This window comes from Pongo abelii, chromosome 2 (assembly GCF_028885655.2).
Source record: "Pongo abelii isolate AG06213 chromosome 2, NHGRI_mPonAbe1-v2.0_pri, whole genome shotgun sequence".
In the NCBI taxonomy this organism is placed as follows: Eukaryota; Metazoa; Chordata; class Mammalia; order Primates; family Hominidae; genus Pongo; species Pongo abelii.
This window is the reverse complement of record NC_085928.1, coordinates 161,655,224-161,726,326: the sequence shown is the minus strand read 5'-3', so window position 1 is coordinate 161,726,326 and position 71,103 is coordinate 161,655,224. Positions and strand designations below refer to the sequence as shown.

General features: G+C 35.6%; 3 long non-coding RNA genes across 3 annotated transcripts; 2 read left to right on the top strand and 1 right to left on the bottom strand.

The window, feature by feature from the left end:
* The first annotated feature begins 10,506 nt into the window (after nucleotides 1–10,506).
* On the top strand, nucleotides 10,507–26,384 carry LOC129058682 (uncharacterized). The gene is made up of 3 exons (XR_008523967.2): nucleotides 10,507–10,637; nucleotides 24,492–24,690; nucleotides 25,935–26,384. It is a non-coding gene; the product is annotated as an uncharacterized LOC129058682 (long non-coding RNA).
* Nucleotides 26,385–38,860: 12,476 nt separating this feature from the next.
* LOC129058681 (uncharacterized) lies at nucleotides 38,861–40,365 on the top strand. The gene is made up of 3 exons (XR_008523966.2): nucleotides 38,861–39,198; nucleotides 39,448–39,676; nucleotides 40,250–40,365. It is a non-coding gene; the product is annotated as an uncharacterized LOC129058681 (long non-coding RNA).
* A 12,621-nt stretch (nucleotides 40,366–52,986) lies between these two features.
* Nucleotides 52,987–61,606, bottom strand: LOC134761040 (uncharacterized). The gene is made up of 2 exons (XR_010139265.1): nucleotides 61,470–61,606; nucleotides 52,987–54,785 (listed from the first exon to the last, which is right to left on the bottom strand). It is a non-coding gene; the product is annotated as an uncharacterized LOC134761040 (long non-coding RNA).
* Nucleotides 61,607–71,103: the final 9,497 nt, after the last annotated feature.

Below are 71,103 nucleotides of genomic sequence, written 5' to 3'. Positions count from 1 at the left end.
TTACACTTTGTCACTGTATATGAACAGTTCTGCTGTGTTCCCATACCTCAGTGGTTTTACATGAAAATAAGTATGGAAACCTATTTCACCACTGGGATCAGATTACATTCCATGGGGGTTATCTTCATTCTCTTGTCCTCCCAGTTATGTCAGATGACAATGTTCAATCTCTTCTTTTCAGCCCAAACAAGAGACAAACATGCCCTCATGTACTTACTCTGTGCAGTCACATTCCAACCCATTCAGCTCTCCAACCAGGCCATAGACATGGTCAGAGATGATTGACTCTCACTTCGGCTGAAGGAGCAGTGCCTGCAACATTTCTTTATACATTTTTCAGCCTCAGAAGTTTATAAGTCCTTGAGGGCATGAACCAAGCATCTTATTTCTCTGCATTGAATCAGAACTAAAAAGTAAATTTAAACCAACACATAGGCCAGTACCTTAATTCTAAAGACAGCAAACTGTAGCATCTCTTAAGGACTGTGGTTTTACTTGACCTGCAAGTTGGCAAGTTAACCCACCATAGTTTTATGAAAACAGGCAGAAGTCACAAGACTCTTGGATCAGAAACAAAGCACTTCATTACTCACAACACAGCAAGAAACATGAGTTTTATGTTTGCATCAAATTCCCTTCTCCTACTGGAGTGACCTATTGCTTCACAGCTGAGAAGCCCAAAACTTAGGGGGACCCTAATGTTTTATAATGGGTTGCACAAGCAACCTTCCCAAGTTTTGCACAGAGTAAATCATTATCTTTATTATACTGGAGAGTAAACAAACCTTCCCTCTGTTCTGGAAGGAGACTTTAACCTCCAAGGTTGTTCACTAAACAAATGTCCTTGAAAAGATAATCTTTTAAGGCTCGACAAAGACCATAGGTGCTTCTGCTGTAGGACATGCAGAAACTCAGGAAACCTATCAGAATTGTGTTCCAGAAGTATCAAGAATTAAGGTGACCTTCTGTTTCCAGGGTTAGTAAATAGAAGATGACAATGCAGGTCATTTGGAACATGATCCAGTAATTTCTTTGAGTGAAACAAGAACAGAAAAGAAATGGGATAATATTAATAGTTCAGTTTCATTGATTAATACTACTAAGGTCATGTAAAGCCTTTCTAAAATATATTTTTTAAGTTTTAATATCACTGTGGTTAGTCATATCCTGTAATAAGCATTATATATTATATTTATTATAATTATATATAAAATTATATATTAAAATTATATATGTACAAATATATGTATGAATTATATATAAATTATATATATAAGTACTATAAATATAGTTATATATGATACGTAGAGACAGAGAAAGAGAGAGAGAGCACAAGACAGGGTCTCACTCTGTAGCCCAGGCTGTAGTACAGTGACACAATCATAGAGCATTACAGCCTCAACCTCCCACTCAAGTAATCCTCCCACCTCAGTTTTCTGGGTAGCTGGGACTGTAGGCACATGCCACCATGCCAGGCTAAAATTTTTTGTGTGTATTTATTGTAGAGATGGAATTTTACCATGTTGCCCAGGCCGGTCTTGAACTCCTAGGCTCAAGTAATCTGCCTTCCTTGGCTTCCCAAAGTGCTGGGATTACAGGTGTGAACCACTGTGCCCAGGCCAACATTATATTAATTGTATAAATTCCAAGCCTTTTTTCAATTTTTAAAAAAAATTTTGTCTCATATGTGTATATATTAGAAAGAAATTGCCAGAACAACAACAACAAAAAACCTCATTAATTAAGGAGGCCATATTTTGCAAAATAATGTCTGGAAAAAAATTCACCAAAGTTAAATAGCTAATATTACTGTGAACACTTTTAAAAGAGAAATTCTCTAGTCCACTATGTGGCGTGGCCTCCGTATTTTACTATAAGATGATGAAAAAATATTGACATGGTCACCAAGAGCTCCTCACCATTGATTCATTATATTTCCCAATATGAGGAACCATTTTATGATGGTTAAGCCTACAGTTCTGTCTTCTCTCTTAAACTATATTCTTCCAGATACCTTCCAGAGCCACTCTCTGTGGCTCACACCCAGACAATAAATAAAAAAATAAATATAAGCTAATGGGCACCAGCAGGTGTATTGGAAAGAAACCTGGATTGAAAATAAAGAATTTTGGGATCAATTCCCAGTACCTAATGCATGACAAGAAAAGATAAATAAAAAAAGGGACAAAAACAAGCACTTAGTCATTTTTTACATAAATTTTACTTAATTTTAACCAAAGGGTTAATGAAGGTTAAATATTAGGAGTTTATAAGCACACCAATTACATCACAGGATGCAATTGACAAAATCCAGACTGTAAGATGCTCTACAGAATGTGAACATTTTGCTTTTTATCAATAAATAATTAGCAAGATGGGTAGGGAGAGAGAGAGAGAGAGAGAAAAGAGGAGAGAGAGAGAAAAGAGAGTTTAAAAGAGACTTATTAGACATATATTGTAATTTTTGGTCCTTATTTGGGTCTGAGAAAAGCAAACTAAAAGTTAAAAGTTTTAGTGAGCTAATTAGGAAGTTTGATAGAATTAACAAATTATTGCCATTTTGAAGGTATAATTATGGAACTGTGGTTACATTTAAAGGAGTCCTTTTTTTTTGGAGATACAAACAAACATTTACAGATAGAGTATTAGCTGCGATTTGCTTCAAAATAATACAACCTACCACTAACTGCCCAGTTAACTAAAAATATCTCAGGTCTGCTTCTGGTTTTGGTATTCGTTTACTCCGGAGGCAGTGAAGAAAGAAACACAAGTTCTTTTGTAATCATGGGAAACTATTCATGGCTTCCCTCCTGGATTCATTTGGTACCTTCTCCTGAATTCAGTGATAATTATCTTAGAAATATTTTCAGTATAGGTAGAACAAAATTCAGTATTAGCAGAAAGATGTCAAACTCTACACCAAGGATCTGTGAAAAAGGCCTTTCTGTATTGCCCAGAAATTATCAGCAATGTACGGATATTAAAATAAACCAAATATGACAATATTGCTATTAAAATATTTGTAAAATTTACTGAGTGGTGGATAGTTCCTCCTTCTAGATTTTAGTTGAATTAATGTGATTTCAATGGTGTAATCAAAACATCACTGCCTTTTCTGACTGTGATATCAGGCTCATGCTAACATAACTAACCTATGTTCCCCAAATAGAGCAACTTCTCTGTAAAGGAATGTTAACAGATTTCTATCTCTGTAGAATCTCACACAGAGTAACTCATGAGAGTTAGTGGAGCAAAACAGGATGGTGATGCAAAGTGTCATTTTTTTTTTTTTTTTGAGATGGGGTCTCACTCTATCACCCAGGCTGGAGTGCAATGGTGTGATCTCACTCACTGCAACCTTCACCTCCCAAGCTCAAGCCATCCCCCTTCTTCAGCCTCCCGAGTAGCTGGAACTACAAGCGTGCACCACCGTGGCCAGCTAATTTTTTGTATTTTTTGGTAGACACGACGTTTCAGCATGTTGCAGGCTGGTCTCAAACTCCTTAGCTCAGGCAATCCACCTGCCTCAGCCTTCCAAAATGCTGGGATTACAGGCATAAGCCACCATGCATGGCCCAAAGTTTGATTTTTGGTCATACTAGTTTGGCATTGATTTTTGACTTGTTATTACTAACTTTTGGTAGTCTTAACTTGATTTAATTGTTGACCATCAAAGAGCATAATGAGTTAGAGGACCATAAGATAATTAGCACCAGGGAAAAAATAGTCAACACTAAAGAAATGTTTAAAATGTATTGAATTTTTAAACCAAAAAAGGAGGTGATCACTCTTTGAAAGCAAATTTAAACTTGCTCTTTTTAATAGTAGTTATAAAGAAGGTCATTTAGGAGAGCCACATTAGGCTTGAATTGAGAGTCATGTAACTTTTTTAATTTTATTTTTATTTTTCACTTTGAGTTAGAGAAGAGTTATTCTAGAGGAAGTAAGAACTCCTCCATGACAAAGGCAAAGAAATCCATAGACTGTGTTTGTGTTTCTCAGTGTTCTGTGTATCAGGTATTTTATTCAGACCACTGTTGAAATGTCACAGGATAATGTTTGTTATTACTGGCTTCTACTTACCCTTGTGAAATCAGGAGTGATTGTTCACCTCAGAGGATTTCCTCTTGTAAATGACCCAAGAGAAAACAATTCATGTTGATTGCTGTAGTTGGTGATGTGAACATAGAAAACCTCGTACCCTGAGGGAACAATACAAAGATTACAAATATATTGATATTTTGCACGAATTCTAATTGTCTCCAGTGTTAGATTTCAGTTAATTTGAGGGCTGATAATAATAACAGCAATAGATAAAAGCCTTGATGTTGAGTGTTCTCAAAAACCAGTTGTTGAAAATCATATAGCACATACATTGGGTGACATACAACTTACTGTCCAAACTGAGACACTTTTGAGAATGAAATGGAGTGCTGTTCATAATTATGCTGTGAATTAGGTAAACTCTGACCAAACTCTAACATATAATCATGTTTATATATGCAATTATCCTAAATACATCTACTAAATAGTGGAATAAATATATGGCACCAAATATTACTTATTTTAGTGTATTTTTCAGAAAATAAAATGAAAATGAAATGCATAAAAAGAGGCCACGTGTGGTGGCTCACTTCTGTAATCGCACCATTTGAGGAGGGTGAGGAAGGAGAATCACTTGAAGCCAGGAGTTCAAGACCAGTCTGGACAACAAAGAGAGACCTCGTCTCTACAAAAGATTGAAAAATTAACCAAGTACAGTGGCATTTTCTTGTAGTCCCAGCTACTCAGGAGGCTCAGGTGTGATAATCACTTGAGCCCAGGAGTTTGAAGCTGCAGTGAACTATGATTGCCCCTCTGCACTCCAGCATGGGTAACAGTGAGAGAACCCATCTCTAAAAAAAATAAAAATCACTGAAAGTCAAGATCCTATTTTATTTGTCTAAAGACTGTTTTTCATACTTAGTGTTATATTTTAAGGAAAAGCAAAATTAAATTTTCTTGATATATCTTACCTAATAAAATCTCTTTAATAGAAGTGATCAACAGAGGTAGTAATAGATTGGTCAGATAGGCTAAAAAATGAGGTTACTTGCTAAAAATAATGTTACTTGTTTAATTGATTTCTCTCTTCTTTAATTGCTTTTGCATCTATTGCTAGTGCTGTACAATTTAACACTAAAGTTATCAAATCCCGCTTATTCATTTTACAGATGGGCAAGTCATTTAACTTTTTCAGAATAGTAAACTACAGCCTGGAAGGCATGTCTCTGACAGTTTTTTTCCACTGTAGGAAGCTGCCTCTTTAATAGCATTCTGTCATTGAATGTCAGTCTTTTGCTCACTGTTCTCTATCTCTGCCCTCTAGGGTGGAGCTTTCTGTACCTAGTCTATGCCCCACTGATAGGCAGAGCTCAGCAACTTTTCAAGAGCTTGTAAAGAATGAGAAGCATATATATTTTATCAAAGATTACATGGGGTAGGCAAATGAGAATTTTAATATTGAACACCTCAAGTAAACCAATAGAGACTCTTCTATTTGACATGTCTTCTAGTAAACATTTTTGGAACGCATCATTGTCAGGTTTTCTTATCATTCTGGATATTTGGTAACCCTTACTTCTCAGCTCCTTTGGATTGGGTGGAATTATGGTACTAGTTTTGGTCAAAGGACTGTGACAGAAGTGAAATGCATTACTTCCAGGTGGAAGCATTTTATTGCATATATGAGACCCTTTATTCTCTCTTCTACAGCTATGGCAATCATGAGAAGACCTTGGGCTTTGACAGTAGAGACATAGGACAGAAGTGGCCTGGACTGCTGAGTTAGACAGCTGCTCAAACTCCAAAGGTGATTTGTGGAAAACGAAGCCCTCATTATGTTAAGACAGCTAAAGCACCGAGCTGTGAGGGTTGTACACTGCCCAGCCTAACTTTGCTTATCCTGTCTAGGACATGTCTCCATTACAGATCGTCCTCTCTGCCCCAGTGCTACTCTAATCGTTATCTCCAGACTTGCACACATAAAACCATCATTATGCTTATCTAAACAAAAGGGGCCTCCTTAGAACGGATCTCTCTTTCTGTTTGTGTGTACACATATGTATCTGTAAGCAATAGAGCATTCGGTAATTATTCTACTGATAATTCTGTGAATGTCTTTTATTGAATCAGAGAACAAGTCTCTTGAAGATGACAGGTTCTGTAGATAAGTTTCAAGCAATATGAATCCCCTGAAATGATGACCTTTTTTAGTTGTTGTCTATGCATAGGTGCATCTCATCTCTAGTTTTTATCATATTTTCAAAGAAGTCCTTTAAAAAAAAATCTAGGAACCTCTAGTGAAGGAATAACGTAATTTAGGAAAGGGGAGAACTTAACAGTGGTCCAGATTTCAGCTCTGATACTTGCTGGTTGTGCTATATATTCTTACCACTGTCCTAGATTTAGCAAGATTAGAAGAATTGATTACTCACTCTAGCTGATTTATAATAATCTGAGGTATATTAACCAGAATAAAATTAACTAATTTAAATAGCACTACGTCAAGACAGTAGATAGGATAATTTTAGAGCAGAACATTTTCCTATTTGCCTGTTCTCTCCATTTAAGCAAATTACAGAAGTCAGATTATCAACACATTTGTTGCTAAGAAACCAGTCTTCACAAGAGATATTGCTGTTACATAGACTCCATAGTTCAGTTGGTCTGGAAAATACCTTTTCCCTTAGATCATGTTTGAATAGACAAGACCAGTAACTGCCTCCCATCTCCCTTCCTCTTTCTATTCCTCTTCTCCATCTCTTCCCCTTCTCTTTCTTCTCTACCTCTGAGGCTGACCAATACTTATTCTGGAAGATTCAGGGTATAGACTACAGCCAAGCCTTCAAAGGCCCGGATGCCATTCCATAATTTTTGTATCTCTGCTCAGATCTGATGAGCTGATGTCTAATATATATACCACTCAGAGGGTTATAGTATTTCCAAGATATGGGGTACAGCCTCATTATTGTGCCCCCCACTAACTATCTTATTTCTAGGCACAAATAATACTTAAAGGATAATTTTTTCATTATAAGTATCTCAAACTTTGATACCATATAATCTTTTATCAGATATATAATATATATGTAATATATATCACAGAGATATGAGATATCATATATCTGATAAAAGATCAGATAAAAGATATCACATATCATATATCTGTGATATATATATCATATATCTCTGCCTTAGGATGAATGTAAAAATATGTTTTAAAAGTATTTCTCTCATTCTTTATAATATAAAATTTGACAATGTAAAAATATTTACTCAATTTTAATAAAAATTGGAAAAGCGAATTTCAGAAAATATTTGTATTTTGATTACATTTAATAGTCTTTTTAAAACTTGGTGCCTAGAGAACCAGCCATTTTTAGAGGATAAAACTTCTGACTGTAGTATTAAGACTGTAGCAAGAAGGTGAATGGTATACACAGTACAGTCATCTAGACCAGCGCTTCTCAAATGAATATGCCTTTGAATCACCTGGGGATATTGCTCACATGCAGATTCTCATTTAGTAGCTCTGGGTTGGGGCTGAGATTCTGCGTTTCAAATAAGCTCCAGGTAATGCTGGTGCTAATGGCTGATACTTTGAGTAGCAAGGGTCTGTACACAAGGGTAACACCACTAAATTAGAATATATATAGTTTGGCCTCTGTATTCTTCTGTGATACTTTCATAACTAACATTTCTCCCTACCCACAGCAAATCAGTATTCTTACTTTGGGACACATCCCATACAACTGCATTATAATATCTAGTTGGCCTATGTTTGCTCTAAGAATGTGAGATGAGTAACTATTTCTTTCATAATAAATAGTTACAATATTTTCCAATAGAGAGTTGAACCAAAGTAACATAGCAGTGGCCAGTGGCATGCATCTTGCCAAGGTCTTAGGGTTTAGTGAATTGTGCCAATTATACTTCCCAGAGCAATGTTGCACCTCGGCAAGGGGACATTTGCTCACGCATTTATAAAGTTACATGATGTGGAATAAATTGAGAGAAATAGGAAAGAGAAGCTGTTATGCCTGAGAAGGCTGCCAAATATCTTGGCACCAAAGAATTCTGCTTGATTTCCTTCATGGAGCTTATTCAACTTGGCTTTCTCTCAGTTTAATTTGGAATTCATTTTCTATGGCATTGACCTTTGACAATTTCTGACCTTAGACACACACGAGTAGTTGAATCTATTGCTACTTTGAAGCAATTGTCACCTAATTTTGGTAAATGCGCTGAAAACTCATATCTTTTTATATGAAATTGAGATTATACATATACAATGGACATCTCTAATATGAGCCAATATCAAGATACCTTCAATTACTGTCATAATTTGAGAGATTCTGGCTTTCATAGAACCTTGAGCAAGAACATTATTTCCAAACATCATATTTCTTAGATATAAAATGGGGATAATAATAACAATAATCTCTAAAGTTAATGATGAAAGTGGCTGGTTGGCTTTATAACTTCTTTCTTTCCTTTTTTTTTTTCTTTGAGATGGAGTCTTGCTCTGTTGCCCAGGCTGGAGTGCAGTGGCATGATCTCAGCTCACTGCAGCCACTGCCTCTCGGGTTCAAGAGATTCTCCTGCCTCAGCCTCCCAAGTAGCTGGGATTACAGGCGCCCGCCACCACGCCCTGCTAATTTTTGTAATTTTAGTAGAGATAGGGTTTCACCATGTTGGCCAAGCTGGTCTCAAACTCCTGACCTCAGGTGATCTGCCCACTTTGGCCTCCCAAAGTGGTGGGATAACAGGCATGAGCCACTGCGCCCAGCCTAGAACTTCTTTCACAGTCTCTTTCCAAATCCTTGTGAAAAAGGAAATTAGAGCAATTGAAGTGTTAGTTTAATTTATTGAATGTTATTATAGGAATTCTAATCTGTTGAATAAAGTATTTTGTACTTGAAATAGTGTTAATCTTCATTTATCAGTATTTATATCTATTAATTCAGTATATATTATTGAAAAGTACACATTTTTTTCTTAATTTATATTTACATTTCTAGATTTTTAATTCTTCATCATTTGGGCATTTACTATGATAATGGGAAAAAGTGTAGAGTTGTTATTAGTTTTTTTTCCTGAATGCTTGGGTTCATGCTGACTCTATTATGGGCTTTCTCTGAAGATAGCACAAGGCTGAGAACAAAAGGCTTTGAATACCAGAATAATTTAACAATCCACTCAAATATAGCAACTATACCAAAAAGGAGAAATACCAGGAGAGGAAAAGCAAAAGTTTGGGCAGAGCTCAAGAGGGCATTACTAGCCCTTTCTTTCTCCTTTACTCATGGAATATAGTAATGTGGACAGTTAATTTGTTTCTCTAGTTTCTACACAATTGTGGTGCAGAATCTGTTCCATCAAGAGATGTGGAATGAATGACTTTTTCTTATCTGAAAAAAATCTCAGCTCCAAACCACAAGTTAGTGCTGATGTTACCAGGATGAGAAGTAGGGAAAAGGTAGCAGAGCTCCTGTAGCCAGTGTGCATAGCCATGGATTGAAATGGCATGAATTCGTGAGATCCTGTGGACGGAGGGTGCCCAAGGCAGCTGGGGCTTGAGGCATCTTGCTGATACCTCAAGAGAGCTGTCCACAGGAACAGTGAGAATAACCTAGCAGCAAGCCTGTGGGGTGGAGGGGGAAGAAGATACTTGTAACATCAAATGTATCCGGGGAGCCCCAGTGGAGTCCCTCCAGAATCATTCATGAGTAGAGCTTGTGAAAGGAAGATAAATCTTGGAAATCTTGGGGCCCCCAAAATCACTAAACTAAAGGGAAAAATCAAGCTGGGAACTGTTTAGGGCAAACCTGCCTCCCATTCTATCCAGTCACCTCTCTGCTCATTGAGATAAATGTATATCTGATTGCCTTTTTTGGAAAGGCTAACCAGAAACTCAAAATAATGCAACCGTTTGTCTTTCACCTGCCTGTCACCTGGAAGCCCCCTCCCTGCTTGAGTTGTTCCGCCTTTCCAGATAGAACCAGTGTACATCTTACATATATTAATTGATGTCTCATGTCTCCTTAAAATATATAAAACCAAGCTGTGCCCTGACCACCTTGGACACATGTCACTGGGACCTCCTGAAGCTGTGTCACAGGTGTGTGTCCTCAACCATGGGAAAATAAACTTTTTAAATGAATTGAGACCTGTCTCAGATTTTTGGGGTTCACATTTTGGTAACCACAAAGGGACTCTGAGTAGAGATGCTCCTGACCTTTGACAAATCTATCGGTGCTTGGTACCAGCAAGAGCTAACTTTATGGCTCAAACAAATATGACGATTGCTGAGGTCTGGAAGTACCCCCTCCAGAGAATCCTTGATCTCCCAAAATTCGGTCAAGATCTAAAGTTTATTTTGCTGTACAACTCCCCCACCCCCCGACTTTTTTGTTTTTGGAGTTTTACTTGGTTCCAACAAAGAAGGCAAGATTTCTTGTTTCCATGGTGATGGAAGGCAGGTAACTCCTTTATGGAGTTTGAACTCGCTCCCAGCAAGGAAGATGAGTTTGAGGGTTTTTTTCCCTCCTTCTGGGATGGTAGAAAGCAGTCTTTAGCCTGAGACCCATCCCTAGGTAAGTAGCTGAACTGGGGTTTTATCTTGGCTGAAGTTTAACAACCAGGTGGTCTTAATTTCTCCTTACCATTATGGCACTCAGTGATCATATTGTGGGTTTCCGTTGTTGTTGTTGTTTGTTCCAGCCTTTTTCTCATCAGATTTGACCAACTCTAACTGACTTGGTCAGATCTAAGTGAGAATTCCAAATTATGGGTAACAAAACCTCTCTAATTTGGCCAAAATTCCTTGCAGTTGCAAACAAGGAAAACAAAAACAAAAAACAAAAAATCCCGTGCACTTGGTTTCTGTGTTTGCTTCCTGTCTTAAAAAAAAAAAAAATGTTCTTTTGTTTACTTTTCTTCCACTCTACCTCCTTCCCTTTGTGCCATCTGCAGTACAAAAACAAACAAACAAAGAAACAAAACCTAGAGAAGGCTTCTAATGACTTGAACTCCTTTAAAGAATTCAGAACAAAGGTGCCACTCACCCCTTTTGGGGTGTTTTGTCTTCTTTGTGAAGTCTGAAGAGTCATGGGCAGATTCTTCTTAGGTCTAAAGCTCTGTTTTCCTGTATTGCATGACCTGATCTCTTTGGCTTTGGGGGTACCAGAAATCACCTTGTACTGTGAGAAGACTTGACCTTGGCATAGGTAATGGCGGATGAGAGCTACAAAGTAGGGGTGGCTGAGAACAGTTTGCATGAAGTGGTATATGCTGGTTTTTTCCCCTTTTTTCTGTCCTAGGAAGTTATTGTTTAAGGATCCTAATTCTAGTCGGGAGATGCATTCTAAAAGGTCTTCTCTATTGCTTTTTATCCTAAAATTAATCTTGATTCAGCTTGTCTGTGCACATTTATGTGAGGAATTGAATTGTTGTGTTAATAGGTAAGTGAGAAACTGAGTTTTCTCAGTTCCGAAGAGAAAGGGAGCCGAAAGTTGCCCCTTGGTGGTTGACCCTTTGCAATGTGCAGTGACCCTGAAGGGAAATCCCCAAAAAAATTAATTTAAAAAAAGGGTTCCTCCAAAAAACACATATAAGGGCTGATCACCTGGCGTTTTGAGCCCTCTCAGAGGTCACAGACTTCTGAGAGAGAGAAACTGAGACCTGTAAGAGGGTGGAAATGACTCAGTGGTGACACACTGTGGAGTCCTGCCCACAAGCAGCACACATCAATACACCACACAAAAACTCTAGGCCACAGCTCAGTTCCTCCTTTTAAGAAAAAAAAAATAGTGGGAAACAAATAATCTAAGAATGAGGAGAAAACGAGGAGAATGACTGCCTTGCAAGCACAGTGTAGGTTTTATGGCACCTCTACTTGCCAGAGATTATGTAAAATTGAAGTAATATGGTCTTTGTGCCCATTTACATTAAGGAAAAAGAGCCCTAAGATTGCTGCAAGCTACAGAGTTCCTAAGTTCTCTTTTCCTCTATTTTATTTTTTGCCTGCTTTAAATCTGCTGTTATTTTTCCATTAAGATAAAAAAACCACTGTTTTGATCCAACAGGTTTTTTATTTGCAAGCCAGTGAATTTGTATTTATCTCATGGCTAAAGTTCTGAAGTAAAAGCTAAAGGATCTTTGTGTGTTTGCATATGTGTGTGTGTATATATTTAAAAGGCCTTTATAATTTCTATAATTTTATGTTTAGTGGGCAATTAGATTCATTTTAATTTCCTTCTATCACACTAGACTTTTTCTTTCCATAACCTGTAATGTGAATTTTGCTAGTTGATTTTCACCTGAGTTGTTTCCTTTAATAAGCAAATTTAAGACTATTTAGCTGACAACTGCCTATGGTTATCAATAATTGATACAGGTTACCTATTGAAACAGGTTATCAAGAATTTGAAAGTCTAAGATGGGAAACAAAATGTCTTTATGAATTTATAAAATGTATTTCTAAGGGTACACCTCATATGTCTATATATTTATGTGTTGTGTACTCAATGTTTCAGTACTGAAAATATATAACAGAGCTCTAATTAATTGGCTTAAGAAAAATAAAATGCTTGAATCGAATACTTTATCAGGAAAAAAGAAAGCACTCATCAAATGCTTCTTCAAGTTTATGTAACTTAAGTAAAATCTTTAATAAATAAATCAGAAATGTCTTAAGAATTGCCAGCATACATTTTTGTTTGCATTTATCTATCAAGCAATTTCATACTTATCCCTGCCAAATACTATAAGGTGTCAAAATTTGGTGTAGGGGTTATAAAACTATAAACACAGCCCCAAACAGAATGATCCTTGCTTGTGTAATTTTTAATAAATAAGACATCGATATATGTTTAATGAAAATAGCTACATCTTGAATTATTTCTTGTGGCTTTAGACAGCCTAGCCCACAGAGAGTAAGGAGGTTTGTTTTGGGAAAGGACTGTTATCATCTCTGTTTCAAAGCTAAACTAAAAACTAAGTTCCTTCCAAAGTCCAGGCATGAATTAGGACAGCTTGGAGGTTACAAGCAAGACAGAGTCAGTTAGTTCTTATCTTTTTCACTGTCTCAGTTAGAATTTTGCAATGGTGAATTTCATAACTTTAAACAATGACTACTGCAGTTTTCATAAATAATCTAGGTAAATGATTAAAATAAAATAATTAGGTAAATGTAATGGGATACTTGTAGAGAAACTTGTCGTAATTTAGAATTGAACGTTATATTAAATTATATAATAGATATTTCATTATCTGGGTATTTTCCAATAAAAATATATTGTAGGATAACATTCTTTTTAAAAACCAAGTGCCCTTTTTAAAAAGGTGAACAATTTTTGTCTAATTCAAAGCTTATTCAAAGGTTATGACTAAAACAATGTAAAAGGAGCCAGGAAATAAGAGACGTAAAGAAAGTTATAGAAATAAAGAGATATTTTTTGGTAAGAAAGCTTAAAGAGAAATAATTTTATATGAGAAAGAATCTTGTACGGTAAATTTAGTCCTAGAATAAAATGCCTGGCTGTTTAAGAAGGAGGGATGTTCAGGACAAACCAGAAAGTTCAGGCATGTCATGAATGGTAATTTGTAGAAAGATCACAGGTAATGCTGGTACTATTTAAAAACATATTCTGAGAATCACTGTTCTATAGAAGTAATACTACTACTAATAATAACTGCCATCAATTACAGAGCACTTTCCTCTCTCGGGATTGTTCTATGTGCTTTAAGCATATTGATTTACATAATCCTCCAACAGAACTTGCCTCTCCCAGTATTGTTCTGTGTGCTTTAAGCATATTGATTTACTTAATCCTCCAACAACCCTAAGAAGTAGGTAATATTATATTTCTATTATATTGTAGGTGAGGAAACTGAAGCACAAGGAGGTTAAGCAATATGCCCAAGGTTGTGTAATTAATGAGTACACGCTTAACTATTAATACTACACCCTGGTGATCTAATATAAAAACTGGCCATCAGCTTATTTGTATTTATCATGTTAAGCTATTCTTAATGTTTATAACTATTTAATCATTTATTTTTAGAGGTTGTGTAGGTAAGTGGAAGAGCAGTAATGTTGAACTGCACTGTCTAATAGTCTCGCCACTACCCACAGGGGACACTGAGCACTTGGGATATGACTAGTCTGAATTGAGATGAGGTGTAAGTGTAAAATACACACTGGATTTAGAAAATAGTATGATAAAAAATAATGTGTATATTTCATTCAAAAAATGTTATAGTGATTGCAGGTTGAAATCAATGAAAATATATTTTGGATATATTGGGCAAATAAATTATATTTGAAAACATATTTTTACCTATTTATATTTACTTTTTTCTTAATTAGGCTAATAGGAAATTTAAAATTCTATTTGTGACTCACTTTATATTTCTATTGCATAACACTTGTGTGGAGCTTCCAATACAGGTAGTTGAGCAGAGCCCTTCTCCAGAATGCACTAAATAATGCGAATCTCAGCCCCAATTTCATTATGAAAAAAGACATGTCTAAACCTCAGGGAATGTAGCTGCACATTGGTGGGGACCGTGGTAACCAGATGGCTAACAGAGTGGCTAACCATGTCTGCCTCTCCTCAGCCTGAATGTCCATCCTTGTGACAGTGCTCACAGAGAATTCTTGAAGTCTTTATTATTGAACAAATGATTATGAGTTAGTGTGTCTGATTTTAGTGTGATAAATTTTTGATTCAGACCACAGAATGAAATTGCACATTCTTTTAGGACATTAGTTTCTATCTACAAGCTGAGGGAGGGGACAAGTTTACCATTAGGAGTGCTTCAAGATTTAAAACTGGATGATTGTTTGCTAACCAATAATTGCAGGAAGATTAAAAAACTAGAACAATTGACACATTTTATAGTCCGTGGAGGCAGGGCAAGGAAAAGCCATCTAGCTCCCAAATATATGAATAAATATAACAAGCCAAATATTTTATATGGGCTAAATTCATAAGTTGTAAGTCTTTTGTAACCACATATTTAGCTTTCTTTGTTTTTCACTATTGAAAGTGTTCAGAGAGCCTGAACAGTACACCATGTCTCCCTTTTTATTGCTAAAGTTCTCAAACTACATGAAAAGATAATGAAAGGATTTGTTGTTATGCCTTTAAATAAGTCACCGAAAACCAATCAAATGGATCATAAAATCAAGGGTCTAAGTTAGCTGTACTTTTCTTGTGACTTTTGAACCACATCCAGACTTGGAAAATAGCTGAACTGAGGCTTATTTTCCTATTTGGAGTTCAAAGTTAATCCTGTTTATTTTTAAAATTTCCATTTCAGAATTAGAAATCTTTGTTTCTCCAGGGTGAGATTATGTGGACATGAGATTTTAAAAATTTGTCTAGTATAATATAAAACAATAGAGCTATAGATAATGATCCTAGATTTAATGAGTGAGACTAATTTTTATTCAAACTTTGGAGAAAAATAGTTTCATTCCATGTAATTACTGACAAAAATTGTATTGACCTAATGAAATATGTAAACACATTTTAATCTCTTTGGAGTTTAGGAGATTATTATTTTGTTCCCATAAGTTTTTCTTTGAATTTTGAAAATTATGTATCATAACAAAACCTGAAATCGTTAGAGCAATTTATTCAGTTACTGGTAAGTGTTCTCTGGCAGAAGCGTAGGAAAGAAAATAAAACTTCAGAAAAATAAATGTCCTGGCAGCCAGTCTTCCTTGGATTTCCATTAATTTCAGGCTTTAATTTTATGCTAATTAGCACATATGTTTACAATTTTTAAACCCTTATCTTAATAATGGCAGGTCATTTTAATATCAGCTCATTAAACAAAGAATGGAAAAAGCAAAGGCAAATAAGTTTTTGGATAACTTTTAAAATCTTGAACTTATTTTAAATATCAACCTGACATTTTGTACTTTGGGATTTGGCCTCAAACGTACTTTAAACCAGATGGCAAAAGGGCACAAAAGATTATAATGAATTCTTGGTAGACCATCTTAGTGGAATACCTCAAATATAATATAATATAGTTATTTAGCCAGTTTAACATATATTCCTGTTCTCTTCTTTAGCATGCTTAATAAAGTCATTTGATACTTAAAAATATATTAACATGGTGAGAATTTATATTTTAAATGTCTAGAAGAAAGAAATTGTCTCTCAAATCTTAAAACTTATTTAATAATTTTAAATTATTAAGTAGTTTGGAAATGGAAATGGGCTTAATTTTTTTTTAAAGTTCATGCAAGGGGTTTATTTTTCTAGGCTTGTTGATTCATTCATATAACATTTGTGAAGACCTTTTCTGTGCTAGTTCCAGGAATACAGTAAGTCAAGATAAAGTCTTCAAGGTTCTGTTTCTTTAACTTTTATTTTAGTTACAGGGGTACATGTGCAGGTTTGCTCTATAGGCAAAGTGTGTGTTGTGAATGGGTTTAACTTGTCACTCAAAGGAGTTTAATTTCACTGGATTATTCAACTTTATATCATCAGTCTCTCTCTCTTTTAAATAAATTAGTTTGGCATTCATTTCTTTGCTGACTTAAAAGTATTGGACCAACTTTTAAATTTTTTATTTTTATGTCTATTTTTTAAGTTTTTTTTTTTTAATTTCAAGAACTTCAGGGGTACAAGTGGTTTTGGTTACATGGATGAATTGTATAATGGTGAAGTCTGGGTTTTTAGTGTTCCTGTCACCTGAATAGTATACATTGTACCCAGCAGGTATTTTTCATCCCTCCCTCCTTCCGTCTCTCCCTCTGAGTCTCTGATGTGCATTAGCACTCTGTACACCTTTGCGTACACATAGCTTAGCTCCCACTTAAAAGTGAGAACATGTGGTATTTGGATTTCTATTCCTGAATTACTTCACCTAGGATAATGGCCTCCAGTTCTATCCAAGTTGCTGCAAAAGATGATATGTAATTTTTTTATGGCTGAGTAGTATTCCATGGTAAATACACACACACACACACACATATGCCACATTTTCTTTAGCCAATCCACTGTTCCGGGACACTTAAGTTGAATTTCAATAATATGAATTTTTCCAGTCCATGAATACAAGATGTCTTTCCATTGATTTTTGTCCTCTTCAATTTTTTTTATCAATGTTTTATAGTTTTCATTGTAGAGGTCTTTACCCATTTCCTTGGTTAAATTTATTCCTAGGTATTTTTTGATTTTTTAAAAGACAGTTTGCTGTTGACATATAGAAATGCTGCTTGCTTTTGTAGGTTGATTTTTGTATTCTGCAACTTTACTGAATTTATCAGTTTTAAGAGGTTTTTTGTATGTGGAGTATTTAAAATTTTCTCTGTGTAAGATCACGTCATCTGCAAACAGAAATAATTGGCTTTCTGTTTTCCAATTTGGATGCCCTTTTGTTTTCTTTCTTTGCCTAATTGCTCTGGCTAGGAATTTCAGTACAATGTTGACTAGAAGTGGTGAAAGTGGGCATCTTTGTCTAGTTGTAGATCTTAGAGAAAAAGGTTTTAACTTTTCTCAACTCAGTATGATATTAGCTGTGGGTTTCCATATATGGCCTTTATTATGTTGAGGTACATCCCCTTTATAACCAGTTTGTTGAGGGCTTTTATTTTGAGTTTTTATTTATTATATATTTTATTATATTAATTATTATTATTTTATCAAATGCTTTTTCTGCATCTATTGCAATGATTATGTGGTTTCTGTCTTTGATTCCATTAACGTTATACATCATGTTTATTAATTTATGTATGTTGAACCATCCTTGCATCCCTGGAATAGATCCCGCTTGCTCATGGTGAATGGTATTTTTAATGTGTTCTATAATTCAGTTTGCTAATATTTTACTGAGGATATTTGTATCTATGTTCATCAGGGATATTGGCCTCTGGGTTTTTTTGTAGTTGTTGCTGATGTGTCTTTATCTGATTTTAAACAGAGAGTAGGATAGTGATTATCAGAGGCTGGGGAGAATGGAGGGAGGAAGAGTGATTAGTTAATGAGTATAAAGTTATAGCTAGGTGGAATAATTTCTAGTATTCTATTGATGATTATAGTTAACATGGTTAAAAATAATGTATTTATTTTTCCAAATAGCTAGAAGAGAGGGTTTTGAATGCTTTTGCTACAAAACAATGATAAATATTTAAGGTGATAGCTATGCTGATTTTCCTGATTTTATTATTACACAATGTATACATATATCAAAACATCATACTTTACCCCCAAATATGTACAATCATTATGCATCAATTAAAAACAAAATAAAACTTTAAAAAGTACAAGATCAGTTCATTTCCATAGTATTTTTCTTTTTGTTTGTTTCCCTTATAAGTAGCAGCAAACTTTAGTCTTAAAAGGCATTCACTACTCAGTGAAAAGGTGTAATCTCAGAATAAATGTAAACTTTTTAAGGAAGAATAATCATGACACCAAAGTTACCACAGTAACAATTTACTTAGAAAGGAGTATTTGTGTTTGAAGATGACTACAAATGGAAATGGAAATACTGAGAGAAAAAAACAACATATTTTGAGGATGAATTGCCACTTCCTTTTTTAAGGACTTAGTCATGCCATAAACATTATTTCTTTAAAAGCTTAAGTTAAAATTCTTTATGTGTGATGGTCTGCCCTCTCCTGGGCCAGAGTCATATACAAAAAAATCTGTTTGACTTGTAAAAAGAAATTCATCTCCAAAACAATAAAGTATCTTGTAAGTTAACTTGGTATTAAAATCTTAATAGGTATTCATGAGTGTGGTAATTTCTCACAGATTGTAGCCCTTTTTCAAATATTTGAGGAGTTCTTAGGTGTAGTTGTTCTGTTCATTTCCTACTTATGTCCCTTTATCTTATTGCAAAATAAACACAGCTTGGCACTTGACATTTTCCCTGACCCACCTTTTAAACATACATTAGATGTGAGTCATAGGCAATGAACAGAACTTGCATTTTTGCCCACATATTTTTACATTAAAAATGTTTTCATAATACATGTAATACAAATGTATTAAAGAAGAATGTTAGAAAATAGAAATAAACAAACCATGAAAAATTACTTGTAATCACATCACAATGGTATAAACACCATTAATATTTGGGAGACTAATATTCCAGATATTTTATATATATCATAATATATTAACTCCAGAAAGGTACTTATTTTATTTTATTTTTTATGTTTAATTTTTATGGGTACATAGTAGTTGGATATATTTATGGGGTACATGAGACATTATGATACATACATGCAATGGGTAATAATTACATCAAGGTAAATGGGGTATCCATGCCCTCAAGCATTTATCCTTGCTTTACAAACAATCTGATCACATTTTTTAGTTATTTAAAAATATACAATTAAATTACTTTTCACTACAGTCACTTTGTTGGGTTACCAAATACTAGGACTTATTCATTCTTTCCAACTATTTTTTAATACCCATTAACCCTCCCCAGTTCCTCTGCACCCACCCTTTACCCTTCCCAGCCTCTGGTAACCATTCTTCTACTCTCTATGAGTTCAATTGTTATGATTTTTAGATCCCATAAACAAGTGAGAACATGCAAAGTTTGTCTTTCTGTGCCTTGCTTATTTCACTTAACTTAATGACCCCCAGTTCCATTTATGTTGTTGCAAATGACATGTTTTTGCAAAAGATCTCGTTCTTTTACATGGTTGAATAGAGCTCCATTGTGTGTATGTACCACATTTTCTTTATCCATTCATCTGTTGATGGACAGTTAGATTGATTCTATATTTTGGCAGGCATGTCACATGGCCAGAGCAGGAGCAAGAGAGAAAATCCAGGGTAGAGAGCATAGGTGTTACACACTTTTAAACAACCAGATCTCATGTGAACTTACAGTGAGAACTCACTTATCACCAAGGGGAAGGCTCAAGCCATTCATGAGAGATCCATCTCCAAGAGCCAAACACCTTCCACCAGGCCCCATCTCCAACACTGGGGATTACAATTTAGCATGAGATTTGCTGGGGACATATATTCAAACTATATAAGGTTGTTTATTTGAAGTTTTCTTCCTTTTTATGTAGGCACTTGTATCTATAAACTTCCCTCTTAGTATTGCTTTTGCTGTATTCCATGGGTTCTGGTATGTTGTGTTTCCATTATCATTTGTTTCAAGAAATTGTTAAATTTCCTCCTTAATTTCTTCATTTACCTACTGGTCATTTAGGAACATACTGTTTAATTTCCATGTGTCTGTACATTTTCCAAAATTCTTCTTGTTGGTGATTTCTAGTTTTATACTACTGTGATTGGAGCAGATGCTTAATATTATTTCATTTTTTGAATGTTTCAACACTTGTTTTCTGTCCTAACATATGATCTATTGACAAAAATGATCCATGTGCTGAGGAAAAGAATGTGTATTCTGCAGCTGTTGGATGAAATGTTTTGTAAGTATCTATTTGGTAGACTTGGTCTACAGTGCAGATTAAGTTCAATGCTTCTTTGTTGATTTTCTGTCTGAAATATCTGTCCAATACTGAAAATGGGGTGTTGAAGTCTCCAGCTATTATTGTATTGGGGTCTATCTCTTTCTTTAGCTCTAATAATATTTTCTTTATATATCTGGGTGCTCCAGTGTTGGATGCATATATATTTACAATCGTTACATCCTCCTGCTGAAATAATCCCTTCATCATTTATAGGGACCTTCTTTGTCTCTTATAATTTTTGTTTTGAAATCAATTTTGCCTGATATAAGTATCATAACTCCTACTCTTTTTGGTTTCCATTGACATGTAATATCTTTTCATCCCCTTATTTTCAGTCTTTTTGTGTCTTTATAGGTGAAATGTGTAAATGTGTTTCTTTTTCTTTTTTTTTTTCTTTTGAGACAGAGTCTCACTCTGTCACCCAGGCTGTAGTGCAGTAGTGCAATCTCGGCTCACTGCAGCCTCCACCTCCCAGGTTCAAGTGATTCTTCTGCCTCAGCCTCCCAAGTAGCTGGAACTACAGGTGTGCACCACCATGCCCAGCTAATTTTTTTTGTATTTTTAGTAGAGACGGGGTTTCACCATATTGGCCAGGCTGGTCTCGAACTCCTGACCTCTTGATCTGCCTGCCTCGGCCTCCCAAAGTGCTGGGATTACAGGTGTGAGCCACTGCGCCCGGCCTATTGGTGAAATGTGTTTCTTATAGGCAACAACTCACTGAATCTTGTTTTCTTGTTTTGTTTTTAAATCTATTTTGTCACTCTACGTCTTTTGATTGAAGAGTTTAGTCTATTTACATTCAATATTAGTATTGATAAGTAAGGACTTACTCCTACCATTTTGTTATTTGTTTTCTGGTTGTTTTATGGTCTTCCTCTCCTTTCCTTCCTATCTTTATTTTAGTGAAGATGATTTTCTCTGGTGGTATGATTTAGTTTCTTGCATTTTAGTTTTTTGTGTATCCATTGCATTTTTTAAAATTTGTAGTTATGATGAGGCTTGCAATATCTTAAAACCCATTATTTTAAGCTGATAACATCTCAATACTGTTTGCATGAACAAACAGACAAAAAAAAACTAATAACAACTCTACACTTTAACTTTGTCTCCTCTCTTTTTTTTTTAAATTATACTTTAAGTTCTGTGATACATGTGCAGAACATGCAGGTTTGTTACATAGTATACACGTGCCATGGTGGTTTGCTGCACCCAACAGCCCGTCATCTACATTAGGTATTTCTCCTAATGCTATCCCTCCCCTAGCCCCCGACTCCCTGACAGGCCCCAGTGTGTGATGTTCCCCTCCCTGTGTCCATGTGTTCTCATTGTTCAACTCCCACTTATGAGTGAGAACATGCAGTGTTTGGTTTTCTGTTTCTGTGTTAGTTTGCTGAGAATGATGGTTTCCAGCTTCATCCATGTCCCTGCAAAGGACATGAACTCATCCTTTCTTATGGCTGCATAGTATTCTATGGTGTATATGTGCCACATAGACTTGGAACCAACCCAAATGGCCAATAACCCAGTGTATGTCTTCTTTTAAATATTTCAATCTCTTCATTAAATATATTTGAAAGACTTATGAATTCTTTCTCTATATTATCTTGAATTTCTTTGAGTTTCCTCAAAAGAGCTATTTTGAATTATCTGTCTAAAAAGTCACATATTTCTCATCCTCCAAGATTGGCCCCTGGTGTCTTATTTAGTTTATTTGGTGAGACCATGTTTTCCTGGATGGTCTTGATGCTTATGGATGTTTGTCTGTGTCTGGGAGTTAAAGATTTAGGTTATTTATTGTAGTCTTTGCAGTCTGGGCTTGCTTGTACCCATTCTTTTTGGGAAGGATTTCCAGATATTTAAAAGGACTTGGGTTTTGTGATCTAAGCTGTATCTACCTTAGGTGGCACCCCAAGCCCCGTAATGCTGTGGTTCTTGTAGACTTGTAGAGGTACTACTTTGGTGGTCTTGGATAAAATCTGGATGAATTCTCTGGATTACCAAGCAAAGACTCTTGTTCTTTTCTTACTTTCTTCCAAACAGAGTCTCTCTATTCCTCTGTTCTGAGCCACCTAGATCTGGGAGTGGTGTGACACAAGCACCCCTGTGGCCACCACCACTGGGACTGCACTTGGTCAGACCTGAAGCCAGCACATCACTGGGTCTCACCCAAGGCCTGATGTAACAACAACCTGGCAACTGCCTGTTTTCTCAAGGCCCTGGGGCTTTACAGTCAGCAGGTGGCAAAGCCAGCCAGGCTTGCGTCTTTCCCTTCAAGGCAGCAAGTTTCCCTAGGGTGGATTCAGAGGTGCCGTCCAGGAGCCAGAAACTGAAGTCAAAAACCTTAGAAGTCTACCTGGTTCTGTTGTACTGCAGCAGAGCTGGCACTCAAACCATGAGTCACAGTCCTTCCCACACTTTCCTCCCTTTTCCCCTGGCAGGGAGGCCTCACCCCATGGTTACCACCCCCACAGACCCAACAGAATACTGCCAGGCTACTGCAGATGTTCCATTAAGGCCTAGGGGCTTTTTAGTCAGCATATGGTGAATGCTGCCTGGCCCAGAACTCAACATTCAGAGCAGTGGGATCCCCTCTGGCCTAGGATAGGTCCAGAAAAGCCAAGGCCTGGAATTGAGGATCCCAAGAGCCCACTTGGTGCTTTACACCCCTGTGGCTGAACTGGTACCTAAGGTGCAAGACAAAGTCCTCTTTACTTTATCTTCTGCTTTTCTCACGCAAAAAAGTTTCATGTGAAGCCAGCAAGTCTCAGATTCTCTCTCAGGGCCCATAGTGTCCTACCTGGGTATCGCTGCTGGTTAATCAGGGCCCAAGTGCTCTTTATTAAGCAGGTAATGGATCCTGACAGGACTGGGCTTTTTCACTTGAAGGCAGCAGGTTCCCTTTTGGCACAGGGTATGTCTAGAAATGTCATCTGGGAGCTAGGGCCTGGAAAGGGGGCCTCACAGCTCTGGCTAGTGCTCTATCCTACTGTGGCTGAGCTGGTATGCAAGATACAAGACAAAGTCTTCTTTACTCTTCCCTCTCCTGTCTTCAAGCAGAAGGAAGGAGTCTCTTTTTAAGCCATGAGCTGTGCAGCCTGCAGTTTGGGCAGAGGTATAGCAAGCACTCCCTTAGCCACCCTGGCTGGTGTCTCACTTGTTCTGAGCCCAGTTCAGCCCTAGGACTTACCTAGGAGTTGCAGTCCTTATGGCATAGAGTGTTTTCAAGTTTGTTTAGGGCCCTGGAATGCTTTAGCCTACGGCGATGAGGCTTGCCAGAACCAAGTTCCAGCCGCTGGGATGAGTGATTCCCTTTTGGCTAGAGTTAGTTTAAATACTCCCTCTGTGGGCAGGCCACAGCTGAGTTCAGCCCAGTTTTGCTTTCTGCTATGACAGGGCAATACTGAGCTCAATGCAATGTCTCACAACTACTGCATTCACCCTTTCCCAAGTGCACAGATTCTCTCTGTGCCATGCAACAACTGCTGGGGGATGAGGGAGGAGTGGTGCTGGCAATTCAACACTCTTTTCTACCTGATTCCAGTGCCTCTTTCAGTGATATGAAGTTAAAACCAGGTACTGTGAGTGCTCACCCAATTTTTGGTTCTTATGAAGGTGTTTTTCTGTCTAGACGGTTGTTAAATTGGTGTCTTTGCAGGCAGGATGATTGGCGGAAACTTCTATTTGACCATCTTGCTCTACTCCTCAAAAAGTTATTTGTTTTAATAAAGTGCGATACAGAATACATGCTTTTGAAATCTTTAATGGAATACATCAAGAAAATAGCACGTAAAATATTTCATAATGCTAACTAACTTTGTAATGCTATGTGTGTCTTTTGCTCAATTGGATAGTAAGTAAGCTCTTTTGGGAAAAACACTGAGCTAAATTAATTTTTAATTTCTTTTGAACTTCAGAATTATGTACAAAAATATATCCTCAATATTTTGGAATAATATCATATAAATTTTCCAAATAGGCTGACTTTGGAAAGTATGTCCTATAAGAGACAAAGAAAACAACCATAGAATCTATCCCCTCAATATGAGTGAGAGCCAACCAAGCAAAATGAGTCCAAGCAGAGGATATCAGGCTTTCAGCTATAACCATGATTAGAGAAGGTGATGTGCATACAAAGTTATATTGACATGATAAAATAACTATTTGAGATTAAATAGGTAAGTTCAAATAATTTTTTTTATTGTGGCTTATTTATAGTTCCCCTGTAATTTCTACTTTACTCTTTAGAGTTTTGTGGTAAAACTTCTCAGCCTATGTGCCCTCTCTCGGGCATAAACAGAGAGATCTACTTACTGGCATAAAATTTAGACCCCAAAGTGTATTACTCAAATATGCTGAAACTTTATTTCTCCGAAATAACAGTAATGAAAAGGCTGAAAATTTGACAAGGGAGCTCTGCTCCACCTAGTCGCTTAGAGATCCAAGCTGCCGATGTTCTGTCAACTTTAAAATATGCCTTCCAAGGTCATGCTTTGTTTGGGTTTTATCCATTCTGGTCAGGCCTAAAAGGGTTGAAAATAAATGAGTGTTATAGGATCTAGGACTGGAATTGGCACATATCATTTTTATTCACATTCTATGATGGAAACTTAATAACTTTGCTATACCTAACTGTAAAATAGCTGGGACACTTAGTCCAACTGTACTCTTAAAAGAGAATGTAGATTTTGGTGAGCTGCTAGCAGCCTTTTCTATGTTCCTTCCTATTTTATTAGTGATGTGTCACCCTCTCTTCACCCTCATTGACTTATCAGTGGTGAATATCTGACATGTCACAAGCTTCTAACATATCACAAGCAGGAGAGAGAGTGAGGGTGGGATGAGAATGAAGCAAAACAATGCAAAAAAGGACATGAGACAGAGATTGAATTTCTGTTGACTTTCCAGTTGCTGATCCTAATCTCTTTCAAAATTATGACCAGTTAGTCTAGCTGATTCATGAGATAATATCCTTTTGATTAAGACCAATTTTTAATTAAGCTTACTTAAGTCCATTTTGTTGCTTTAAAGCATACCTTTTAACAGAATTATGTTGGTGAAAACATTTTTACCAATTGGGAAAGAGTTAGACAGTTATTAGTCCTGTTCTCCCACATGTTAAGTGGCTGCCTTTTGGAAAATTATACCTTATACCTTATTGAGTTTCTGCCCATCTGGAAAATGTGAACAATAGTCTGTGCCTTTCATTGTCCTTGCAATTTTTAAACAGTAAAACAAATAAAGCACAGAGTACAGTGCCAGACATATGGCATATACTCAGTAAATGATATTTCTGATGATGGTAATGAGGATGATGTTGATGGATGTTGACAGATATCAAATGGCACTTGTCTGATATATTTTTCCAGTTGAACTAGTGGCTTACAGCTGTCCATGAGGTTATGTTTTCTCTGATTTCCAGGTGAGAGCAAAGCCAAGTGAAGTGTATGATGTTTCTAATTAAGAACCTGAACCATTTTGACAACTTCTGTTAACTGACTGTAGCCAAAGTTCTGCTAAATGCAAGAAAAGATTTTAGAAAAACTCATCCTAAATCAACTAGTGCCAGTTCTGCAAGGGGAAAGTATTTTTGTCATTTGTTTCATATTTTTTGGCCAACATTGCTTTAGATCTGTTTTCCAGAATATGATTATATCAATAACTTAACATTACTACAATCTCCTTCTTTCTCAAAAAGCTAAAAATCTGGAGACTAAAGATTTGAAAATATGTCTATTATTCCTAAAAAAGATAAAAATGGAAGGTATAATTTAATCTGTCTAACTCTACTTGATCAACTCACTGAATTAGCCATTACTCCCTGTAACAGATGCAACTGAAGTGTACTTAATTTAATCCCACTTAACAAAGTCACCCAATTAACCAACATTCTTCATTCCTACTATATAAGTTGATAGATGTTCACATAATTCTGCAATCTCAAAGCTAATGGATGACTTTCTAATATTAACATATGCATAAAATAAATGTTGAATGGAGAGCAACACATGATTGAAATAAAGCTGAAAATTCTGGAAGAGTTTGGCACCCAGAGTGCTTAACACACATGCACACACACATATACAAATACACACTTACTTTAAAATAGACTAAACGAGGAAATGTCAATGCTGCCTTCTAGGCTTCTGGTATCTGCATTAAGATGATGAAATTCTAATCAAGCAAGCTGTGATCAAATTCAAGTTCTTGGCAATGAGTCAAAATGTTGTTCAATGACTTTACATTCATATATATTTTAGCTTTACCAGTTTAAGTGATATGTCTTTAAAAATGATATTTCTCTTTAACTTTTTTGATTAACTTGTTAGTTGCCTATTCCAATCATGTTGAATGAGAGGGGGATTGCTGTCCTGCTACTTGGTGCTTTTTGAACTAGATTCTTGTAGCTTACAGAATATTTATTGACAATACCTAGACTCTTTATCATCTTCGTCTTCTAACTCATATGAACCAGGCCATTGAAAGAACTATCAGTTGCTCCAGGAATACTGTAGTGTGTTTAAATATCAAAGAAATGGAGCCATTGCATAAGAATGTTTCCTATTTGGGATGCACGTTAGTAGTCAGAAAAAGGAGATACATAAGAAATTAGATAAATAGCCAAATATATCCTGAACTTGTATTCTTATAAGTTATTTTTTTAATACTTTAAGTTTTAGGGTACATGTGCCCATGGAATACTATGCAGCCGTATCCTTATAAGTTTTAAAGAGGGAGCAAAAGTGACACTGAACTTGATAAAAAAAAAAAGTAATGATAAAAGTGCCAATTTGTAATACCCCAGTTTAGAAGACTGTTCCAATAGTCATACATGGCCCAGAGGCAAAATTTTTATTTTATTAAAATCATTCCCCATGACAAAAAAAAACAGGTAAGCTCAAAATACCAAAAACAGAAGAATAATGCTTGCAACTCACATCACAAGCAATAACCTAAAATACAAATCAATATGAAATGACCAGCAATTCAAAAGAAAATGAACAGAGAGTACAGAAACAATTATGAACATGAAATTTATAGAAAAAGAGCTCTGAATGATTTTTAAACATATTTAAAGACTTCACCTTTACTTAGAACATAAGAATTGCAAATAAGCCAAAACTGAAATGCCATTTTTTTATCCCTGTAAGACTGGTAAAAATCAAAAGTGTAATAATAGATATTCTTGTTGAGGGTGAAGAGAAACAGATATTTTCATACATTGCTGGTGGGAACATAATGTAGCACAATCTCTAAAGAGAGTAATTTGGCAATATGTGTCACAGTGACAAATGTGTATAACTCTTTGTTCCTGTAATTCTCCTACTTTTTACTTACATACTTCTATTTTGTGAAATTGCTTTTATAGTATCATTTATAAACATTAAAAACAAAAGAATGACTACATATGCCTATGGCTATATAGATGCTGTTACATGCATACAATTGAATGCTATGTGTCTGTATAAAAAGCAATTTTTATTTCCCTTAATATGGTACACCAGATATCCAGGAAAGCTTATCCAAGAAATCCACTACAAAGCAAGTAAGCATGACGAATTAATATCAAATGCATATTAGATGCAGGGTTAAGTTTGCAATAAAGTAAAGGAACTCTTTGGAAGTCAAACTTGAAGCTAAATCACAAATTCAGACATAAACAAGTGCTAAAACTAGTGGTTGCCTAAAGAACTTCCTATTCCTTAATGACTTGGAGCATCAGTGTTAAGAACCATGTAAAACAGAAAAAAAAGGCCAGAACCATGCATTTTGGGAAGTTAAATCAGACTTTCTCATAAAAATGGGCCACAACCTTAATAAAACTGTTAATAGGTTGAATGAGGAGTGGGAGACCCTGTAAACATAGCCAACATTGCTGTATTGACCTTAGTTATAGACCAAAGAATAAAATATCTCCTTAGAAAATGGAATTATAAGGTAGCTGTTCCTCAGGTATGTGACCCAAGTTTAAACTACCCCAGTAAGGTCTTAAATACTTCAAGCAAATAATTTATTTTAATGTAGTGCTGGGTTGATACTGTACCTTGGCACTGGAAGAAAAAAAAGGAGTGAAAGAGGATTTCTTCCCCAGTGTACCTTATGAGCAGGTTGAACATATTCCAGGAATGAAAATTGGTTTAACATCATTCCATTAACAGATGGAAGAAGAAAAACAATGTAATCTTTTTGGTCATCTCAATGTGGAAAACCATTAAATAACACTTAAAATTAATTCATGTAAAAAATTACATTAATTTTTGTGGAAAACCAGGATTAAAAGATAATTTTAAAAAGTTGATGTTAGGTAATTTCTCAAGTTTATAGTAACTTCAAATTTGATGATGAAGCATTAAAAACATCCCCTTTAAAATCAGGAAAAGGAAAGGATTCTCACTTTATCATTAATATTCAACATACATCTTAGTATCCAAGTCAGTACAATAAGATAAATAAAGGGAGGAATTATTTTGAAAGAAAAAAATCCCTGTCATTATTTGCAGATAACATAATTGTCAATGAAGAAAATCAATATACTGTACTAATAAATCATTTGGAATAATGAGATTATTTAAAGAAGTTACTTTAGAAAGTATCAATATATGAAATGTCATTTGCCTTTCTGAACATCAGCAAATGTTTAATATTTAAAAGTATTAAATTAAAAATGTAATAAAAACCCAAACCAAAAAATGTGAAACATTTTATAGATAAATTTATTAAATATTTTATTAAAAATTATTAAAGCAAACTAAACCTAAATGAATAAGTAGATATGTTCGTGTATAAATGGCTTAATATTAAGAAAGTGTCAGTTAATTTATGGAAATGAAAAAGACCAAAGACAGTCATAACACACTGTAGGAAGAATAAAGTGGGAGAATTTACATTAATAAATTCAGGGTGTCCAGGTGTTTTTTTTTTTTTAAAGCATTAAAAAGTAGACAGGCAAAGGATAGACAAATAAACCACCAGAATAGGAAAGAAAGTTTCCAAATAGATCTACACGATTATGAAAACTGGATGTATGAGAGAAGTACATGGCAAATCACATGTCAAGTCTTGGGGATCAGATGAGTTATTTACTAAAAATATAATTAGGTATCCAAATGGAAAAGAACAAAATTTGATCCCTACCTCAATCTATAAACAAAAATCAATTCCAGATAGAAGATTAATAGGAATTTTATATGGTAGTATAGGACAACTCCTGTATTACCTCAAAATAAGAAAGTATTTTAAAAAATAAAACACAATATAAAATTAAATATAAAGAAAGCAATTGACAAATTCTACTGCATTAATTAAATCAAAAGAGATAATAATGAAAATGAAAGATAATCTACTGAGTGGTAGAAGATATTTATAACAGATACACTAACAAAGGATTCATATCTAGACTATATAAACAGTTTCTAAATTTCTTAAGTAAAAGATAACTCAATAAAAAGGGCCTTTTACAAGACAGGAAATTTAAATGGCAACTAAAAATATGAAGTAGTGCTAAAAAGAAACATGAAAATGGAAACTACAGTGATGCCATTAGATACCTATTAGATTGGTGAAAAAACGAGAGAAAACAGTTTGACCAAGAAGTAGTACAGAATTGGAGAAACAAGGAATGGCACAGACTACCGCAGTACATATAATTTTGATACCACCACTTTGGAAGATAATTTGGCACTACCTAAATAAGCTGAACATTGTCATACCCTACTACTCAGCAATTCCACTCCTAACATATTCCTGAAGTAAATCTCTTTTGTCTGTTCTAGGAAATACATATAAGAATATTTGTATAGGATTGAAATAACTAAAAGTGGACACAATCGAAATGTCTCTAAAAGAATGGAATGAAAAAATTGTGTGCTATGTTTCTACTATGGAATGTTATGCAGCGTTGAATAGGAATGAACTGAAGTTACATGTGAGAATGTGTATGTATCTTCCAAGCATGTGAAAGAATGAACAAGATGCAAAAGATTCATATAGTATAGTGCCATTTTTGTAATATTTATACATAGACACAACTAAGCTGTATTGATTAGGAATACATATATAAATGATAAAATGACAAACGGTAGCAAAAAAAACTAACAATAAAAATCAGGACAATGGTTATCTCTGGGATGATAAATGAGGAGCAGTGGGGAGTGGACATGAAAGGATTCTGGAATGCTGAACATGTTTTGAGTTTTACTTGAGTTGTAGTTTCACAAGAGTCTGCTTTATAATTATTCTTTGAATTATGCATGTATGTCTTATGCTGTCTTCTGTGGGTATAGCTCATGAACGAGTAATTCCAAGAAGAGAAAAAAATCAACATCCAGCAAACCCATAAAAAGATTCCTAACTTAACATATAATAATGAAAAAGAAAATTAAATGAGATGCAATTTTACTCTCATTAGATTGGCAAAACTAAAAAGTATTGTGCGAATGTAGAGAAAGGTGGTGGTGAGTGTAAATCCACATAAACACTTTGGAAAAAGATTTGGTATATAGAAAAGTTGATGGTGCTCATACCCCTTGATTCAACAACTTCACCATTAGGTACATGTAGAGGAACTCTACTACATATGCAGGAGGTACACACTAAAAAGTTTATAGTACTATTTCTTTTTACAACAGCAAAATATTGTAAAAAAAAATTTAACTGTTCTACAATAGGAGCATGGATAATCTTACCTGGCTCCTCTCTGTAATTATGAAAAGTAATGAATTACTATTATGTGCATTAACATAGATTAATCACACACATAATATGAAAAATATGCCATAGTAAAATACATGTGGTATGATTTCTATTATTGCTTAAACACATGTAACATGAAAATAAGTAACTATCTACATACATGTGTAAGATTGAAGAAAAGCAAGAGAGTATTCAATATAAAACTTCAAGTTTTTTAAAACTCTGGATGGTAAATAAAAGGAAATATGAAGAGTAATGATGCACAATGGGCTTTAAATTTATTGGTAGTATCATATCTTAATCCAAGAAGTAGCTGCATAGGTGGTTGTTTCATAAGCTATATAGATGCATATGCTCTACACATGTATACATGCAACTTGACTTAAATACACATGACACAATCCCTAGTTTAAAATGGGAAAGGGAGAAAATACAGAAAAAGATGACTTTTATATGTTGAAATGAAATAGCCTTCAGGATAAATTAGTGGAAAAAAAAGTAAGGCAAACAAAATGTGTATAGGATGCTATGATTAGTATAACTAAAGTATAAAATGAGAATAAATACACATTTTGCTTATTTGTATTGAACATTTTGGGGAAATTATGCAGAAAACTGGTGACTGAGTTGCCAGCCACAAGTGGTTGTTTGGATGACAATTTTATGGGGGAAAGAATTTTCATTGGAAGGCCTCCTATTACAGAACTTACAGTACAAGTTCTGCAAACTTTAGATTCTTGTACTAAGTAAATGCATTACAACTATTATAATAGTTACAATTTAAAAATTTTAAATAAATTATCCTACCCAAATGTTCTGATGAAATGGAGTCCTATGATATGTCTTAATGGGTGGAAAAGCAGGACAACCTGACTTACATACCAATAACAAAGGACCAAGGGATTCTATCCTCAGTTTTTTCACCTAGAGGTCATAATATGACGAATTAAAAAAATATTCGTATTGCCACAAAGGGAAGGGAATAAAGGAAGGGATACTGTGATTATTATTATTTTTAATCACAAGTGATACACATGAAATAGTAGAACGGGACAGAATTCAGTTAACATTAAGCCAGAAAATCACACCAAATGTCAAATTTTCACAGTCATTCTCATTATATATATATAATGAATATATATATATATATTCTCATTCTCACATATATATGAATTTTATAGATAGATAGATAGATAGATAGATAGATAGATAGATAGATAGATCAAGCTTTTCAAAAAATTTGTTTGCAGGGGAGGGCCCAGATGTACTTTGATTGGTTGATGAAAGATAGCAAAAGAAAATTATTTGAATTAGTTGTGATGGTCTGTGTGCAGCAGCTTGGGCTTGTCGAGAAGTCTGATGTAATTGCAGCTTTCTGAATTCTACAAGGATTCAGGGCAGAAGGAACATTTTACCTCTATCCTACAAGATGAGAAGGGGATTTTCAAAATGAAGGAGTATGAGTTAGCTAAGATTGGTAGTATGGAAGTAAATGACATATTCGGAAAACAAAGAGTTGAAATAGCCTGAGTTGAAATAGCAAGTTGGGAGATCTCAGAGAAATAAGATGAGATCATGCTATGGAAGGCCATGAAAACAATGCTAAGTCATTCACATTATTTTTATTTTCTTCACGGGGAACCATTAAATGGTTTTGGAAATATTTGTAAAATGCTTAAATTTGAAATAATTTTATTTATTTATTATTTATTTATTTATTTTTGACAGCCTCGCTCTGTCGCCCAGGCTGGAGTGCCATGGGCTCACTGCAACCTCTGCCTCCCAGGTTCCAGCAATTCTCCTGCCTCAGCCTCCCAAGTAGCTGGGATTACAGGCGCCCACCACCACGCCCAGCTAGATTTTTGTATTTTTAGTAGAGATGGGGTTTCACCATGTTAGTCAGGATGGTCTTGATCTCCTGATCTAGTGATCCGCTAACCTTGGCCTCCCAAAGTTCAGGGATTACAGGTGTGAGCCACCATGCCTGGCCTGAAATATTTTTATAAAAAAAAAATATTTGGTCATTCAGATTGGCAAACAGATTTTTTTAAATAAAATTGTGATAAAATACACATAAATCTAAGAAAGTAAAGAGGTGAAGGAAAGAATATGGCTGGATAAATCAATTAGGAAATAGATTTCGTTAGGAAGATGCCCTAGAGGTTAGCCATCACAGGACTTGACTAGTAATGCTGCCCACTGAACATAAAATATAATGGCTTTGGACAGAAAAGTATCATGTAGGCGGATCAGAAAAGGGTTGTATAAGGTGATACAGTAAGAGGGAATAGAATAATTTTAAGGTCACCTGGCTGATGTATTGACAATGCCAGGAACTAGGAGCAAGGGGTATAGTATTCAGCTCTAGTACCATATACAACCTTCTGGCCAGGAGCTCTTTCAATGACTGAGCAGGGACTTAGAAGGCTGAAGATGGACATATATATCCAATTACTTTTCTTTCACAAGCTTCCGTGGAAACAGGAACAACTCAGGACATTTCAAATGAGCCAATAGTCTTTACTGAATACACACAATGTATTCATCCCAGTTCTAGGTTTTAAAGATTATAATTAAGTTTATACAGTGATATATAGTCAAGAACAAAGTTTTACATCTTATAAGAACATGCAGTCGTATCTTAACACAATATTATGATGTTTCCATATCTTGTGGTATTGCCATGGGAAAACATAAATTTGTTGTTGTAAGTTTACTGCAAAATCAGCTGTCAGATAAGCCTTAATTTAAAGATAATTAGCTTTTTTTTTTGTAATTGGAAACATGAGGAGAATGTGTAAAATACCCCAAAGTAAACAGACCCAGTTGGCAGAGTAAATTAGTTTTGATTTACATGAGATTTTATATGCCTAGAGATTTTGGTATGAAAAAAACTAAACTTCTAAAATCCTAAAACAATTTTAGTTCATTTTATTTATTCTGTTTACCTAACATTGATTTATTGCTTTTTATTGCTATCTCAACTATCCCAAGCCTTTAAAAAGCTGCCTTAGCATCTCTCTATGGTCGTTAGACTTTACAAAAGAAGAATTAAATTCTATTTGGTAGAAGGTGTTGGTAATTTTCAAATTATATTGCAATGGCTTCATTTTGTGGCAAATATAAGAATAAAAATCATCTAATTGGACTGGAAATTCATGATTATTTTTGGTTATGTGTTCCTGAGCCCTAGAATGACATTCTACTGTGACCACACAATCCCTAAACAGGTACTGACTTTACAAAGTCTTGAATCAACCAGTTAGGAGAATAAACTGAGTGGAGGAAGGACTGTGAAGGTGTGGAAAATTCTATCTGCCAAAGTTTTGGAACTACTAATTTTGATATTATATGAGCAAAATGAATAAAACTACGGGCTTTCATTGCTTCCCATCAAATGAAGATTTCCAAGATTTCCAGCTCCATAACAAAGTAGAGGATGCAAATAACATGTTTTATTTATCATGTGTTTTTCTGACTTTTATTAAGGACATTTTGATGTTGTTAAAATAAATATATTATCAGGAGATAAACATTGTGAGGAAATTTGCAATATGATAAAACAAAATGAAAGCATGCCATAAAAGTCCAGTACTTTTGCTAAAATTCCACGAATTTGGAATGGAAATAACTTTATGCTAGTAGCCCCAAAGTTTTCAAAGCCTAGCAGCAGTCTTAATGAGCATCCATGGTTAATCAGTGACTATGGGGCAATGTTTCTATACTTTTTGTTGTTTGGCTGTTGGCATAAGCAGGTTATGTCCCTCTCAGAAAGTGATGAATGAGACAGGCACTTTCTCAAGATAAGCATACATATCATTCATATGTGGATAAGTCCACATATTCATTCACAATTATAAATAATTTTAGGAGGTCTACATGCCTCCTGAACTACCCAATGAACATCAAATTTAAAATCTGAAGCTTAAAGCACCAAGTCTTTACTGTTCAAGCTTACCCTCTACAACTAGAGCACTTACTATCTGTCACAAACTTTTCTCCCACTGTTTCATAAAATGAAGCTTCTGCTCAAGTCAATATGATTTCCTTACTGTCTCCAAAACAAATCATGATACCAACCTACTGCTGCCATCCTCAACTGGATCCTGGATAACCTTTGTATTTTTTCTCCTCACATTCCCAATTCTAGCAAATTAATTTAAATTATACTTTCCACAAAAATTGCCTATGATATCAGTGCACAGTTAACACTGTTTTCTCCATAATTTTAATTTGTGATAGTGCATGTTGATTATTATAATACAGTAGGTAACATTTCCCTGGGTATATAGTAGACACCATCAAGAAGATAATGAGATCCAGTATTTTAGGATATTTCACACTTAAATTCTTTCAATCAGAAACTACCAAATGAAGAAAGATGACATTGGGAACAAGGTTAACTTTACTGCGACATGTTTTAAGGAGGGCCAGCAGTGGCACTATTTTATCAGAAGTAGCCATGTGTCACGAAGCAATTGATTTGTTTCACCTTGTAGCCATTTGAAATGCATAGCTAATTTATCTCCCCTCTCTGTTCACTAGAAAAGCTAAAGCCAAATTCGTGGAATTCTAGCAAAAGTACCGGACTTCACATATGCTTTCATTTTGTTTTATCGTATTGTAAATTTCTTCACAATGCTTATCTTCTGATAGTATATTCATTTTAAAAACATCAGAATGTCCTTCTTGATAAAAGCCAGAAAAACAGCCATATGTAGAAAGCTGAAACTGGATCCCTTCCTTACACCTTATACAAAAATTAAATCAAGATGGATTAAAGACTTAAATGTTAGACCTAAAACCATAAAAACCCTAGAAGAAAACCTAGGCAATACCATTCAGGACATAGGCATGGGCAAGGACTTCATGTCTAAAACACCAAAAGCAATGGCAACAAAAGCCAAAATTGACAAATGGGATCTAATTAAACTAAAGAGCTTCTGCACAGCAAAAGAAACCACCATCAGAGTGAACAGGCAACCTACAGAATGGGAGAAAATTTTTGCAATCTACTCATCTGACAAAAGGCTAATATCCAGAATCTACAATGAACTCAAACAAATTTACAAGAAAAAAACAAACAACCCCATCAAAAAGTGGGCGAAGGATATGAACAGACACTTCTCAAAAGAAGACATTTATGCAGCCAAAAGACACATGAAAAAATGCTCACCATCACTGACCATCAGAGAAATGCAAATCAAAACCACAATGAGATACCATCTCACACCAGTTAGAATGGCAATCATTAAAAAGTCAGGAAACAACAGGTGCTGGAGAGGATGTGGAGAAATAGGAACACTTTTACACTGTTGGTGGGACTGTAAATTAGTTCAACCATTGTGGAAGTCAGTGTGGTGATTCCTCCGGGATCTAGAACTAGAAATACCATTTGACCTAGCCATCCCATTACTGGGTATATACCCAAAGGATTATAAATCATGCTGCTATAAAGACACATGCACACGTATGTTTATTGTGGCACTATTCACAATAGCAAAGACTTGGAACCAACCCAAATGTCCAACAATGATAGACTGGATTAAGAAAATGTGGCACATATATACCATGGAATACTATGCAGCCATAAAAAATGATGAGTTCATGTCCTTTGCAGGGACATGGATGAAGCTGGAGGCCATCATTCTCAGCAAACTATTGCAAGGAACAAAAAACCAAAAACCGCATGTTCTCACTCATAGGTGGGAATTGAACAATGAGAACACATGGACACAGGAAGGGGAACATCACACACCGGGGCCTGTTGTGGGGTGGGGGGTGGGGGGAGGGATAGCATTAGGAGATATACCTAATGCTAAATGAGGAGTTAATGGGTGCAGCATACCAACATGGCACATGTATACATATGTAACAAACCTGCACGTTGTGCATATGTACCCTAAAAATTAAAGTATAATTAAAAAAAGAAGCCAGAAAAACACACAATAAATAAAATATATTATTTGTATCCTCTACTATGTTATGGAGCTGTTTGAGAGAATGATGAAGAAAGATTGGGTGAAGAAAGAATAAAGGAAAGAAAGAGGAAGGGAGAATAAGAAGACATACATAGATTGGAATATGAGATTCATTAATTTCAAAAGGGGTAATTTTTCTTTGTGAGTTATAGTAATTTGGATTAAAATAGTAATTGCCCATCTCGAGCACTTTCTATTGCTCTTTCCTGTTTTATTTGCCTGTAGGATTTATACCTGATATATCTTTATTTGTCTTTGTTCATTGTCTGTATCCTCCTCCTGGAACATCAGTTCCATGAAGGTAAGAATTTTATTTGTTCCTTACATACTGCCCCAACCCATAACAGTTGGATACTAACAGCCAGTCCCCAGTTAGATACTCCATAAATGATTAACTAGTGAATAGATAATAAACTAGTGAATAGATAATAAACAATCACAACATCATATGAACACAAGGAAAAATAGTCTCAACTAAACTGGAAATTTATGTCTTCTAGTTCTATGTGCTCCAATACTAGCTTTGGACATTTGGTTCAGTTATAATATCTTCCAATTTAATTTCCTTCATTTATTTCCCTCTGACAACTTTGGATTAGAATTAGGGGTGTCCAACGTTTTGGCTTCCCTGGGCCACATTGGAAAAATAAGAATTGTCTTGGGCCACATATAAAATACACTAACATAGCTGTTGAGCTTTAAAAAAAAATCACACACACACAAAACCCTCATAATGTTTTAAGAAAGTTTACAAAGTTGTGTTGAGCTGCATTCAAAGCCATGCTGGGCCACATGTACCCCACAGGCCGCAGGTTGGACAAGTTTGGATTAGATGAACTGTAAGATTTTATGCCAAGCCCTTTTCTCTATCAATAAAGATTATTGTTTATTTTAATGTTTATTACTCAATTGGAATTCATAGAAAGACTAGTTGTTTCTAAAATTTTTCATATTCTCTTTTGTAATCTTTGTGAAGGTCCTATTTCTGGGTTAAGAGTATCTTTTTCATTTTTTTTAAGCCTCATACATGCGGACCTGCAAACTTGATTAGACAGACCTTAATAGCTTTCTTCTTTGACAATTTTGAATGAGTAATTGTTCTTATTTTGAAAGATATTAGCAATGACTCTAAATTTAATGAGTCTTCTTTAGGTTTAAAGTCAATTGAAGTAGATTTCCTGATTTTATGAATGAGGACAGCTGTGTTCTGATAAACAATTTGTATTTGCAATTTCTTTTTCTTTTTCTTTTCTTTATTTTTTATTTTATTTTATTTTTGAGATGGAGTCTTGCTCTGTCACCCAGGCTGGAGTGCAGTGGCGGGATCTCGGCTCATTGCAACCTCTGCTCACTGCAATCTCTGCCTCCCGGGTTCAAGTGACTCTCCCGCCTCAGCCTCCTGAGTAGCTGGGATTACAGGCACACACCACCACACTTGGCTAATTTTTGTATTTTTAGTAGAGACGGGAGATGGGGTTTCACCATGTTGGTCAGGCTGGTCTCGAACTCCTGACCTCATGATCCGCCTGCCTCGGCCTCCCTAAGTGCTAGGATTACAAGTGTGAGCCACCGTGCCCGGCCCTATATTTGTAATTTCTTTTCATTACTGGCAGACTTTCCCCCCATTTACCTGCATTGCCTTTAAATTTCCTTAGTCCATTTCTCTGCAGCTTTGTATAGTAACAGTCTGGTCTCCTCTGTACATGCTCTTCAAAAATTTCATCTATTTAAACTCATTTTCTTTGTAGGAGGTAAATGAATTCTTTTCAAGGCAATCAAACTCATATTTATTCTGTGAAAATCCTGGAAATTCTGGCCATTTTTATCAACATTCTTCCTCATTTGCTATGTGTTAGTCTCCAGTGGGGTTTCCAGGTGAACAAGTCCCTAAGGAGCTCAATCAGGTGGGGAAAGAGTCACACATATCAACGTTTCACAGCTAAAATGATTTGGTGACAGTGAATACAATGTGGAGCACAGAGAACAGAGTGACAAATAACGGCATTTTCTGAGGTAAGGGGTCATAGTCCTCTCTTCTCCTTCCTCCCCACACCTACTTAGCATGATGCTCCTCTCCTGGCCAGTGTGTCCAAAGAGATGGAGCTCCCTCTTCCCTCAGATTCCAATAAAGGGTTACTGTGATTGCTTATTGAATAGAGGGGCAGGCCTCCAACATGTCTCACCCCCTCCAGCTCTAAATGAGAGAGACTAAATTCATGGTGAGTGTGGTCAGGAGGTGAGGAACTCCCTTTTTTCACACAGCCCCTGCTAGTACGAGGTAGGTCCCCAGGTGCAGCTGCCTGAGAATACTGGAAGCCAATTGCCTTCACCCAAGCTCACTCACAGTGCAGAGGTTCCAAGCTGGGACAGTCAAGCCAGGAAAACAAGAGGCTACCACCCTGTTCACTGTGCAGAAAGCAACTCAGAGATTTAGCCCATGGGGAGAGAAAGTCTATAAGAGAAAAGAGCTCTGAAGTTCTCCACAAAGAACGTAAGTGTGTTTGAATAAATTTTTTTAATTTTGATAATGTTTAACATCTGAAAATCAATTAACGTAATATAGCTCTTCAGTAGAATTAAGTAACTCCACATGGTCATCGTAATAGATGCAGAAAAAGCATTTGACAAAATTCAATGCCACTTCGTGATAAAAACATTCGATAAACTATAAAGAGAAGGGAATATTCTCCATTTGATAAAGGGCAACTACAATAAATTCCACAGCTAACATATTCAGTGTTAAAAGACTGGGTGCTTTCCCCCTAAAATTAGGTACAACAGGCGGTTTTCTGCTCTTACCGCTTCTACTCAATATTGTATTGGGAGATAGTGTACAGGCAGTAAAATTTCACTAAATACTGCTGACATGTCCTCCAAAAAGTTCCATCTTCAACTACCATGAAAGTATTAGAATGCTTCTTTCTTTATCCCATCTAAAACATTTTTGCCTCTACAATCTGTGAAAAATGGTTACATGTTGCTATTTTAATTTGAATTGCTTTAATTATAATTAAAGTTGGGAATTTTAAGTTTTTACTTATTTTTTAATTTTTTATTGAGACAGGTCTCACTGTTGCCCAAGCTGGATTGCAATGGCATCATCCTGGTTCCCTGCAGCCTAGAACTCCTGAGCTCAAGCAATCCATACGCCTCAGCCTCCAGAGTAGCTGAAACTACAGGCATGTACCACCACGCCTCGTTTTTGTATTTAGGTTGGGCATTTTAAAATCTGTCATCTGTTTTCAACAGTATTTCTGCAAACTGCCTGTTTATGTCTACCTATTTTTATTTGCTGTTTTTCTGTATTGATTTATGAAAAGTTATATATTAAAAACTTTATATATTGTATATAAACATATTTTGCAAGCTTTTTTAGTTTGTCTTTTGACTTTTCTCATGATATATATTTTTAATATCCCAAATATTATTTGGTTAGGTATATTGGTCTTCTGTATTTTGTATATTGCTTAGAAAGGGTATTTTTGTTTTTAAGGCTTAAAAATAAATCACTTTAAAAAAAATTTACATTTTGGTTCATCCAAAATTGTTTTATAAAGATGGGGATAGGAATCCAACTCCCCTTGCCCCCTGCCAAATAGTTGATCAGTTTATCCCTAATGATTCTTCGTCTAGCAATCTGGATGATTTCTGGAGATTCCTCAAAGTCTTAACAGTTTATAATTCTAAAAGCTAAGGATTATAATTAATCTCTGACAAATCACTGGGCATAGCAAAGACTAAGTTTTGGATTTTAAGCAGATATGAACACTGTATTAACAAATTCATCATGTGGATGGGCTGGGAATATAGACTCTTGAGACCATCAAGTTCAAATTCCATATTTGCCACTTACTAGCCGTGTGATGTTTGGCATGTTACCCTCTCTGTGCCTCAGATTCTCCGTCTGTAAATCAAGGATAATAGTAGCGTCTAAATCATAAGACCATCTTGGAAATTAAATGGGTTAATATATGAGTTCCAGTATTATCTAAAACATTTCCAGGCAGAGAGTAACTGCTACATAAAAGTTATTATTATAAAAATTACTACATTATTATTACTAAAGTAGTTATAAAACAAACAGGCTATTTTATGAATTGTTCCACTCATTGCAGCCATGTTGGTCAGTCTTGCTCATAGGTGGGTGTCTATGATTCCATGATTCCATGATTTCTTCTAAGAAATAAACCTGCCTAAAACCATTCTGTGTCTTCCTGCCTCTAACCTATAAGGAGACAAAAGAGAGTGGCGATGCTGGTAGTTCTGTCACAGATGAACTATTGATTTTTCAATAAGTAAATGTAAATATAAAACAAAGCATAAATACTGCCTTCCAGAAAACTTCACAGAGTTAATAGTTAAATGTCTGCCACTGGATTCATGTCGTTTTCATTTTTCAGGGGATTGAGGGCAGTGCAGTGAGCTCTAGTCCCAGAACCCAAAGCAGTGCATAGGCAATGCATCTTCCAGGCTCTACTTTCTGGTGGCATCACCATGGATCTACATCACCTCCTCATACAAAGCAAACAACTACACTTAAAATTATTGGACTATCACAAGAGAAGTTAAAATTTACCTACTTTCCAAATGAAACACTTACGATGCAAAAAGTAGGCTAAATTTCCTTCTGCCTCTTGTAAGGTACCTATTTTATTAGCAATTATCACAATCTTCCAATTGCTCTCTTGCCTCTGTCAACAAATACTGTTTTTATCATTTTTGTATCATTTCACCGGCCTCTTAGCACAGCAACTGGTCCCATGGAAGGAACTCAAATATTTTTTGAATAAATTTGTAAAATTATTAGTAAAGCTGAAAATACTGGCTACTGCCAAGCATTTCATCAATGCCTACTTAGTGTTTTTGTTGAAGTCTGATATTGTAGCGTTTATAAAAAAATTAAATTTGTAAGCTCTGAGCTTATTGAAAATATGAATGTTTTCTTATTTACACCTGTATTCTCAAGTTCTCCTACAATTCCAGGTACATATATAATAGGTGCACAAAAATGTTATAAAATTCATGCACAACCTGACCAATTATTGAAAATTATCTGATACAGCTAATAATAATAACAATTAAAAATAGTTGTTGACATTTCTTAAGGTCTTTTTATATTTCACTGTGAGTAGTGATATAAGTAGTTAAATAATAAATTATCTTACTTAACCTTGAAACAAATCCAGGAAATAGGTATTATTATTCACATTTTACAAATAAAACATTGATATTTAAAAGGAAAATAATTTGCCCTAAGACATACAGTTGGTTTGTAGTAAATTGTTGACTCAACACTAGATCTATTAGATAATAAAATTTTTGCCAGCAACCACTCTGTGATATCTCTTGTTAACATCACCTAAACATTGCAGAGCACTGAATGACACTAATGGATCCTTGGGTCCCTAGGACTTTCAGCTTTTTCTTTAAGTTTGAATTCTCATCAGGGATTGTCTTGACAGTTTGTCAAGATGAATTTGAATTTTTAATGAAAAAAAAAAAGACTTCACCTCCTTTTCATTTAGGGTTCAAATAAAACTTCCCCAAATAGTATAGCTAAATGGTTAAGTCCATGGCTTGGAAGTCAGGGCTGAAATTCTCGCATTTGTTGCTGAGAGCATTAGCAAGTTGCTTAACCTCTCTATACCTCAGTTGGTCCCTATGCAAAATGCAGATATCAATAGGCTCTCTCTTATAGAGCTATTATATAGATAAAAATGAATGAATATGTGTAAAATGCTTTGAACAGTGTCTGGTCCCTAAGTACTCTGCAAATGTTAGCTGTTATTACTATTGTTATTATTGAGGGCTCAAAGTAACTCACTTTATTTTTTTATTATTATCATTATTATTATTACCATTATTATTATTATTATTATTATTTTGAGACAGAGTCTCGCTCTGTCGCCCAGGCTGGAGTGCAGTGGCCAGATCTGGGCTCACTGCAAGCTCCGCCTCCCAGGTTCACGCCATTCCCCTGCCTCAGCCTCCCGAGTAGCTGGGACTATAGGCTCCAGCCACCATGCCTGGCTAAATGTTTTGTATTTTTAGTAGAGACGGGGTTTCACCTTGTTAGCCAGGATGGTCTCGATCTCCTGACCTCGTGATTCGCCTGCCTCGGCCTCCCAAAGTGCTGGGATTACAGGCGTGAGCCACTGCGCCCAGCCCAAAGTAGCTCACTTTCTTAGGCACTATAGCCTAGTGGCTAGGACTCCCTGGGTTTGAATGCAGCCATTACTAGAAAGAGTCTATATTCCCAACCCATCCACATGATGAACCTGTTAATACAGTGTTCATATCTGCTTAAAATCCAAAACTTAGTCTTTGCTATTCCCAATGATTTGTCAGAGATTAATTAAAATCCTTAGCTTTTAGAATTATAAAGTATTAGAATTTGAGGAATCTCCAGAAATCATCCAGATTGCTAGACAAAGAATCATTAGGGATAAACTGATCAAATATTGGGCAGGGGGCAAGGGGAGTTGGATTCCTATTCCCATCTTTATAAAACAATTTTGGATGAACCAAAATGTAAATATTTTTCTTAAAGTAAGTGATTTATTTTTTAAGGCTTAAAAACAAAAAGCCCTTTCTAAGCAATACACAAAATACAGAAGACCAATACACTTAACTAAATAATATTTAGGATATTAAAAATATATATCATGAGAAAAGTCAAAAGACAAACTAAAAAAAGCTTGCAAAACATGTTTATATACAATATATAAAGTTTTTAATATATATAACTTTTCATAAATCAATACAGAAAAACAGCAAAGGGAAAGTTATATCTCTCTGTGCCTCAGTTCCCTTATCTACAAAATGGGGAGTATTTTTACTACCTACTTAAGGAATTTGTTGTAGGGAATGGGTGTATTAATATCGTAAAGTGCTTAGAATAGTGCCTCACATGAGTAAGCACTAGCTATTATTGTCTAGCTTTGTTATTGTCACTGCTTCAGTAACCACCTTTCCATGTTGGCAAGAACTCCTGTCTTTTACCGCCTTAGTGATGCCGTCTCCTGAGAGGTCCAAGAATCACCTCAGTACTTTCTTATGTGCGATGGGCCAGACCAAGTAAGGGCCTGCCTCACTACTGGAGCCAGCTCAGGTGTCCTCCCAAGGCCAGGGATTTGCATCACTTCCAGATTGTTTCAGAATGAGTCCTGGCATTGCTGTACCAAGGTGTATTTTTATTGCAGCCTGTATTCGTTTCCTAGGGATGATGTAAGAAAGTATCACAAAATCAGTGGCTTAAAGCCACAAAAATGTATCATACTATAGTTCTACAGGCAAGAAGTCAAAATCAAGCTGTCAGCTGGGCCACATCCCTCTGAAGGCTCTATGGAAACATTTTCCTTGCATCTTTCAGATTATGGTAGCTCCAGTCATTCCTTGGCTTGTGGCTGTAGAACCGTAATCTCTGCCTTTGTCTCCACATGGCCTTCTGCTCTTCTTCCTGTGCCTCTCCTTTGTGTGTCTCTTATCAGGACATGTGTTATTGAATTTAGGACCCATCTGGTTAACGCACCAAGATTCTTACTTACACTCACAAAGCTCTTTTTTCAAATAAGGTCACATGCATAGGTTCCAGGAATTAGGAGGAGGACCTGTATTTTGGAGGGGCCACCATTAAACTCACTACACTGTTGTAACAAATTATAACTTAATGGCTTAAAACAATACAAATTTATTGTATTGCAGTTGTGTATATGAGAAGTCTGAGACTAGTTTCACTGGGCTAAAATCAAGATGTTGGCCTGTTCCTTTCTGGAGGCTTTAGCAGTGAATCCGTTTCATTGCTGATTCCATTTTCTAGAAGCTGCCCGTGTTTTTTTTTTTTTTTTTCGCTCTTGGCCTCCTTCCCCTGTCTTTAAAGCCAGCGACATTGCATCTCTCTGACCCTTTTCTTTAAACACATCTGTTCTTGACCACAGATAGGAAAGATTTTCCAATGTTAAGGACTCATGATTAGATTGGGCCCACCTGGATAACCCAAGATAATCTCCCTATCTCAATGACCTTAAGTTAACCACATCTGCAAAATCCCCTTCACCACATAAGGTAACATATTCAGAGGTTTCAGAGATCAGGACATAGATATCTTTACGTACTCAATATTCTTCCATCTGCACTAGGCCTGAGACCTAGTGTTACTTCAGAACCATCTTCGAAGACGTATTTGGAGACCAGTGAATGCCAGTGCCCTCCTAGGAACTGAAGATAATGTCTTCATCAACCGGAGACACCAAATAAGCCCCACACAACCAGACATGTGCCTTATCAGAGCAACAGCCTCTTCTGTACTAGTCATTTCTGCTAATCACTGTTTCCAATATAAGCTCCTGATGAAACCTGAACAGTCTAAAAAGATTTTATTTTATTAAATTTATCATTTGATCATGTCACAATGGTCCCTCATGGTGCCATGATAGTAGGCAATTATTCCTCAGGATCGATCATCATCACCTATAACAAATTCATTCCACTACTATTACAGTTCCTTAAATGCATTGACATAAACATTTACCTAAGGGGCAAGGTGACCACTAGGATGGCTGGATTGAAACAGGCTCCTGGTGTCCCCTGACTCACGGACTCTGAACTATTAATCTCCCTTCAACTACAGTTTGTTGTTAAGGCAAAACAACATGTCCTGTTTCTTTTCATAGAAGTGACATTTCCTGGCTAGGGCTATTTGATAAAGTTTATCCTGGTCTGGCTGAAAAGGTTTTAAAAATTGAACTTTTGTAGATTGTGTGAAGATGATTTTCTTTCAAATTTTTATTTTAATAATTTAGCCAGAATTGGTTTCTATGCATGAAACTTAGAAAGCCGTCCGATACAGAAACTTTTTCAATCTGCCCAAACTGCTAGACTTCAGTACAGAAAAAGATTTAGTCTTTCAATGTCATGTAAAATCTCTTAGACAATTCCACTTTGCCTCCATATGTTGAAATATTTTAATTATAATATTACTGTTTTTCATTAAGTTGCATGATCTAATATGTCATTTCCTTTTGATGTCTATTTGGTATCTGGACCAACTGAAACATACAAACAAACAAAACCCAGAAGATATGTTTGTTCTAAAGCATGCCAAAAGTAAAACCGATTGGCTATAGCACATCACAAGAGTGACTTTAAGGTCTATTGCAATGACTTTCTGCAATTTGATCAACCTCTCTGGGTATCAGTTTCTAAATTTTTTATTGTAACAAACAAGGGAGATGAAATCAAATACATGTAAAAAATGTGCTACTGTGTCTCTAATTTAGTAGGTGCTTGATAAATGCTTGACTGTTGAACTAACATAAATTTTGATAAAATTATTATTTAATATGATTATTAACAATTTTCAAGCGTAAGTTGAAAAAGTATTTTGAAAGAGATCAAAATTGATAGAACTGACCATCTGATTCAGAATGTTTACTGTCCATAATTAGCATGTTATAAACGATAAGCATAAAGCTACAAATTCTAAATTCCATATCAAAACTGGCCTCCCTACTGGTTAGGTATATAAAAATGACTCTTACTTTTTAAAAACATTTCTGTTTTATAAAGAAAGAACTGTGAACTAGAGGGCTGTCTGGTGAACCAAATGAGCTTAAGTGCTTAATTTATTACACTACTGCTTCTCCTAATCTTTACAGTGCACCTCTACATTGACCTAAATGGGCAGAGAGAGTCAAGCCTGAGGTGTAGATCTTTGACACTTATAATTCTTAATTCTAGATTTGAGCTTCGAGGCTTGTATCACTAAAGGTTCAACCAGGAAAATAGAAACCTCTCTAAGTATTTAATATAGAGGCGATTTGGTTACATAACTGATGAAGTAGCTGAAAAGTCAAGTAGAATATACGTAGGCAAACCAGAAGTTAGCAGTAGCAGAAAGCTACTATTGACCTTAGGCTGCAGGTCCAAGGGAGGGTGTGCTATGGAACTCTAGGGGCTGAAGTCCCTGGGGAAGCTAGAAACACATTAGACCTGTTTAATGTACATCACAGTCATAGGGAAACACATTCATGACTGAAGATACCAATCCAGGAAGAGAAGGAAGAAAAAATTTCCTTGATTTCTCTTTTCTCTCATCTTTCAATCTCCTTAAGGCCTCCTGTTGGCTGACCAGTCAAAGTGAGCTGAGTGAATGCAGTGTGCAGGATCAGCTCCTACTAAAAAAAAAAAAAAGAAAGCAGAGGGCTGGAAAATGGACCTGCATGCGAAAATGGACCTAGTTCTTATGGAACATCACATAACGGAGGAAAGAACACAAAGGATCATGGGCATTTCTAAGAGTTCAACAAAGGTTCTGTTCTCTAATGCTCTCTATCCACTTCAGCATGAAATTCTATTGATTTTACTTTATTCTCCACTGTTACCTTCCTAAACCTTCCTCTTGAATTGCTGCAGTTGCCTCCTAACTAGGTTTGTCAAAAATTTTATGGGGCTCAGCAGACAAAAATTCTTTTCAAATTAAAAATTGAACTATATCATTCTTTACTCATCATTTAACTCCTAAATGCTTTTGTTTTGTTTCTGAAATAAAGCTCTATATCCACAAATTGACCAAAGGCCCTTTGTGGCCTGGCCTTGGCCTACCTCTTCAGGTTCAACTTTAATTGCTCTTCTGTCATTTTGTTTAAACAATTCCGGCCTTTTTATAGCTTTAAAATAATGTACCATTCTATCTGTCATTAGATGACTATCACATATAATACTCCCTCTACTTGGAAGTTTCTTTACCCAATTGGCTCCTATTTTCCTATCATACCTTAACCTTTAAAAAAAAAAAATTCACAGCATGCTTGTCACAATTTTTTTTTCTTTTTTTGAGACAGAGTCTTGCTCTGTTGCCTAGGCTAGAATGCAGTGTACTTGATCTTCTTGGCTCACTACAACCTCTGCCTCCTGGCTTCAAGTGATTCTCTTGTCTCATGCTCCCAAATAGCTGGGAATACAGGTGCTTACTACTACTCTCAGCTAATTTTTGTATTTTTCTGTAGAGACAGGGTTTTGCTATGTTGGCCAGGCTGGTCTTGAACTGCTGACCTCAGGTAATCCGCCCACCTACGCCTCCCAAAGTGCTGGGATTACAGGCATGAGCCACCATTCCTGGCCACAGTTTTCTTTATTACAGAAAAAAACAAATGAAAACAAACAAAAAAAATCCTAGGAATTACTCTACAAAAAATGGATCCTACCTGTATGAGAAGGAAGGAAGGAAGGAAGGAAGTAAAGGAAGGAAGTAAAGGAAGGAAGAAAGGAAGGGCAGAAAGATGAAAAAAACAGTATTTTGATACCACATATAAGAAATTAATGAGAGAGAAATCATGTTCCCAAATGGTACAACTGTTATATAAATATTTGAAAGGTGTCAGATAGATCAAGAAGTTCTGAGTCAGAAAAATCGCTATGATACTGTAAACCAGGAAATACATAATTTTAAATGATTTCAGAAAGAGAAATAACTCCCTAAGCACTGTCAGTAGGAAAAAAAATCTTAAAGAAAAGATTGAATGAGTAGCAAATCTAGCTTAAATAAATAAATATTTATATTCTTAATAGATTGAGAGCCCTAGCAAATTATTAGGGAAAACACTAGCATTCTACTGTTAAAAGAAGTAGAGAATATACAGAGAAAATATTCACAGGAGAAAAACTAATGGTCTATGAAAGTATAAGAGAAAATGTTCTACCCGTCCAGTTATTACAAATGCTACTCTCCTAATATCCTTTTGAGTGCATATAACAGTGTAACCATCCCTTAAGACTATTTGACAACATATTAAGATATTTAAAAATCCATACCCTATGACCTATTAATTTTAGCTTTAAAATTATTGGCTATGAAAATAATTCGGAAGTGACACATGCAATTTGCCAGTGAGAGGCTCCAGCAGTTCAGAAGGCAGAAAGTGAATGAGGTTAGGATATTTACATCTCCAACTCTCTCCTTGCCACAATGCGACAATTTGGCCGATTTCACCCACTGAAGACAAGTTTTTATTGGGCTAGCTTCTCCAGATTCTGGTAACAAAACTCCTTATGCTTGCTGATTGCAGTCCTAACCCTGGTAATGGCTCCATTTCTGCTTATTGGTTTCCCTTAACCGTGCTTCTATTTTTGTAAATGTCCTCTTCAAGATGATGCCATTTTAATATGCTGCCATTTTAATATTTAATAAGTTGTTTTCATGTTCAACAAGGAATATTCTCACAGTGCTACTATTGTGAGGGTCTTCTAATTCTATTATACTTTTATTTCTTTTCTTTTTGCTGTATCATTACTGCCCAGCCCACTGTAGGCAGATCAGTGACAGGGTTTTCAACTACTTCATCCAACTTTCAGGACAACCTGAGGTGTCATATTCAATATGTCTTTCTGTGTATTATCTGTAAATTAAAAGCAAACGTGCAGGTCTGAGGAAGAACTGTAGAACAAAATGCTGGTTAGACTGATTCCCAGTGTTTGTGTAGCTACATTGAACAGGAGAAATGAACTTGTGTTTTCTATTCATTTTTTAGATGATTATTTTCTCTGCTTTTCACTATCAGTCTTGTTGAGCATTCACAGGTTTCATTCATAATCTTTGTAATTTTTGTATATTTTAATTTAACTAGTAGCATATATATATATATATATATATATATTATTTAACAGAGTGTATTGATTCAAATCCTAATATTGGGCAGGTTTTATCAAGATACATTTGACCAATAAACCTATCCTATAATTCAGCAATTGCACGCCTAGGCATCTATTTAAGATAAATGAGTTCATGTATCTGCTAAAAGGCATGCACAAAAGTGTTCACAGCAGCTTTATTGTGTAGCCAAACACAAGAATCAACTTAAGTGATAAGGAGTAAAATAGGTGAGTAAATTGTGATATATTCTTTTAAGAATCACTATGATTAAAAAAAGAACAAACTACTAGGCCAGGCACAGTGGCTCACCCCTGTAATCCCAGCACTTTGGGAGGCCGAGGTGGTCAGATCGCTTAAGCTCACAAGTTTGGGACCAGCCTGGGCAACATGGCAAAACCCTGTCTCTACAAAAAAATACAAAAATTAGCCGGGCATGGTGCTATGCACCTGTAGTCCTAGCTACTTGAGAGGCTGAGGTGGGAGGATGGCTTGAGCATAGGAGGTGGAGTTTTCAGTGAGCTAAAATCATGCCACTGTACCCCAGCCTGGGCGATAGAGCCAGACTTTGTCTCAAAAAAAAATAAATAAATAAATAAAATATAAATGAATAAATAAGTAAATAAAGAACATACTACTAATTTCCACAATAGCATAGATGAACCCAGTTATGTTGAGTGGGAAAAACCAGACATAAAATAGCATATACTGTACAATTCCACCCATATGGGTTCAAGAACAGGAAAAAAAAAATCAGAGTAATTGTTGTCTCTGGTGGCAGTATTAAGTGAGGAGTCAGGTGCTGAAAAATGTTTCATAGATTGCTCTGAGTGGTAGTTTCATAGCTGTGCATATGCATTGAGCCGATACTTATAATTTTTGCATTTAATTCACATTAATGTATAATTACATCAGATTAAAAAGTGTGTTTAAAAAATAGAGTTTTAGTTGCTCAACATAGAAAACACCAGTTAAGTAACACCTTTGTAAAGTTTTTTATCTTAAATAAGGCTTAGTTCTGTGGAGAGTGTTACATATAATACTACTCACATGTCTGCTTCCTCATTAAATCTTCATAAAATCCATGAAAGCTTCAAACTTACCCAAAGAATTAAAGAAGTAGCTTCAATAGTAAATGGTGGGGTCTGCCTTCAAATCTCTGTTATTATCTTATATTCAATTCCCTGGAAACAAACTCTATGGTAAAGATTAGCATGCAGGTGATTTACTAGGAAGTGCTTTTGGGAACAAATCCATGACAAAAGTGCTTTTGGGAACAATCCATAAGGATGTATGAGAACCAAGGTTGGGTAGAGAGAAGGTCAATTGTGATTCAGTTGCAACAGAGGCCTTGGCCAATTTTGTCTTCCCTCTGGTGGGTGGCAGCTTTTTCAGTTCATTTCTTTCAGACTTAGGTAGACTGCTTTGCCTATGTCTTGCATATTCATGGTTCAGGGCACATCAAGAAATTTGGGCAGAGTTTAGGCACTGCATTTAAAGTTCCTCCTTGATAGATTTCTTCTCTCTGAAAATTTTCTCCCTCACTTTTCATGTTGAATCATCTGGCACTTCATGCAAGACTGCAAGTTCCTATCAGAGTTTTAGTCAATTTTATGGCAAGGACTGCAGTGTAATCTAGAGCAATGCTGTGTGTGTGTGTGTGTGTGTGTGTGTGTGTGTGTGTGTGTGTGTGTGTCTATAGTTTATAGTTATCTACAAGAAAGCTGATATAATAAGAGCTTGGCTATTCATGGAAGCGGAAACCTTTGGTCTACTTTTAACATGAACTTATTCATTCAATTATTCGACAAATATTTTTTAAACTACCACTGTGTGTAAGTTTGTTCGAACCTCTGGAGATAAAAGAGTGAGCCAGAGAAATAACTTCCCTGTGTTAAAGAGAAAAAAAAAACAACAAATTAATTATGCATGGAAATAAATTCTATAGAGAAAGTAAAACAGGGCGAAGGCAGGACATTTTACACTGGGTAATCAGGAGAGTCTTGTATGAGAAGATGGAATTTGAACTGAAGCATGACAAAGAGGAAACATATGATGAACTGTGGAATTATAGTCTACACAGAAAGAGAAGTACAAGCTGATTACTTAGACATGCTTTTGGGAAAGGTGGTCAGTTTATTTGAGAATGATTCAAGAGAGAATGGTTCAAGTTTAGAACTTCCAGCCCTAGCAGACAAAAACAGTATGCCCAGTTAAATTTGAAGGAGCTGTCATGACCCATATTATTTAGTATATTTTAACTGCAGTGGAAAGCACTAGATGATTTTAAGCAGGACCGACATAAACTTTTTTACGTTAAATGATATAGAATAACTGAATTCAGAAAACAGATTAAATTGCTATAAACTAAAATCTGGATGACTTCATGTCAGCAACCGTTTTGGAATGTGTTCATGAGAGAAGTGAAAAGGCAGGAATGGACATGGTGGATTCAGACAATAGGAAGTCAGCCTGGCTCGAGTCAAGGGTCAAAAGACAAACCAAATATAAAGGTAGGCTTTTTATAGTCTAAGAAGGGTCTTGAATGACAACCAAAGTATAGTTTATTTTGATAGGCACTGGTAGACAAGACAAAATTATTGCAATAGATCAGATCCAGACCAGGTCTGTTGAGTGGCAATAAAAAGCATCAAGATTTCTGTTTCTCACAGTATGGCAGACTAGAAATTCTGAGATACCTATCTGATAGAAGCTCAGGGGATGAAGAGTGAATAAAGATCATTTTTATTTGTTGCATTTCAGGTGCAAATAAAAATATTAAACTGAACTTCCTCGTAAAGAGTTGGAGGTGAACTTCTGGAGCCTAGAAGAGATCCTGATTAGATACGGAGATTTAGTTCTTAAACATACAAAAGTAAGTTTTATCTCCAAGTGATTGTAGCAACAAAGAGCAACAGTCTGAGTTAGTAAAAATTATACATAATAAATAGTAAAAAAAAAAAAAAGATGGTAAACACACAAACTTCAGACAGAGAGGTCTTTAAGAGGCATTAAATTAGCATTCAGCACTTCATTTCTTATGCCTCACATTTGGTAGATGCTAACTTAATATTTGTTGAAAAGGTCCTAAGAGCTGTCAGTTAGTTCCATCTGTGTTGTAAATTATTCATAGAATAAAAATTAAGCTACCACAATTTTTAATTTGACATACTTAGAACTTTTATTAAAAATTAAAGACAAGAGTTTTCAAGTTATCAACAATTCTTATTTAAAACCCAGTGAAATTCAAGAGGTCATATTTTATAGCACTAATTTTACCTATAAGGAACATTCAAAGACACTTACACGAAAGTATAAACCTCTCACCTAGATGTTATATTTACAGGTCATAAAACACCAAACTGAAGTACAAGATAGCAGTAGAATGATGTCTTATAAACTAACAAAGTCGACAATATTAATATAATGGTCTCAGCTGAATTTGCCCATTTAGTAATGCTTGGAAAGCAAGACCTAAAGTATAACAGTTGAGAAATTGTTAGGTACTGAAACACAATGACTTTAACCAATAATGTTGTTTCATTTGGATTTCTTTAGTCCAGAAAACACGTGAAGTAATCCTAGCATCACTTTGTGGTTATGCTCTTCTGTCAGGCTTGGTCCTATAGTTTATATCAGTAGTTCTCTAGAGAGGCAATATACCACCATGGGACACTTGGCATTGTTTGGAGACATTTTGTCACTCTTCAGGGTGGAGAGAAAGTTGGAGATGGGGTGGGAGAGGGTGGATGCTACTGGAATGTAGTGGTAGAGGTCAAGGATGCTTTGAAACATACTACAAGGCTCAGACAACTCCTTTCATGATAAAGAATTTTCCTACCCTAAGTGTCAGTAGTGTCAAAGCTGAAAAATCCTGCATATCAGTGTCATGGTCCCAGAGGCAGTCATAAAACATACCTGAGTCAAAACTTTCTTTTATAGGAATTAAAAGTTGTTAGCCAGTTCTGAGATGTTGAAGTTTCTTGGGCTCAGAACAATTCCTACCTGCGTGATTTATAGTGCAGGCCACTTTCTTTCGAATACACTGTATTCCTGAAAATGTGCAACAAACTTGAACATGTTCGTGTGTTTCAACCATGGGACTTTGTTTCCAAAAAAGCTAAAAAAATTTTTTTTAAATTCCTCATCACACCTCCCTTGTTAGATGCAGTCACAGTATATTCGTGGCATTTTATTCATGTTCTTTAATTTCCCCATTCTTCCGCCGAGGAATAGATAGTCCCCCAGCTTAAAGGCAATGAGTATTGCAGGCTAAAAATGTTTTGCTGTTGGCAGGCCTATTGTTTTCTATATTTGCAACAATTTTAAATGTATGATACCTACGATTTTCATCATTAGTATCAACACATTATTTCCATATTCACTCTTGTTTTAAAAAGCAGTAATTTTCAAGCTCTTTTTCTAGCAACAACTTTTTAAAACAAAATCTTGTATTGTCTTAAACATAAATTAAAAAGTTTATGTTTTAAAAATTAAAAATCCCTACTTCCTACTTCATCATTCTTACCCCACTTTCCCACCTTCCTAAACAAGCAACACCTTTGAAAAGTTTTGGGGTTATAAGAAACAATGTTGAAAAGACATTGTAATAATATATTGAAATAATGGTATAAATGTTGTTTTACTACTGACAAAGACACTGATACTGCCAAAACTGAATTTTTGGCTGTCAGACAGCAAGCCATGTGTCAAATTCAAATGTTCTATCTTGAGCAGATGTATGGAAATCTAAGTCTGGCATATAAGAGTTCCTTTGGGAGTATCATTTAATAATATTTGAGAGCATAAGTTGCTCAGAACTTGATTATATGAGTTGGATGGAAGGATACACGCCTGTGATCCCATCTACTTGGGAGGCTGAGGCAGGTGGGTCACTTGAGCCCAGGAGTTCTAGTCTATCTAGTCGAGCTTGGACAACATAGTGAGACTCCATCTAAAACAAAAACAAAAATAAAAACAAAAAGTAAGTAAAAAAAAACCACAAAACAAAACCCAACAAACCCAACAACTTGATTGTTTATTAATGGGAATTACCAGTTTCTCTTTTGCCTTTACTAAACTTTAATGAACTTGCATTTTTGCTATTGTTCAATTAATTTTCCTAAATTTGCTTCTTGACTTTGCCAGCTCACCCTCTTTCTGATAAGGATGCAGTCAGACCCCCTCCTATTTAGCAAGACTTCTATTGCTGGTCCCTTGTCATTCATGTCCTGCATGACACATAGAGGAAAAACGACATTGAGATTATTCAACTAAGAGGAGTGTCTTAAGTCTCATGGTGATAAAAAGAAAAATTATCTTTGAAAAAATATTTAGCTTTTATTTTTGGCAATAGCATCTTTCAAAGTAAAAATATTAAAGCTAAGGATAACAATTTAACCTAACAATGTATGAAATAAAAAATAATCAATAAAAGAAGAATTAAATTAAATTTTTATTTTCATATCAAAATTTTTTCAGATAGAGGATTTAAAAGGAGCACAGCCATCCAAGACCTATGCTTTTGTCTTTTGCTACATTTTCTTCTCTGCACATTTTAAATCCTACTTATGTCTTGCTCCTTAGTGAAAGTATAGATAATAGTGAAGATTGAAATATCTAGGACCAAGATATATCTCTCTTATTAAAATTCATTTGTCAAATATGTCATGAACATTTCTTAGATGCATTGCTCATAGTAGGCAAAATGAAGCAAATAACTCTAAGATTTCTGCATGCAACCAATATAATTCAGTGCCTACATGGACCAGGTACTGCTCTAGTTATCTGGAGTACAACAGTAAGAAAAAAAGAGTATTTATTTTTGTGGATTTATATTCTAGTGGAGGATGTGATATGATTCATGCTAACTAGGAGTTTTTGAGAAATAGTTACCCCAAAGAACAACCAAAAATAAGAAGTTGAGTCCCTCCTGGATGTTCCCTAACTATATACATGGCTATAATGTTGGTTGGATGCGGAAATTTTATGGCTATACATATGTCTATAATGTTGGTTGGATGCAGAGTTTATTTGCTTCATTTCACCTACTATGAGCAATGCATCTAAAAAATGTCAAAAATGCTGCAGGCAGAGAATACAGCTTACCATAGGTAGCAAAGTACCTATGAACTCAAATGCTTGATGAATGAATATGTGGCACGTAGAAGAAAGACAGCATGTGAAATTTTGGAGTAGTTTAGATAATTTTGTAAGAGACATGAAACTCAGGCTTCTCTTTAGGACACAAACAGGCTTTAGTTTGATGGAAAGAAGCAAAGTGAGGGCAAAGTGAAGTCATTTTGAAACATGGCATGAATTGAAAAATGGGCAGTGAAATACAAGGTACATGAGGGGAGATAGACAAAGGTCACTGGAGCAAGAGAAGAGCACATATGTTGTAAAATAGTATGTTCATACCTTGTAGATAATGAACCATTGATGATTAGGTACTAGAAAAGATGAAATGAAATTGCCAGACTAAACAACTTCCCTAAGTTTAGTCTCCAAATCTGTGCTCTCCCATCATGACCATTTAAATGTATTTTATAAACTGTAAAGCACTGTGCATACTTATGAATCTTGGATCATTTTATAATTATCTGCAGTGTACAGTCAGACTAATTCATCTGGGTAACACTAAGCTGTGGTCAAGATCTCTTTAACTTGAAGATTTATGATTATTAATCTTAAAGATGAGTAATCACTGTGCATATATTTATTCCTAATTAAATTAAAATTAAAGATTCATGCAATTCTTCCTCTTTTGACTAGTCATATTCAAAAAATCAAATTTAATTTATTTTTTAAAAATAGAGTTGCATTAATAACGTTCAATAGTACTTCTATTCTACTTGAGAAGCCACAATTTATGAGGAAAATGGACTTCAAGAAGCACTTAGGAAGGAACAGTACAGCAATATAAATCGTATTCATGTCCTCCTAGTAAAGCGTTTATGTTTAAAACTCTTACAAATCATGGTTTATAGTAGTTGTTTTAGAATGAGAGATGAGTATATTACTGTATTACTGTACATATATTTTTATGGCTTTTAAAGCAAAGCACTGCTTAAACGTATAAAAGGGTCATTATGTCAACTAAATGACTTTTTTTCTCCTAGAGTAGGTTTTAAATATGTGATCTTGGTAAACATTTGCTAGCTTATCTTTTTTCTGAATTTAGAGATAATCCTGAAAGAGATATTTCACCATGTTTGATCAACAATTATTAAAATAAAAATAAAAAACTTACTTTCTTTCTGTGGGTACCAGGATATTTGAGCTTTACACAATTTTTTAAACGAAACTTTTATAACCTGAAGAATTTTCTAAATAGGAGCGAGGAATTCCCCACCTGTTAATTAATCGAATTGATCTGCTTTCTACTTATCAACTCTTGAAAATTCTCAATGACACATGTAAAAGATATAATCTATCAAGGAGGTAATTATCTGTTAATTATCTAGGAAGGTTCTTACTAACTCTCCTTCCAAATAACTTAGCAGATTTACTCAGAACTTCTAAGTACTAATTCAGTTTCACTGAGCTCAGTAAATATTTGCTAGATCAACTACTGCATGCTGGATACTGTTCTAGCTAGAGATGACAAAGATTAATTATGTCTTAGTTCATTTTCTCAAAGTTTTTCCAATCAGACAGGAAGCAAGGAGTATATGAATAGCTAGCCAGAATCCAGGACAGGAGAGAGGTATAAATAAACTGCTATGCAGAAACCAAAGGAAAACAATCACTTTCTACAGTGGAGAGGTAAGGCAATTGAGGAAGGATTAATAGAGGTGGCTGCATTCCAGTAAGTTGGGTTTAGATAGGTAGAAAGAGACTAAAGAAGAAGCATCACAGACTAAAGGAAGAACAAGAGCAAAAGCCTTGAGATACGACATTTTGGATCCTTACTCAGTGCTTCCAAATCTTGTCAATTTCCTCCCTAGTAAAGATGGCTCATAATGAGTTAGGCTTTCCCACTTTGCCCTGCAGCCAATGGTAGCAAGACAGTAGATTCTGAAGTAAGACAGGCTTAGGTTCAGATTCCAGCTCTGCACTTAATAGTTATGTGATCTGGGATATGCTACATACTGTTTCAGCCTCAGTTTTCTTATCTGTGATATAGGAATAGTAATAGTTAACTTAAGAGGCAATTAGGAAAATTGATTTTAAGAACTCCATACAGAGCAGCTATTCAGAAAACTATACAGAAAGATACAACACAAAACAGTATATGCAAATCAAAATGGAAAACTAGAAAATGTTCAATTAACCCACAGGAAGGCATGAAAAGAGGAACAGGGCAACAAACAAAAGCAAAGAATAAAATAGTTGATGTAAGGATAATAGCCCAAAACTCTAAGTAACCCAGATAAAATTTAACAGGTAAATGGCTAATTAAATGCTGTTACATACCTACCATAGACTATTACTCAACAGTTAGAAGGAATGAGCTACTGATACAAATGACAACCTGGAAGAATGTCAAAGGAATTATACTGAGAGAAACTCCCAACGGTTATACAGTCATACCTTGTTTTATTGTGCTTTGCTTTATTGTACTTTGCAGATTGAGATATTTTTTACAACTTGAAGGTTTATGACAACCTTGTATCAAGGAAGTCTGGTGGCACCATTTTTCCAATGGCATGTATTCACTTTGTGACTCTGTGTCACACTTTGGTAATTCTCTGAATATTTCAAACTTTTTCATTATTATTATATCTGTTATGGTGATCTGTAATGAGTAATATTTGATGTCACTATTGTAATTGTTACAGGGTGCCATAAATTCTGTAGATAATATAGCAAACTTAATTGATAAATGTATGCATTTTGAGGGCTCCATTGATAAGGCTACTCTCCCATCTCTTTCCCTCTTCTCAGGCCTCCCTATTCCCTGAGACACAATATTGAAATTAGGCCAATTTTAACCTACAATGGCCTCTTCTGTATTCAAGTGAAAGGAAGAGTTGCATGTCTCTCAGTTTAAATCAAAAGCTAGAAATATTTAAATTTAGTGAGGAAAGCATATCAAAAGCCGAGACAGGCTGAAAACTAGGCCTCTTATGCCAAACACCTGGTCAAGTTGTGGAAGCAAAGGAAAAGATCTTGAAGGAAATCAAAAGTGCTACTCCAGTGAATGAACAAACTATAAGAAAGTGAAAAAGCCTTATTGCTGAAATGGAGAAAGTCTTAGTGGTTTGGATGGAAGATCAAACCAGCCATAATATTCTCTTAAGCCAAAAAGCCTAATCTAGGGCCAGGCCATAACTGTCAATTCTGTCAAGGCTGAGAGAGGTGAGAAAGCCACAGAAGAAGCCAGCAATATTGGTTCATGAGACTTGAAAAAAGGAGCCGTCTCCACAACATAAAAGTACAAGGTGAAGCAGCAAGTGCTGATGGAGAAGCTGTAGCAAGTATCCAGAAGATCTAACAAAAATTATTGAAGAAGGAGGTTAAATTAAACAAAAGATTTTCAATGTAGACAAAATAGCCTTCTGTTGGAAAAAGAGGCTATTGAAGACTAACACAGCTATAGAGGAGAAATCAATGTCTAGCTTCAAAGCTTCAAAAAACAGGCTGACTCTCTTATTAGGGGTTAATGCAGCTGATAACTTTAAGTTGAAACCAGTGCTCTTTTACCATTTTGAAAATCCTAGGGCCCTTAAGACTAACGTTGAATCTACTCTGCCTGTGCTCTACAAATGGAACAACAAAGCCTGAATAACAAGACATCTGTTAACGGCATGTTTACTGAATTTTTTTTTTTTTTTTTTTGAGACAGAGTCTCGCTCTGTCACCCAGGCTGGAGTGCAGTGGCATGATCTCGGCTCACTGCAAGCTCCACCTCCTGGGTTCACACCATTCTCCTGCCTCAGCCTCCCAAGTAGCTGGGACTACAGGTGCCCACCACCATGCCCGGCTAATTTTTTTGCATTTTTGGTAGAGATGGGGTTGCACCGTGTTAGCCAGGATGGTCTCAATCTCCTGACCTCGTGATCTGCCTGCCTCGGCCTCCCAAAGTGCTGGGATTAGAGGCATGAGCCACCATGCCTTGCCGTTTACTGAATATTTTAAGATCACTGTTGAGACATACTGCTTAGGAAAAAAAGATTTCTTTCAAAATATTCCTGCTTATTGGTAATAGACCTGGTAACCCAAGAACTCTGATGAAGACAAACAAGGAGATTAACATTGTTTTAATGTCTGCTAACAAAATATCCATTCTGAAGTCCATGGATCAAGGAGTAATTTAGACTTTCATGTCTTATTATTAAAGAAATGCATTTGTAAGCCTATAGCTGTTGTAGATCATATTCCTCTGATAAATCTGAAGGAAGTAAATTGAGAAGGACTTACCAGTCCAGATACCATTAAGAACATTCATGGTTCATAGAAGGAGGTCAAAATATCAACATCCACAGGCGTTTGGAATAAGTTGCTTCCAACCCTCATGAATAACTTTGAGGGGTTTGATATTTCAGTGGAGAAAGTAACTGCAGATGTGATGGAAACATTAAGAGAACTAAAACTAAAGTGGAGCCTGAAGATGTGACTGAATTGCTGCAGTCTCATGGCAAAACTTGAACAAATGAGGAGTTGCTTCTTATGAATGAGCAAAGTAAGTGGTTTCTTGAGATGGAATCTACTCCTGGTGGAGACACTGTGAATGCAGTTGAAATAACAACAAAGGTTTTAGAATATTCTATAAACTGAGTTGATAAAGCAGCAGCAGGATTCTGCTACAGGGAAATCGTTCATGGAAGGAAGAGTCACGTGACATAGCACACTTCATTTTTACCTTATTTTAAAAAATCGCCACAGCTATCTCAAACATCAGCAACCACCACCCTGATCTGTCAGCAGCCGTCAACACTGGGATAAGCCCCTCTACCACCAAAAAGATTAGGACTTGCTGAAGGCTCAGATAATCATTAGCATTTTTTTAGTAAAAAAAGTATTTTTAATTAAGGTATGTATATTTTTTTTAGACATAATGCTTTTGCACACTCAGTAGGCTATAGTATAATGTAAACAGAACTTGTATATGCACTGGGAAACCAAAGAATTTGCATGAACTGATTTATTGTGATATTTGCTTTATTGTAGTGGTCTGGAACCAAACCTGCAGTATCTTCAAGGTATGCCTATATAATGTATGATTTTGTTTATATATAATCCTTACAATGGCAAAATTATAAATGTGGAGAACAGTTAAGCCATTGCCATATGTTAAGAATTTGTGGTTATAAAAGGGCAACACAAGGGATCCAGTATTTGACTGTGGTGGTTGATAAATGAATACACACATGTGATAAAATTGTATAGAACTGTATATATACACACACACATACATATGCACAAGTGAAAGTAAAATTGGATAAATCTGAATAAAACGTGTCTTGTCTAAGCGTCAATATCCTGCTTGTGATATTTATACTCTAGTTCTATAACCTGTTACCATTAGAAGAAACTGGGTGAGGGATACACAACTGTATATAAATATGTATTATCTCAAAACAAAAATGTAATTAAAAAAACTAACTCCATACATCCTGTACTAGTTTTTAGGGATGCCATAATGAATACCATAGACTGGGTGGGCTTAAATAACAGAAACTTATTTTCTTACAATTTTGGAGACTAGAATTCCAAGATTATGTTGTCGGCAGGTTTGGTGTCTGGTGAGGCCTCTCTTCCTTGGCTTGCAGATTGCAGAGGCTGCCTTCTTGTTATGTCTTGACATGATCTTTGTCTAATATTTTCTCCCTATAAAGACATCAGTCATATTGCATTATGGCCCACCCTGAAGACCTTATTTTAACTTAACCACCTTTTAAAATATCTTATATTGGCTGGGCGCGGTGGCTCACGCCATAATCCTAGCACTTTGGAGGCCGAGCTGGGCGGATCACGAGGTCAGGAGTTCGAGACCAGCCTGACCAACATAGTGAAACCCCATCTCTACTAAAAATACAAAAATTAGTGGTGGCGTGCACTTGTAATCCCAGCTACTCAGGAGGCTGAGGCAGGAGAATTGCTTGAACCTGGGAGGCGGAGGTTGCAGTGAGCTGAGATCATGCCACTGCACTCCAGCCTGGGTGACAGAAGAAGACTCTGTCTCAAAAGAAAAATGAACAAAATAACAGTAAAAATAAATAAATAAAATAAAATATCTTATATTAAAATATGATTCTATTTCGAGTTACTGAAGTGTAGGGCTTTAACATATGAATTTTAGGGAAATACAGTTCAGCCCATAACAGACCTACAACAATAAATGTCTTAGCAGAAACTATAGGCTAAAAGCTTTGTGACATTAGATTTGACAATGACTTCTTACATATAACACCAAAAGCACAGGCAACAAAAGATAAATTAGACTATTTTGAAATTAAAACGTCTGTGCCCTGCATTTAGGGCACAATCAATAGAGCAAATAGACAACTCCTGGAATTGGAGAAAATATTTCACATCATAGATCTGATAAGGGGTTAATATACAGGATATATGAAGAATTCCTACAAATCAACAACAAAAAATAGACATTTTAAAATAGGCAAAGGACTTGAATAGACATTTCCTCGAAGAAAACCTACAAATGACCAATGACCAGATAACAAGACACTTAACATCACTAATTATTAGGCAAATGTAAATGAGATGACACCTATGTACTAGAATGGTTATTATTAAAGAAGCAGGAAATAACAAGTGTTGGTGAAGACAGGGAGAAACTGGAAACCTGTGCACAGTTGGAGGGAAACTAAATGCTGCAGACACTGTAGAAAACTAGAAAACAGTGTGGTTATTTCTCAAAATTTAAACATAGAATTAGACTATGATCCAGCAATTTCACTTCTGGGTATATATACTCAAAATAATTGAAAGGAGGGACTCAAAGATATTTGCACACCAGTGTTCATACTAGCATTCTTCATGATAATCAACTTGTGGAAGTAAAATGAGTGTGCAATAACAGATGAATGGATGAATACAATAGGGTATATAAAGGAAGGAGGTTCTGACATTTCTCACAGCATAGATGAACCTTGAAAACATTATGCTAAATAAAATAACCCAGTTACAAAAGGACAAATATTGCATGACTCCAATAAATGAGGTACCTAAAGTAGTAAATTCATAGAGATTGAAAGTAGAATTGTGATTGCAAGGTTTGGGAGAGGAGGATATATGAAATAATTATTTAATAGGTACAGAATTTTAATTTTGTAAGACGAAAAGAGTTCATGGGTAGATGGTAGTGATAGTAGCACAACAATATGAATGCACTTAATACCACTGAAATGTACATTTAAAAATGGCTAAGATGGTAAATTTTATGCTACATTTATTTTCCACAATTAAAATAAATTTAAAATAGGTTTTAAAAATCCAAACAAATATCATAGAGATTTGTGCACACAACAGGCCCCTAGAAAACACTACCACTTCTTCCTATAAACACTAAGATAGATTTTAGTTTTTTTCATTGCTTTCTTTCTAGGACCCATCTATCTGCCTCTCTCCTTTCTAAATCTTACTTCTTCAGCCAGAACCCTGAATTTTAATAGAAGAGATATTTTAAAGAACTGGTCAGATTGGGTCCCTATCACTACCCTTCATTATTGTGCATCAAAAACTGAACAGTTGATTAAAGACTATTTTATATATGTTGGAAATACGGGAAGTATATATATATATATATATATATATATTTCCTATTTAGTTGTAAGAAAGCTGTCTTTTGGTATTAATATACCTCTTTTTTATATGACAGCAAATTTAATCATCCAAGTATGATAAGATAATAAGTGTTCCCATCTTGTTGCTTGGATACAATGTCATTAATATTCTTGAGGTAATGAAAAAATGGAAGCAAGTTATTTTTCCCTCTGCAGTAAGAGTTGCATCTAATGGAGAATTTTACTTTCTGTTATTTTAATGTAAAATATATTCAGTGTTCTTCATATTATATATTACAGTTAATATATAGCTTGACCACAAGGACCTAATATTAGACTGGACATTTTGCCAGACATGAACTACTCATTCTTTATTCTTGCATTTCTTAAAGAATATCTTGAAGGATTTTAATATAGTTAAAATATTATACTGTTAGGTAACATTTGGGAAACATTAGATAAGCATTGTTAAGCATTTATTTATGACTGAGCTTCTCAGACATCTTATGCAATAATTTGTATGTTTTCTCTCCAAGCAGAAGATACAATAAATGGAAGATTTCAAATTTATTTTCCTCCTCTAGCCCTTATTTTTTTAATTTAATCATGTCAGGACTATAAAATGTCCCTTTGGGATGCAGTAAAATTTGATATTGGGATGGATGAGGATGGGGCAATTTGCCCATGAGGAAATTGAAAACATCTTTATGTTGTTTTTCTCCCCAAAGAGATGAGAAAGGCAAATGTTGTTTTTTTCTTATTTAATGAAAATGTTGGTGTTCTGTGAGTGACCCTAGGAAAAACATTGACAATGTTAGCTTGGTGACTAGCATTTAACAAGAACCTGCTGAGCATCAAAGACTTTACCTTGTTAGAGAAGAGTAATAGAGTGGTGAAAAAGGGAAGTACACAGGATTGGGAAAGTCTAATGTATTTATTTGAATGCTGCTAAATTAATTCATAGCTCAAAATACAGTGAGTGGTTTAAGACTAGACTGTTTAAAATTGAAAAAAGTAGAGACAGGAAGATATAGTTAAAATAGTTAGAAAATGTAACCTAAAAACATCATTTTCAATAGTAACAAAATTTAAAGTACACAGGTATAGTCAAACAAGAGATATACAAGAATAATTCATAGAAAAGTATAGAAATATAAAGCTTTAATGAAAGGCCTTAAAGAAACCTAAATAACTGGCCAGATATCCTATGGTCTAGCACAAAAAACACAATATTATAAAGATGGTAATTTTTAAAAATTGATCTGGGCCTCTCTTCCTTGGCTTGCAGATTGCAGAGGCTACCTTCTTGTTGTGTCTTTACATGATCTGTGTCTAATATTTTCTCCCTATAAAGTCATCAGTCATATTGGATTAGGGCCCACCCTAAAGACCTTACTTTAACTTAACCACTTTTTAAAATTCAATTAAAAATTCCATCAAGGTTATCTTAAAAACTTGACAATATAATTCTAAAATTTAAATGAAGATGAGAGGGCTTATAATTGCCCTCTTATCTTCCATTTAAATTGCCAAAATGCTGTTAGAGAAGAAAAATGAAAAAGGAAGACTTGTTTTACTAGATAAAAATACTTACAAAGTAGCTATAGCAATTAAGAATACAGTATAGATGCAGGGATAGAGAAATCAATCAACAGAACTTAGAAACAATCCAAGCATATACGGAACTTTGATATACAACAGAGATGACATAGTAGATTATTGAAAAAGGAAGGACTATTAAAAAAGAGAGGTGAGGCCGGGCATGGTGGTCATGCCTATAATCTCAGCACTTTGGGAGGCTGAGGCAGGTGAATCACTTAGGTCAGGAGTTTTGAGACCAGTTTGGTCAACATGGTGAAACCTTCTCTCCACAAAAAAAAAAAAAAAAAAAAGTGTCCAGGCGTTGTGGCCCATGCCTTGTAGTGTCCCGGCTACTCCAGAGGCTGAGGCAGGAGAATCACTTGAACCCAGGAGGTGGAGGTTGTAGTGAGCTGAGATCTTGTGCCACTGCACTCCACCCTGGGCAACACAGTGAGACGTGGTCTCAACAAAAAAAAACACAACAAAAAAACAGAGCTGAAAATACTCGATAAGCCATATGGAGGGGGAAAAATGGCTTCAGTTCATGGTATGCCACATAACCAAAATCAACTCCGCGTGTATTAAGGTCAAAAGCAAAATTAAAGATTTTGGAAGAAATTCTAGTATAAAATATTTCTAATCTTGGATGGAGCAGACTTTTGAAAACAAGATACAAAAAGCGATAACCAGGAAAGAAAATGACTTAGTAAATTATATTACATTAGTATAAAGCATAGTTCATCAAAAGATGCCTTTTAGAAAGTAAAAAAAAAAAAAGATAAAACTAGAAGATATTCGTAACATACATAATGACCCAAAGAAGATTAACATGAAGAACATGTATATCCAATATGTGATTGGAAAAAATTGTCTTATATTGCTAAGAGTTGGAGAGAGTGGTGATCAATACAATCTCTTCTACAATGTTGGTGGCAGTACACATAGGTACAACTTCTTTGGAAGACAACTTGGTATTGTCTATAAAGTTCAACATTTGTGTACCCTATGACTCAGCCATTCTACTTACAGTTTAACTGTAGGTACTTGGATACCTGTACAAAAATATTGATAGCAGTACTGTCTGTACTCTCTCTGCCACAGGAAAACAACTGATCTGGAAACACTCCAAATGCTCTCCATGAGAAAATGAATACATGAAGTGCACTGTATTCACACAGTAGAATATTATACAGCAGTGAACAATTAATGAACTACAACTAAATTCAACAAGTAGGGATCTTAGTACACAATGTTTGAATTTAAAAAAGCATTTCCAGGAAACTAAAAACAGTATACACAGAAATCACGCCGGGAGTGGTGGCTCACGCCTGTAATCCCAGCACTTTGGGAGGCAGAGGTGGGCATATCAGGAGGTCAGGAGATCGAGACTATCCTGGCTAATATGGTGAAACCCCGTCTCTACTAAAAATACAAAAAATTAGCTGGGCATGGTGGCAGGTGCCTGTAGTCCCAGCTACTCGGGAAGCTGAGGCAGGAGAATGGCATGAACCCAGGAGGTGGAGCTTGCAGTGAGCCGAGATCGCGCCACTGCACTCCAGCCTGGGGGACTGAGTGAGACTCCGTCTCCAAAAAAATAAAAATAAAAATAAAATTTAAAAAATCACAATGTATTCTTTAGATATAGATATATATGATATATAGCTAGAGCAAGACATAAATAATATAGAAATAAATGAAAATGAAAACCACAAAATTCTCAAGAAAGTCGTTAGTTTTGACAGAAGAATGAGTGGATAAGCATGGATCTAGGTTAGCACAGGATGAATGTAAGTTGCTAGTAATATTGTAGTTCTTAGGTTGACTGTTATAAATGTTATTTTTCCTAATAAATTAATAGTCTGGGCTGGGCGTGGTGGCTCACGCCTGTAATCCCAGCACTTTGGGAAGCCGAGGTGGGCAGATCACCTGAGGTCAGGAGTTCGAGACCAGCCTGACCAACATTGTGAAACCCTGTCTCTACAAAAAATACACAAATTACCCAAGTGTGGTGGCGAGTGCCTGTAATCCCAGCTACTCGGGAGGCTGAGGCATGAGAATTGCCTGTACCTAGGAGGCAGAGGTTGCAGTGAGCTGAGATCTTTCCAGTGCACTCCAGCCAGGGCGACAGAGTAAGACTCCAAATCAAAAAAAAAAAAAAAAAAAAAAAAAAGTCTGTCAGTGGACCATTTATGTACTGTTAATGATTTGCTCAATATTGTACACCTTATTTCCACAAGGAAAATTTAAAGATATGATTACATTTTTACATTGTGATGTCTGCACTCCACAGAAGCTGCTATTAGAATGGAAGTTAGCTGACTTTTAAGCTACTCTGCTTCCCAGGGCTTAGAACGACTTTCTGTTCTGGTTCTACCATATGGAAAACCAGGAGGTCTTTGGGAACCTCCAATGCAACTCTGGCATCACGAACCTTCCTTGATATGTGTGGAAATAGCTCTAAATGCACAGCAAGACTTTTCTGTGTGTCAATTGGAAATATTTTGAATGTCGCTTAAGTTCTTTCTCTTTAGAAAACCTTATATTTGGAGCAATCATTCTGCATTGGAGCCTGTAAATCATTAAATCTAATTTTTTTCATTTTTCTGATGACAAAGGTCAAACCCACAGAAGTTGGATTGCCTCCAGCAATGATCGTGTCACTGAAATGAAAGTCAATGGAAATAGGTCAATGCCTATCTTTGGCCGTACTGAAATCTCCGACTTTCCTTAATGAGTTTAGGACTTAAGTCATCTGAAACAGCAGCAGGAGCTGTAAAGTAAACTAAATTGTGGTTTTCGTGAGTCATTGATGCTCATCACAACTGGTTTCCTTTCAAACCCTAGTGGCATCTTTGGCCTTATTGGAATGCATTAAAATGTTCCTTTTTCTGACAGTGTGCTTGCTTGCTTTCCTGTACACTCACTTTCCACTGGGCGTATTCCAACCTCTATTGGTTAGTGTTTTAATAGCTACCTTCTTCAACCAGGAAGGAGCTTAAGCTACAATTCATTCATATTGGTAAAAATAGATCTTTCTGGGAACTACAATCTCCAAGTCACTTGAGAAAAACATCTGAATAGCAGAAGGATGTAGATAAAACATAACAACTAAAGAAGAAAAAGAATTTTATTTGATTGGGAGATGATTTGCAGTCTAACTTGCAGTGTTTCTGTTAACCCTAAAATGGAAGCAAAAGGCCAATTTTGATTTCATTTTAATGTTATGATCTTTATGGTGTTCTGCTCAAACCTTAGGAATATCATTAAAAAACAAAAAACGAAAAACTCCCCCTAAAACGTCTAGCATTGTGGAGTCTAGATGAAACGTGTATGGCTTGAGAACATAAAGTTTGATGAAAGAGAAGGCCATTTTGCATTCATTCATTTGCTCATTTACCCATTCATTGATTACCAGGTACCTTCTTTTTCTTTTTTTGAGACGGAGTCTCGCTCTGTCGCCCAGGCTGGAGTGCAGTGGCTTGATCTCTGCTCACTGCAAGCTTTGCCTCCCGGGTTCACGTCATTCTCCTGCCTCAGCCTCACAAGTAGCTGGGACTACAGGTGCCCGCCACCACGCCCGGCTAATTTTTTGTATTTTTAGTAGAGACGGGGTTTCACCATGTTAGCCAGGATAGTCTCGATCTCCTGACCTCGTGATCCGCCTGCCTCGGCCTCCCAAAGTGCTGGGATTACAAGCGTGAGCCACCGCGCCCGGCCGTACCTTCTTTTTATAAGGCACTGGATGTTGATTGAAACCAGTTTAAAGCATAGCCTCTTGCTTCAAAGAGTTTATATCTAATAGGATTTATTCCTTTATAATAAAGATAAACCAATATTTTAATCTGTTTAAACCACAGAAACATATCTTTCAACATATAATTGAACTTTGACTATTAAACTCATGAGAAAACACATTTGGGCATTTCTTTTTCTTTAGAACATTTACCTTGTGCTTAAAAGTTATGTTTATAAATCAAACCGTTTAGGGTTCGCCATGATTTTTATGTGATAAAAGACATGAAAAACAGTACAAAACCAAAACCAAGCACCAAAAAAAACAAGAAAACCTCAAAAGGAGACAAATACCTGTAGAAAAATCATTAATACATATTTATTTAGTGTTCTGTGTTCAATATACTACATTTACTGCCACATGGAGGTATAAACATGATAGGCAAAAAAATCTTCACCTTCCCAGTTTATAATTCTATTGAAAGATAAGAGAAATAAACCTGCAGACATAAAACCCAAAAGTTATTCGGTTGGTTGTAATGTATCCTAAAACTCAAATAAATATTAGGCTCTCCAATATCCTTTCTCAAACAACTTCGTAATTTTTTTCCTTTTATGGTGCATAGCACAATTTGTGCTTATTTATTGACTGGCATAGCTTTTTAAAATGTCAGTGAACTCTGTTAGGCTGTAAGTTCCATGAAGATAGAAATAATCTCTATCTTGCTGCCTGAGTTGTCTCAGTATGTAGCACATGGAAGCAGTCCATAAATATTTTTAATGAGTGACAAAATAAATGAATGGTAGAAGGATAATAACAAAACCTTTATTTCTAGAAACACTATATAATAATAAAAAATAATGACAAGTATGATCATGTTGAAAATCCTCAGATAACATTTAGGGGAAAAGATCAAACAGTGATGCAAAAGTGTACCCAGAAAAGATCTCCAAGTAAAAATAGATGTTTAAAAACAGAAAAAATATAAAATACTTTCTTTGGTAAAATATGAGCTAAATCATTTGCTCACATTATTTTCTACATTTTCCAATTTTCTAAAATGATAAAATTTTCCATTTAAGATAACGAATTACCAAAGGATACATTAAATGAAGTTGACAATAGGTCCATTACAGAGTTTGGGGGAAGTTCTAATGAGATTGTAAAAGATTAAAGGAGATTATGGCTAAAGAGATTATGATCAGTGTGTTAATTCTGTCCTCTAGGGAAAATGCATGAGATTAGTCATGACTCCAGATGGTGCCAGGACCTTCTGTATTAGGAGTTACAACTGTTAAAAAAACAAAGTTTAGGGTTGCACTTAGTACATGTTATTTAGTAAATTCTAACTCATCACAAAAATTAGACTTAATTCATAGGCCAAGTTATTTTGATTTAAATTTAATAGTCAAGTTTAAATTTTTCATTTAACACATAATAAAGTCATTCTAAGTAGTAGTAAAAGATAATTTATATAATGTAATTATCATTCTTATACCTAGTGTCCTTGCTTTTCTGAGAGATACTAGGAGTCTTGTTTGGTCATAAAATTTCTATAAGCCAAAGAATAATAGTGTCAGAGGCATTCAAACTAGAGCGACCCCATTTTGAGTTAAGAGCTAGGAAAATGAGGCTGAGACTTGCTGGGCTGCATTCCCAGAATGTTAGGCATTCCTAGCCTCTAGATGTTTATGGTTAAGGGAACAAATTAATAATGTTTACTAAAACAGACTCAGACTTGGGAGCGTCCAGATACCCTGATATCTGTATAACAAAGGCATTCCTAATTTTGCTTTAAAGAAAATAATATTGATTCTTGCAAAATACAGTATTTAATGAAATTAATCCTTTATCACAAACCCTTGTAGCAGAACACATCTCCCCATATATGCAATCATTGTACCTAGGGGGGATGCGTTCCTCCTCTTACTTTCAGGTACATCCTGCTCTGTCTATGGAGCAGCTGTCCTTTCACCACTTTACTTTCTTAATGAACTTGCTTTTGCTTTGCACTGCACACTTGCCCTGAATTCTTTCTTATGCAAGATCCAAGAACCCTCTCTTGCGGTCTGGATCGGGATCCGTTTCCTGTAACAACAGTATTTGCACAAAAATTCTCAGAAATTTAATAAGGCTTACTAGGTATAAACTGACAAGAACAATTAACTAGCACTCCCTTTCCCACTATGATTAGTTTATGAAACATTTCAAACATACCACAAGTTGAAAGTATTTTACAGTGAACACCCATAGATCTACACCGTTTA